At 42.6% G+C, this 72,089-nt stretch overlaps 2 protein-coding genes and 1 long non-coding RNA gene across 3 annotated transcripts; 1 reads left to right on the top strand and 2 right to left on the bottom strand.

Moving 5' to 3' along the window:
- Positions 1-22,012: 22,012 nt before the first annotated feature.
- On the top strand, positions 22,013-27,761 carry LOC124255430 (prolow-density lipoprotein receptor-related protein 1-like). The gene is made up of 6 exons (XM_046689345.1): positions 22,013-22,138; positions 23,760-24,002; positions 24,275-24,437; positions 25,457-25,584; positions 26,438-26,600; positions 27,528-27,761. Exons 1-6 carry the CDS (start codon positions 22,072-22,074, stop codon positions 27,628-27,630), a joined length of 867 nt encoding a protein of 288 aa, XP_046545301.1. The 5' UTR covers positions 22,013-22,071; the 3' UTR covers positions 27,631-27,761.
- A 1,255-nt stretch (positions 27,762-29,016) lies between these two features.
- Positions 29,017-37,477, bottom strand: LOC124255480 (cytochrome P450 4F12-like). Its single transcript, XM_046689403.1, has 12 exons — positions 37,306-37,477; positions 35,909-36,053; positions 35,522-35,566; positions 34,869-34,996; positions 34,075-34,190; positions 33,096-33,206; positions 32,603-32,738; positions 31,102-31,292; positions 30,378-30,511; positions 30,143-30,207; positions 29,649-29,725; positions 29,017-29,266 (listed from the first exon to the last, which is right to left on the bottom strand). The coding sequence occupies exons 1-12, from the start codon at positions 37,468-37,470 to the stop codon at positions 29,095-29,097; spliced, it is 1,485 nt and encodes a 494-aa protein (XP_046545359.1). The 5' UTR covers positions 37,471-37,477; the 3' UTR covers positions 29,017-29,094.
- A 30,430-nt stretch (positions 37,478-67,907) lies between these two features.
- On the bottom strand, positions 67,908-70,619 carry LOC124255471. The gene is made up of 3 exons (XR_006892691.1): positions 70,581-70,619; positions 68,836-68,928; positions 67,908-67,965 (listed from the first exon to the last, which is right to left on the bottom strand). It is a non-coding gene; the product is annotated as an uncharacterized LOC124255471 (long non-coding RNA).
- Between the last annotated feature and the right edge of the window lie 1,470 nt (positions 70,620-72,089).

Genomic DNA, 72,089 nt, shown 5'->3' on the forward strand with positions numbered 1-72,089 from the left:
TCGGCGGGCTCGACTTTCATAGGGCAGGTCAAGAAGTAGACAGTCTCCCAGTCCCTGAACCACATTATTTCCCAATGCTTAGCACTCCCTGCAATGCTAAAGCCCTAAATGAAGCAAGTCTAGATTTCATCAGCTGAATCTCCCAACTCACTGGGGCTCCTTTTCAATTTAAATAGGTTTATTTGTTACTATCAATATTATCTATATTCAGGGACAAACCGGGGCGGTGGGGTAGCCTAATGGTTAAAGCGTTGGCTCGTCACGCCGAACATAGAGATCTAAGCGCTGGGCAATTTGTGAAGCCCATTTCTGGTTTGTCACTGGAATATAGAGCGGCGTAAAACCAAACTCAGTCAGTCAGGGACAAAGCGGTAGTCTTGTCAAGAAGCTGGATCATGAACATAGAGATGAGCGCTCAGCCCGATATATAGGACGTTTCGCACTTATAATAATACTAGTCTTAGCAAACATACATATCTACAAACATCATGTACAGTCCCAGTGGAGCCGATAACAACTGTGCTAGAGCTGGACTATGTATCCATTCTCTTGGGTTTGGGGACCAGACTAGACTAACAACTAGTCTCTGAAATGAACATATTTTGAAAAGGCTCATAGTAAAAATATATATATATATGTATATAATATAAAGGAGCCCTGAGACTTTCTGCATTTTCTTTCTGAAGCTGTGGAAATCTAGACTTGCCACATTTTCTAGACTTGCGTGGGATTTCTTGGATATATTTGCATCAGAGTCTGTATGACAGACTAGGACCAGACCAACCAACTTACTCTTGTGAGTGAGTGAGTGAGTGAGTGAGTGAGTGAGTATGGTTTTACGCCGCTTTTAGGAATATTCCAGCAATATTACGGCAGGGGGCACCAGAAATGGGCTTCAAACATTGCACCCACGTAAGGAATCGAACCCGGGTCTTCGACGTGATGAGCCAACGCTTTAACCACTAGGACTAGGACTAACATTTTATTTTGTTAGAAAGAACATTTACATTTATATTGAAAAGGAGCAGCAGTGAGACGGGGGTTTCAGAAACTTGGGATAATATAGACATGTAGAGTGTTGCTCGTATTATTAGAGAACTGGGCGGAAGTGAAGATGATATGGTCTAGGGACAGTGGGACAGACTAGATTATGCTGCTCGAGATTTCGGAAACAAAGGCTGTGCTGAGTCCGGAGCATCCGGTTGATAACAGTTAATTATGTCATGGTTTGATTTCAAATATAATTATCCAGACATTATCCCGTTGTCTAATTCTGCAGATCATATCAAATGTCACATTTAATTGGAAAAGCCGCTGTACACATTAAACTCACTGCAGTGATTCCTCTTAGCTCATGTATTTACGCTGTAAACCATTGTTTGGTAAACTGTCAGTGTAGCGGTATAGCTAGTCTGTCTCACAGTCCATGAACCACATTATTTTCCCTACTGCCAAGCCCTCTCTGCAGTGCTAAAGCCCTAAATAAAGCAAGTCTAGATTTCCTCAGGTTCTGAATCTCTGGTCTCCCTAGGGCTCCTTTTCAATATAAATGGGCTTGTTTGTTACTATCAAAATTATATATATTCAGAGACTAAGCCTTAGTCTACGGTATAGTCATAGGGCGTCTGTGTTTGCCTGCAGCTGTACCGGCTGTGTGTAGCATGTGTGAGATAACTGATATCAACGTCGTAGCTGTTAACGCTGTTTATGATAATTAGCGAGCACCGGGGTATTTTATCTGCAGTGTATTAGTTCCGCCCTTGCGTACTTACATGCACCTCAACATCAATATTCAAAATCCCAAAAGTATATTAACAACCCAGCACAAAACAAGATTCCTGGGAATCGGATGCTATGCCAAACACAGCATGGAAACTGATGAGTTTTACCACCGATAATCTTTTGGATTCGAAGTCAGACATATTTTTTGGCATAAAAATATGAACACTTGGCTAGCTGTTCCCGAAACGTTCGTTCCCCTACGAACTTCTTAAGCCCATTCTTAACACATTGGATATGGTCAAAGTTAAGAATTCCTAGGGCTACGAACGTTTCGAAATTAAGGGCCCTGGTCTCACTGACTGTCAGTCTTCCATTTATATACTTTTCAGGGGTTTGTTGCCTTTTACGTCCAGTGGAATCTGCTCAGTCGGATAATCCAGACTGGTTTTCTCTGGCGTTGACGTTTTATAGTTTTGTAGTCGGACCCGTGGTTGACACATGTCATTCCAACTGCGTAGATCGATGCTCATAATGTCAGTCACTGGTTTGTTTGGTCTATACTCGATGATTTACAGACCGCCGCTAAAAGCTGGAATATTGATGAGTGCGACCTTAAACGTTATTATATCTCGCGTCTTTACGATATGTATGGTTATTTGGGAGTTAGCCACACAATACACAACAAATAACACGTGACAAATAATCAGTAAAATCACCCGCCAAAATGAGAGTATCCGATCAAAACTGAAAAGTAAAACAATAACGGAAATAAAGCCGTTGTCCAAAATCAGACACACTATCCACTATCCCAAATATTTGAATGACGTTATGCCATCACAGAGCCTGGCACTCAAATAATGCTTCCAAAATTGTTCCGCTCTTTAGTAAGAACATTGCCGAGTTCCTAATGATTTGTCAGAAGGAAAGGACGTCGTGAGAGGGCAATCGGCAGTTCGTTCCACATGCATTCAACAGGGTCGATGTGTCCAGAGACCATATCAGTATATGGTCTCTGATGTTTATTCGGGGCTAGCGGGAACAACAATCATTATGGTTCTTGGAAGAGAGTTTTATGCCCACTTAGCAATATTCAATCTATATATCACGACAGGGGCCACCATACTACACCGCCGTTCTCACACTAGACTAACAACTAGTTTCTGAAATGAACATATTTTACTGAAAAAAGTTCATAGTAAAAAAAAAATATGTATAATGAAAAGGAGCCCTGAGACTGAAGCTGAGGAAATCTAGACTTGCCACATTTTCTAGACTTTCGTGGGCTTTCTTGGATATATTTGCTTCAGGATCTGTACGACAGACTATTCTCGCACTAACTTACTTTTGATATGCACCGGTGTTGGAATATCGCTTCCATGGAAACTAATTGCTGAGACTCGACCCCTGCCTTCAGAGTGGACTCGCCCACTATCATGAATTCAAGTATCTGGACGAATTTTGAATTTCCGCTGTGGTAAGCATGACAATCACCATGCAAAGCGCTGAATCATTATCCGCTGAAGGAATGTATACGATAATGCCACACGCTCTGAAGCAATAAAGAAGGTTACCAGTATTAAGTAATTATCTGTTTTGTGGAGTACACGATCCCTATATAGAGAGGTTACGTATCGACATTGGGAGAGATTTGTATGGACTGTCATTATGGAGCTCGGGGATGTGGCGATTGACTCATGCCACAGTAGAATGCTACCATGTCGTTTTATAATTTGAAGGTAATTCAACAATCACAAGAAATATCCACATACCATTTAGGAGATAAACATCATGTGTTGGCCAATTTCCGGGTGTTATTGAGTATTTGAAGCACGGGAATTCATTTGGAACCGACGGCGTCAGCCGGAGGTTTCAAATGAAATATTCCCGTGCTTCAAATACTCAGTAACACCCGGAAATTGGCCAACACATAATGTTTATCGACATTGTAAACACAAAAGTAAACCAAAAGGTCCACACACGTTTTTGTGTCTGCACTCATTGACATCGAGTACGGGTACAGCAGTGAAATGTCATCAGCCGGACGTTTCGGCTGTCTCCCATGGTAGCATCTGGAACTGCTCATTTGTGACGTCATTCGGATCACAGCTGACGACGTAACAATACAATGGTGAGAGCGATGTTTGTATGTAATAATACGCAGCGAATTTCCGGGAATCGAATACCATTTGATCACGTTTTTCAACCAATCAAATTAAAGAACACAGTGACTTTTGGTTTACAATCATGATTCAGTGTTCATGAAGTACTAGTCTCAGAAATGAACATATTTTACAGAAAAATCGGTTCCTGAATTATAATGATAAAATATAAGGAAAAGGAGCCCAGAGACGTTCTTCTTTTTCAGATCCCGAAACTGTGATAATCTAGATATACCACATATTCTAGAATTGTATTGGCTTTCTTTGATGTATTTGTTTCAGGTCTGTATGACAGACTAATGATTCACAGACACATACTAATGACCAGGTGTTCTCGGAAAGGTGTCTTGTAAATGATACAAATATTTATCTCACTGATATGTGTCCCAGATCAACAGCACACATCCTTGGGTGGAGGTGTATGATATTGCGAGTAGTGTCATTCGTCATACTATATGCAAGTGTATATGAATCACAAATACGTAGTAAATGATATCATGTGTTCGCGGAAAGGTGTTTAATGATTATAAACATATTTATCTCACTGATATATTTCCCACTGAGACCGCCTACGTGGTGTAGCGGTTCGAGCGTCCGCCCGGAGAGCTGAAGGTCGCGGGTTCGATCCCCGACCGCGTCATTCCAAAAGACGTTAAAATATGGTACTTGTTGGTCCCTGCCTGGCGCTCGGCATTAATGGGTACAACAAGGACTGGTCGGCTCGGAGTCAGTATAATGTGTCTGAGTGGGGTATTCATGCTTCACTGCGGCATGGTGTCTCATTGGGCTAGCACTATAAAACCAGCTTCAGTCTGGGCTAGTACAAGCAGCCGCACTTACACATACACACGCATGCACGTCGTCATATGAGCGAAATATTCTCAAGCACGACGTTAAACCCAATTTCACCTCACCTCACCTCACCTTTCCCATTGATCACTGGATTGTCTGGTCCACACTCGATTATTTACAGACCGTCGCCATATAGCTGGAATATTGCTGAGTGCGGCGTAAAATTATACTCACTCATTTATTCACTCACTTGCCCAAATCAGCTGAACACATCTTTGGGGAAGGTGTAGGATATTGCGGACATTGACACTGACCCCACATGCATGTCTATATGAATCACAAATAATTCGGGATTCTGAAACCAGTGTTCGCGAAAGGGGATCTTACCCTGCCCCGAGTGTGTCATCCGCCACAAACACACGCAAAGGCAAGTTACACTTTCACTTGAAAATCACACAGGGACAGTCCAAAGAGTGAGTGAGTTTAATTTTACGCCGCACTCAGCAATATTCCAGCACTATCACTGTGAGGGACACCGGAAATGGACTTCACTCATTGTACCCATGTGGGGAATTGAACCCGGGTCTTCGGCGCGACGAGCGTACGCTTTAACCAATAGGCTACCCCACCGCCCCACAGTCTAAAAATGAACTATACAAGAAATGATTTGTGTCACTGAAACATCAAATATGGACATTGGGTATATCCTTTACCTGTCCACCATAACTCGTTTTGAAAGCTTTGCACAGAACTTTGCCGCAAGGCGCTGAACACTTTCCGCGCGACGTTGTAGACGTAGCTAGGAACGCCGTGGCAGGGTATGTACAACTCGGAGGTCTGTCTAGAAGTATCAGCCCTACATAATACCTACTAGGTACGTCATTTGCCAGGCCTTATCGTTTGAAGTGATAAACTGTTTTGTTAGGGTAGTTGGATTTCAGTGATCAATACGACCCTACCACCCGGATCAACACGGCTGGAGTGATCTAGAGTGGCAAGTCTCAGGTATCGAGTGTTGCATTATATATCGATTACTGGTCTATTAATCATACAATCACCACGATCACTGATCACAGGCCCTCGAGTATCGATCCCGGTAACAAAGCTGCGGCATTGTCTTTACACAGCCGGAGTAGCATGCGTGTAGCTGAGTAGAGCCTCAGAGTGACAATGCCGCTTACTTCAGTCAGCTTGGAATTCAATGTACGCCTTTAAAGATTATTATATATATTGGAATATCATTTAACCATCGACCTAGCAGCCTATGGTAATTACACCGTTTCACATATTATGTTTTTCGTATGCTTGTTTCATATTAAGGTACACTAACTCTTAACTCTGAATACATAATCATAACTTTTGATAGAAATATACGATTCCTTTTGAATTGAAAAGGAACACCATAGTCTGTCATACAGACCTGACGCAAATGTATCCAAGAAAGCCCACGCAAGTCTAGAAAATGTGGCCAGTCTATGATTCCACAGCTTCTTTACTTTTTAACTATGAGCTTTTTTCTGTAAAATATGTTCATTTCTAAGACTAGTTGTTAGTCTTGGAACACCAGTGAGAAGAACCTGAGGGAATCTAGTCATGCTTCATTTAGGGATTAGCAATTGCTAGCAAAAGGGCTAGCCAAATGGGAAAATGATGCGGTTCAGAAGCTGTGCCACAGTCTAGGTTTAGAGGATAGGATTGGCTAGCATTCTTACTGGTCTCAAGGTGTGAAAGGTCTATTTACATAATATTTGTATTCATATGTGTCTAGTTTTCTTATGGGGGTTTAAAGAGTGTTGCGTCTGGGTAACACACGGGGACGGGTCAGAGCTGTCGGCGAAATCATGTGCCACTGTCGTTCTGGTCTTGTTGACAAAGAAATGTGTAGAGACACCTCGAGTTTTAGTTTTACGCCGCTTTTTTAGCAATATTCCAGCAATACCACGGCGGGGCTCACCTGATATGGGCTTCACATATTGTATCCGTGTGTAGAATCGAACCTGGGTTTTCGGTGTGAAGAGCGAACGCTCTAACCACGAGGCTACCCCACCGTCCCGTGTCATCATGAATAAACACTGCGAGTGACTGAGTTTTTTAAGGTCGCTTTTAGCAATATTCCAGCAATATCACGGCGGGGAACACCAGAAATGGGCTTCACACATAGTACAGCTATGGGAAATCGAAACCGTTTCTTAGGCGTGACGAGCGAACGCTAAACCACTAGGCTATCCCATAAACTAGATGGTGTAAGGTAGTATTTTCCTATCGTCTAATAGTTAAACATTCGCATAAAGCCTCTTGCGCTCGTATTATGACGATACAAATATTTGTCTCATTGATATCTTACCCAGATCAATTGAGGCTCTTTATTTTCCCTGGTTGGGGTGTATGATACGAAGGACAGTGTCACTGTACAGCACCTCTGGGTCACATCGCACACTGTACAAAACATTACATTATGTACATGCATTGACAATAGGTAAATGGTTGGACAAGGGCACGTTTGTACTTGGGCCAGCTCCGTACACACAGAACGATTTGGGCGAATAGTCGTTCAATAGGAGACAACATATCTGCGGACTGTCATATATCTCCTAGGCCAAGTGATGAGATGTAGGTCAGTGTCAATTGCCAAGATAATTGTTATGCCCCTTTGTAAGGTTCATATGAACAGTTCGATGTTTTATCATCTCATATCATGCAGGTTGTCCTCGGGCGATCGACACAAACATAAAGTCACCCACGTCTTACTAATGGGTCGAGTCCATTGCTGAAATATAGGGTAGGAAGGTATTAGGGACTGTACGTGAGCACATTCATTCGGAATGTACGCAGGTACTAAAGCATGGCTGGATTGTTGTTTAACGCCGCACTCAGCAATATTTCAGTTATATCGCGGCGGGCTGTAAATAATAGGGTCTGGCCGAGACAATCCAGTGATCAACAGCATGAGTATCGATCTACGCAACTGGGATACGATGATATGTGTCAACCAAGTCAGCGAGCCTAACCACCCGATCCCGTTAGTCGCCTATTACGACAAGCAACTGAAGACCAATTCTAACCCGGATCTTCAGTGTGTTCCGGTGTAGATCCCCTACAATAGACTAGGCACTGAACACTCGGTGCAGGACTCGTCGATGGTTACTACTTTCTTTACGACATCATCGACGTGGTTGCATTAACTAACTCGAACCATACACGTGTCATTGTTGAAAACGCGTATGAAGGGACAGATTAGATAAAGTTTCATTTGACCCACAAAAACTGACTGTTTTAAGAAATGCACAGCGGACACTTGACCTTTGGTCACGAACATAATCATAGGTTTTGATGAAGGTTTGGAATCTTTGTAGTCACTGATAAAATAACTTACAAATTTTTAGCAATAGGTGCTAGTCGCCAGTCCTATATACACTACTGTCCAATTGCGTGGATCGATGCTTATGATGTAAATGACTGGATTGCCTAGCCCAGATTCGATTATTGACAGACGCTGTGACAGAGATGGAACACTGCTGAGATAGACGTTAAACAAACAAGCAAACAAATATATTTTACGTGTGTTTGCTGCTTAAAAGGTCTACATATTCTGTTGCACCGAAAAGGGCTCTTGGCATATACTTTGATATCCATCAATTTAAGAATCCACCGGCATCAGGTAGTGTGAGCGAGTGAATAGTTCAGACCATCCCAGAGCCGTACTGGGCCACACAGTGTCATAAAGCGCCACACAGTGTCATAAAGCGCCACACAGTGTCATATAGCGCCACACAGGGTCATATAGCGCCACATAGTGTCGTAAAGCGCCACACAGAGGCAGGATAACACATAAGTTCCAACTACAAATTAACTGTGTTTTGGTTGAGTGTCTTTATCCACGTGTTATTGCAATGTCGTCCTTGGGGTCGCCGTGAATGAATAGTTTCAATCACAATATTCAACAGAATGGCCAAGTGTGTGGTCTTAAAACAGCAGGTACATTGACCAGTTATTCATTTACTGCACCTGGGTGAGTGTGTACTTGCACCATTACTGCGATCGTTCAGATAGTATATAGAATTTCCATGGTCAACTTACTTCATTGAGACCGCCGACATGGAATGTTCTTAATGACTTAGTCTTTGTGAATACATGTATTTGCTCCCCTTGGATGACTGTCGTTATGTGCGGTGTAGTGTCTCTGTGCATCCTGACGAGAGTGAACATGGTCAATGGTGTTTCCAAAAGCCAAAACTGTTATACAAGGGAAACAGAATTAATTGGATGGTACACAAATTAGCAGGGCCAACATGCAGATGAGGTTAAATGGGGTTCAGTGTCGCGTTCAACCCCACCTCATCTCACTTGTATAATTCTAACTGCTGTCGCTGCTAATTTACATACAAGGTATCAAGGACATCCCCAGCCGCAACATCCCCACTTAAGTCCCAGGTAAAGTGAGTGAGTGAGTTTAGTTTTACGCCGCACTCAGCAATATTCCAGCTATATGGCGGCGGTCTGGAAATAATGGAGTCTAGACCAGACAATCCAATGGTCAACAGCATGAGCATCGATCTGCGCAATTGGGAACCGATGACATGTGTCAACCAAGTCAGCGAGCCTGACCACCCGATCCCGTTAGTCGCCTTATACGACAAGCATAGTCACCTTTTGGCGCAAGCATGGGTTGCTGAAGACCTATTCTACCCCGGATCTTCACGGGTCCCCAGGTAAAGACATCTTAGCATCTGCCAGAGGCCTCAACTTGCATTTGGCGTCGGTGCATACACTGAGCACTGCATTCTTCGCATATATGGGGGACGGCGGGTTAGCCTAGTGGTAAAGACGTTCGCCCGTCACGCTAGGTACAATGTGTGAAGTCAATTTCTGATGTCCCCTGCCGTAATGTTGCTGGAATACTTCTAAAAGCGGCGTAAAACCATACTCATTCACTACACATATGGACATGGCGTGTTTCCCACAAACAACCCAATCCGTGTTCACCTACACCGACGTGTATACTTTACTCCCAGGTAAAGGATATACATGGGTCCGTATTTCCTCTGGAATTCAGATATAATCCGTAGATAAGTAAGTATGGTGTTTGAAGTTGCGGGGTTGTTTGCCCAAGAACAGGTGGCTGGCATTAAGTACTACCTGCTTCCGTTGTTCATGTAGCTACACTAATAGCAACAACCTGATTTGCTGGATCTAGAGATAACTTGATGTATTACATACTGGATGTAATCAGCATTAGTTAACCCTTTAAGTGTTTTTTTATATTATATTATATTATATTATATTATATTATATTATATTATATTATATTATATATATTATTATATTATATTATATTATATTATGTATATTATTATATTAAATTATATTATATTATATTATATTATATTAAATTATATTATATTATATTATTATGTTATGTTATGTTATGTTATTATGTTATTGTTATGTTATGTTATTATATTATATTATATATTATATTATATTATATTATATTATATGTTATGTTATATTATATTATATTATATTATATATATATTATATATTATATTATATTATATTATATTATATTATATTATATTATATTATATTATATTATATTTATTATATTATGTATATTGTTATCTTTGTACATTCTCCCTCCTTGCATTGTGTAAACGTGTTTTATCTATACAGTATATATATATTCACTCAGTATTCACCTGATGAAGGAGCAGGAATTAGCTCTGAAACGTCGTGTAAAGAATAAAAAGAAGTTGTTATCCTGCAGTGTCATGTATTCACCGTTAAATGGTTCTACGAGAAATCAGGCAATGATCATAGGCAATGACAATTTCACCTGAACCAAAACCCCATTCTTGAATTTCGAGATGCCTTCCGTTGTGTACAACAGAATACATCCTCATGTATTTCGAGATCGGACCGCTGCCAACGAAATAAATGGTTTTTCAATCTGACTCCTGAGCGCGTAGATTGTTAACCCTACATTGTATACCCGCAGACACGGGCCGGCCTATGTGGTATCTTGACTATCAGCGAAGGCGTTTTATGTATTTCCACCTGCAGTTACACTTTTATCGTTAACACATATGTGTTTTGCATTAAGTGTGTATAACGTCCTGATAATTTGGACCCGCGGCCCATAAGGCTCTTCTGATTATCATTTAGGAAGTATTAACTGTGCGGTAATTAGAAACTCGTGATTGAAAATGAAAAGAATGTAAGTGGGAATATTAGTTCCTTAATCTGTGGAAGTGAATGAGCTCCGTTGATGAGAACATTTGTAGCCATGTGTTGTGGGTATTTGTGGCAATGGATAGATGTTCCCGAGATAGATGGTCTCATGTCTGTGCTCGTTCACCTTCTCCGTGTAGGCGCAGAGCAGTTAAAGCAATACGGCCTGAGTGAGAATGGTTTTACGCCGCTTTTAGCAATATTCCAGCAATATCACGATGGGGGACACCGGAAATGGGCTTAACACATTGTACCCATGTGGTTTAATCAAACCCGGGTCTTCGGCTTGACGAGCGAACGCTTTTGTCCACTAGGCTACCCCACCGTCCCTTAGTACGCCATGATGGTCCATACGTTGTGTTTGTAACGCAGTGAGTATTTTTAATGCTGCTTTTAGCAGTATTCAATAATCCAACAATGTCACTGCCGGGAACACCGGAAATGGCCTTCACAGATTGTACCCATGTGGAGAATCGAACCCAGGTCTTCCGCTTGACGAGCCAACGCTTTAACCACTATGCTACCCCCCGCCGCTCAGTAAAGCCTGATGGTTGAATAGTCCATGTATTCATACACATTGTTTGTAACGAAGTGAGTGAGTATAATTATACGCCGCTTTTAGCAGTATTCAATATTCTAGCAATATCACGGCGTGTTGAAACAATATTGGCTTTACAGTTGGTCTTAAGACAAACTTAATTAATTGACAATTTATTTTCGTTTTGCAAATCCTACTTTTTATGAACAAAGGAAGTGAACGTGTATGTCAGACTAACGGGTGAGTGCACAGGGGCTTGTATTGCTGAAAATAATACGTCCTGGGTCCTACAAGTGTACACTGATATCCATATACATCCTTCTTTATATGTATATGGATATCAGTGTACGCTTGTAGGACCCAGGGCAGGACGTATTATTTTCAGCAATACAAGCCCCTGTGGGTGAATGTAGAAAGCAAGTCAGATGTACCAGTCAAGTATGGTGAGGCTGTCGACCCGATGACCAACTACTCAGCCAAGGCAATAATTCTCCACTCGTGAAATACCAGCCACATACCACCCGCCACCCCTGCATACCAGGCCACATTCCGATACCATGTACCCGGCTGTCAACCAGACGTTGTCAGATTTGCGTTAACATTGGGCGCGGCCATGTAACTACACACGCCCACGGCCCATAGTGACCTAACACAATCATATCGAACAAAGATACAGTTGTCTACTTAAAATCAATATGTAACCGTGAAATACCGGAATCTATATCTGGACATTCTGATCAGTAGTGTGGCCATAACATTCTCTATGTTGTAAACCAATTGGATCTGAAGTACCCCAAATCATAGTAGAGGCTTCGCCTTCACAGACAATGAAAATGTTTAATAGCTATCTGAGCATGTAAAAATTATGCTTCTTTAGGTTCTCAATATTAACCATATATATGTACACTGGAGATTATCGTGGGGTGGGAATGGGGTGGGGAGTGGAGGGGGTATGTCATAAATCCCAACTCCACGCATGACTTCACCACATCAAAGCGTCTTAGCATGATAAGTATTTGGAAAGACGACGCCTATTGTCAGTGCATGGAGTCGCGGGAGCCAACATGGCGTGTGCTTTATCAACAGTTGTCTTGTTCCGTTACTGCCAATCGAGGTGAAAATGTGACCAGTGACCTACGAGAAATTGATTACCTGGTCTCTCACAAAATAAATGACTCAAATTTCACATTATTATTCGTCTGGTCGATCAAACAACCCTTGGCTTCTCACTATTGTGTAGGCGGGACCTCGGCGTTACGGTTCTTTTGTAATTGCCGGGTGACGTTTCAGGGTGGTTGACTCACCCAGGTCTGAAAACATCTACATTGCCAATGTATTAATCCCTTAAATATATACCACGGGTAAGTTTATTGTAGTCAAGTCAACAGCATGCTCATACAGGTCAAGCCACCGAGCTTCTTGATAACAGCCCAAACAAGTGCTTCTTTTGACTTGTACGATGTTAAACTACACGCTATTTTTGTTAGTCATTAACGTCAGACTATTTTGGCCATATGACGGGTCTGGACCAGACAATCCAGTGATTGATATTGTGAACAACGTCCCAGGCCGCCGGGTACGATGACATGCAGTCACCCAAGTCACAGAGCCTAGCCACCCGATTCATCTGATCGCCTCTTGAGACCCGTATAGGTTGATAGGACCTACACTGACCTGGATTCCACACGTTGAAGCCCCGTGAAGATCCGGGTTAGAATTGATCTTCAGCAACCCATGCTTGTCGTAAGAGGCGAGACCCGTGAAGATCCGGGTTAGAATTGATCTTCAGCAACCCATGCTTGTCGTAAGAGGCGAGACCCGTGAAGATCCGGGTTAGAATTGATCTTCAGCAACCCATGCTTGTCGTAAGAGGCGAGACCCGTGAAGATCCGGGTTAGAATTGGTCTTCAGCAACCCATGCTTGTCGTAAGAGGCGAGACCCGTGAAGATCCGGGTTAGAATTGATCTTCATTAACCCATGCTTGTCGTATGAGGTGACTAACGGGATCGGGTGGTCAGGCTTGCTGACTTGGTTGACACATGTCATCGTATCCCATTTGCATAGATCGACGCTCATGCTGTTGATCACTGGATTGTCTGGTCCAGACTCGATTATTTAAAGACCGCCGTCATACAGCTGGAATATTGCTGAGTGCCGCGTTAAACAACAAACAAACAAAACGTCATTTCATGAAATTACTGAAATATTCAGGGGAGTCCCTATTTCAATAATGTTACTGTAACATACGTACGCACACACGCGCGCGAATGATACTCACGTCAAAGTTATGTATGTTATTAATAACATGTGTCCTTTGTTTAAATGAAAACCAACAAATATGTACACCATCTGGAATAGTCACGCAATACACGCCAATGTAAAATGTTACACGACACAGTCATATAACGTAATCAATGTCAAAGTGTAATCAGCAGTTTTATTTACTGTCCTTAATCGGCGGAAACCGTCCCATATTGCATGTCGGGTTGATTGGCATTCACGGACCACTGCGACTACCGCTATCATGGCACGGACGGACCACCGTACTTCTTTCCGTGCTGGAACTCTAAGGGGAACGCCCGTATAGGTGTATATCCCCTGATATCTTCAACACTGACTGACTACATGAAGATTCCAGAGTTTACCCGTGTGGAATGTCTCGCTGATAAGTGGCGGCTTTTAAGCCATGTCACGAGAGCATATTGTTTTTATTGCGTACAGTCATTGTGTTTCGTCACGACGAAGTGTAACGTACACCGTTAGCATGGAGGGTTTATAATCTCATGATTTCTTAATTAAGGAAATGCTCAAGCTTGCCCGACTGATCAAAGTCCTGTGTGTTCCGATACGTAATGAAACAGCGATCAGTTCGTTCACACACTGGGTATAATACGGCAGGACACGCACCTGCACGGGCATATCATGGCGAAACCGTCCCAGCTGACATCACTGGTCTCCGGTAGATCTTTCAACGGATCCTCATTCCAACTCAATAATGCATAGATGTTCGTTCAAGTGGATTCTGTTGTTTGTTATTCAGACAATCGTCATTAATATTGTATGCAGTTATTATAACACTTGATATTATTCGTTTCTTGAACCAGTTTAATCATACTGGATGCTATTTTTTAGTTAACAACGGGTCCTAGTTCATTTACTTTCCACTGGGTCAAGTGTGCTAAACACGCATACGGTAGACCATTTATCATTATCTACTGTCAATATATGTTATACTTCATAGAAGTGAGTTAGTTTAGAATGTTACGCCGTTTTCAGCAATGACCAAACTATATAACGGCTGGGGAAACCGGATATGAACCCGGGCACTTTATTGAGTGGGTGAATCGGGTTTTACGTCGCTTTTAGCAATATTCCATTCCAGCAACATCACGTCAAGGAACAACAGAAATGGGCTTCACACATTGTACGTATGTGGGGAACCAAGCCCGGTCCTTTTAACCCTGACTACCGAAAGCTTTAACCACTGGGCTACCCTAGCTGGCTTCTTTTATGGAAGACGACCCGTATGTCCCGACGAAACTAGCATACCCCTGGCCTTGGGGGTAAGACCCAAGACAAAATTCATGCCAAGCAAACTTTGAGTGTCGGTGACTTTTCTGATCCAGGGCTAAACCCCCTCACCTGTCCAAGACCAAGGCGCCTATCGGTTCATGACAAGGATTAAGTCATAAACGTACACAGTCCCAACAATGTAGAACGACAGAGCTGTTAAGCTTGGTTAAGATACCTGACAGTAAAGGTGTAAAACGATATACAAAGGTATTTACATTGCAAACTCATCGTGGATAACTCAAACAAGAGTTCAACACCAAGGTACAAAGGTGCAAACTATTTCATGGCCGATTTAGTGTTTTCTGTGAAGCACCGCCGTCATATAGGTGGAATATTGCTGCGTGCGACGTTAAACAACAAATAAACACATTTCTCTGAGAGCAGCTACATTGTGAACTTGACATTTCACAGAGCGGATGACGTAAAACAAAGCAGGTTCCAAAGATGGGTCATCATCGGAATATAGGAATGATTAGTCGATGAAGACCGTTATGAATTGTTCCCTTCTACTTGTTTAAAGTTTGAAGTTTATATAATCTTGGCTTGTGACATTCGGTCCCATGTATTTTCGCATGAACAATTGACTTGACTTTGCATGTGTTTGTGACGCGTGAAAGTCGTGGAACAGGTTACTCCTCACTTTCGCGGGACCGCCTCGGTGGTGTAGTGGTTAGAGCGTCCTCCCGGAGAGCGGAAGGTCGCGGGTTCGATCCCCGACCGCGTCATACCAAAAGACGTTAAAATATGGTACTTGTTGGTCCCTGCCTGGCGCTCGGCATTAATGGGTACAACAAGGATTGGTCGGCTCGGAGTCAGTATAATGTGTCTGAGTGGGGTATTCATGCTTCACTGCGGCAAGGTATCTCAGTGGGCTAGCACTATAAAACCAGCTTCAGTCTGGGCTAGTACAAGCAGCCGCACATACACATACACACGCATGCACGTCGTCATATGAGCGAAATATTCTCAAGCACGACGTTAAGCCTAATTTCACCTCACCTCACCTTCGCGAGAACACCTAGCGTCACCCCTATGGGAAAGTGATTCATAGGCATATGCACATGCTTTAGCAGAGTGAGTGAGTGAGTGAGTTTAGTTTTACGCCGCACTCAGCAATATTCCAGCTATATGATCTTCACGGGTTGCTTTAGACTAAGGCTTAGTCTCTGAATACATATAAGTTTGATAGTAACAGACAAGCCCATTTATATTGAAAAGGAGCCCTAGGGAGACCAGAACCTGAGGAAATCTAGACTTGCTTTATTTAGGGCTTTAGCACTGCAGAGAGGGCTTGGCAGTAGGGAAATTAATGTGGTTCAGGGACTGTGAGACAGACTAGGGTTGCTTCAGCAGATACCTTTAAGGATTATGGACACGGTCTTACAGCTATTATTCATTGTCAGCAGGTGTAAAACCGTACTGTATTACATCCATGTTCAATGCTGGAGTTCTCAGTTCTCAATCAACCTTAGGCTACGCTTTTTGACTTTCCGGGTTACGAATTCGACCGAGCAGATCCAGATACTCTTCCTTTATTCGAGGTCGCGTTCAAGGGTCCAGATCGCGGTGATGCATGGCTGCAACAATGTCCCTTACAGTATTCCATATTTCTTAGCGTTTATTCTATACCACTAAATCGACATAAAACTTGCCGACTAGAATAAAACACGAATTGCACTACATAATGACTGTTATTCCCAAACTTATTGATTAGTGCATAGATGTTCGTTCAAGTGGGCTCTGTTGTTTGTTGTTCAGAAAACTGGTATTAATATTCTATGCAGTTATTATAACATTAGAGCGCGGTGGGGGTAGCCTAGTGGTTAAAGCCTTGGCTCTTAACGCCGAAGAACCGAGTTCGATTCCCCACATGAGTACAATGTGTGAAGCCCATTTGTGGTGTCCCCTGCTGTGATATTGCTGGAATATTGCTAAAAGCGGTGAGAAACTAAACTCACTCACTCACTGATTGATTTGCAAAACTGTGTAAACCATAAAGCAATAAAAGTGTCACCTTTACCTCACTCAGCCATATTCCAGGTATGTGTCTCTACCAGACAATCTAGTGGTTGATATTGTGAGCACGACACGGGGCACAATGACACGCTCCCAACCAATCCACCGGGACACACCACCCGATCGACTTGGTCGCCTCTTTTTATGAGCATTGTCTGCTTGGTTACAATTCAGACCCGAGTCCGGCGGGGTTATACTATCACGAGGAACGGGTGCGGTGGGATAGCCTCGTGGTTAAAGCGTTCGTTCGTCACGCCGTAGACCCGGGTTTGATTCTCCACATGGGTACATTCTGTGAAACCCATTTTTGGTGTCCCCCGCAGTGATATTGCTGGAATATTGCTAAAACCGGCGCAAAACCAAACCCACTCACTCACTAACACCACCACTAACTATCTAATACCTTGGTGTAATGTGCGAAAATTTAGCTATTAGGATCCCAAGAGCCCCAGTATCATTCAAGCCATGAGTCATATTCTGTTTATCTATTAACAGGGTCTCCCTCCTTACAAAAACAGCCCAGAATTTACGTGCGTTTATTTATATTGCTAATACACAAGTGAAGTAAACAGGTCAGAGGTCCTTACTTTTGTGTGCAGCATTAATTCTCATGTATATACGCGGGCATAAATGTACTCCAACCGCCGTCCACACCCTGCCATAACACTGTTACCCTGCACAAGACACGTGATATGAGTCAGACACGTTTAAAATATATCTCAGCTGTTTATTGCTTGGAGAATGGAACTGGAACAGAGAACTTGTAGTTAACGTTCACATGCAACTCCGTTCAACTGTTATACATGTGTACAACAAAGTACCGCTTGGTACGCCAGCCCTGACTTTATGGGGGATTAATCGCCAACATTGTACAAGACGACAATACATAGATATACATACAACAGCTCTGTCAGGTGTTGATCCGATCGGTCAAGTATTCGTAAGCCGTACCTGGAACAGTTACTACTTTCGCTTTATATGAACGCTCCAAGGAGAAGGAATTCTTTTGATACCCCTCTGTGTCCATATGAAGCTCCCTAACGCTGGGGCATGGAGTACAACGGACAGCCATACATGTAGGGTAGAACTCGTATTCTGAGTGAGTGAGTATGGTTAAACGCCGCTTTTAGCAATATTCCAGCAATATCACGGCGGGGGACACCAGAAATGGGCTTCACATATTGTGCCCATGTGGGGAATCGAACCCGGGTCTTCGGCGTGACGAGCCAACGCTTTAACCACTAGGCTACCCCACCGCCCCCGTATTCTGAGAATATTCTCAGCGATGGACGGTCCACTGGACTAAAGATGTTGCTCGTCACGGAGAAGACCAGGAATCGAATCCCAACAAGTATTCACAGTGTGAAGTCCTTCTCTTGGTGTTCCCCGACGGTTTGTAGATGGGTCAAGTCCAACAAAGCTGTCGTAGATGAGGTGACAGTAACTCCATAATTTAACATAGACTTACGGTTATCGTATCCATGCACTCGCACTGTTGAACAGGGCCCAGTATTGCTCAAAAGGGCACAACTCTTTACTAGCTTAGTTTTGGTGATCTGTAAATAATCGAGTTTGGACCAGACAGTCCTGTGATCAACATTATGAGCATCGATCTACGCAATTGGGATACGGCATGTCTCAATCAAGTCAGCGAGCCCAACCACCCGATCTCGTTTGTCGCCTCTTACGACAAGTACGGGTTGATGAAGGCCAGTTCTAACCCTGATCTTCACAGGGAACTTGCTTACTATACTGATGCAAGACCCGTGGAGACCCCGGGTTAGAAAGTCTTCAGCAACGCATGCTTGTCGTAAGACGCGACTAACCTGATCAGGCTGGCTGACTGAGTTGATGCATGTGACCGTATACCAATTGTGTAGATGAATGCTGATGCAGTCAGTCACTGGATCGCCTGGCCCAGACTAGATTATTCACCCTCATATAGCTTGAATATTGCTCTAGGAGGCAACCAATTGTTTCGGGTGTCAGGTTCGCAGCATTGGTTGCATGTCATTCGTATGTTGATGCTCATGATGTAAATCACTGGATTGTCTGGCCCAGACTCAATTATTTACAGACCGCCGTCATATCAGCAGGAAAAGCGTAAAACCATTTCCTTTACAATATAATGCAGGCAACGTCCATATTTCGTTCTGAAAGTCTTCAAAGGGAGGTTATATTATCACCAATTATTACTATGTAAAGTACGAGTTATACTTTGGCAATCACTTTTCAAGAAGAAGCCAACAGAGGTTTTTTCATCAGAACATAGGCATTTTATAGCCACTTCCATAGCCACATATATACACACGCACACTTTTGAGAAGAGGTTGTAAAATATTCTCATTCGGAAAAAACCCCAACAAACTAACAGCAAGTGAGCATGGTTTACGCCGCTTTTAGCAATATTCCAGCAATATCACGGCGGGGGACACCAGACATGGGCCTCACACATGAAAGGAATCGAACCCGCGCCTTCAGCGTGACGAGAGAACGCTTTAACCACTAGGCTACCCCACCGTCCCAGAAACGAACAGCTTCCAAGGCACATTTGTCCCCAATCACACCATGAATGAAAACAACACACACGGTAGAACAGTGATGTGTGTTAAGTATAGACTATCATATCAGATACTGCTGATGGCCATAAGAAACCTCTCATATTTACGCGTTTATATGAAATAGATACACAAAAAGACGAATTGTTTCACTCTTGTGATTGCAACAAGTATGCTAAAAAAAGACGGTATCTTCAGGGCGGTGGGGTAGCCTAGTGGTTAAAGCGTTGGCTCGTCACGCCGAAGACCCGGGTTCGAATCCCCACATGGGTACAATGTGTGAAGCCCATTTCTGGTGTCCCCCGCCGTGATATTGCTGGAATATTGCTAAAAGCGTCGATGTTACAGTTACATAGAACGGAAATAATGTAGCAAAATTGATACCCGAAAGTATATGTTTCCTTCTTGTCCTAATTCGGACTCACCAAGTCATCCGATTGGCGGGGCGGTGGTTACAGACCTGGGTTCGATTCGATTATATGCTAGGCACATAAAGAAACTGTGCATTGTCAAAATATTATCCCAGTTGATAAGTACGATAACAATGTCAAAGGTACATATAAACTTTAATGGAGGGATCATGAGACCACAACAAGTCGGGAGAATTTCAATTGAAAAGTCAATCACAATGACGTCACGAGTCCACAAGCGGGACAGGGGTCAAACGACCATGTCACAAGCTCAATAACGGGTATGTCCACCATCGGCATTGAGAACAGCAGCGCATCGACGGCGCATAGAGCCTATCAAACATGCAAGGAAGGCTTGTGGGATGTCACGCCAGATTCTCTCAAGTTCTGTTGCAAGGTCAAGGACGTTATCTGGCGGATGAGGAAGACGGCGTAGACGTCGATCCATCTCGTCCCAAACATGCTCTATCGGGGAGAGATCCGGTGAATTTGCAGGCCAAGGCAATAAGTCAACGTTGTGGTGTTGCAAGAAATCCATAGCAACCCTTGCCGTATGAGGGCGGGCATTGTCCTGTTGGAATGTTAACCCAGGGCCATTACGTTGCAGAAAAGGAATTGTTACACGTGGACGTCCAGAACGTGGCCGATCGATGACGTCATTTGTGTTCTGGTAGCGTCTCACCAGTGCAGAAATGGTGTTACGGTGGCAGTGGAAATGTGCAGCCACTTGTCGTTGAGACATTCCCCCACGGACCATCCCAATGGCCTCATGACGTTGTGCAGACGTGAGCCTTGGCATGCTATGCGTTTCAATAGCCGTTTAATTTTTTGAACGATCGCAAAGGCAGGGGTTGAGCTTTCCAAAGTGACAGTGTATTGTGTGGCATTCATTTGCTCTGTTTCTCTTTCCCGGAATGCACGTGCAACAACGTATTGCACGTCTCAAGGACGAACCCACTGACGTCACGGAACGTGGCACGTGCATGCATGTTGGATACATGTCACTAATCTCTGAGTTTAAATCCTTATGTGTCTACACAGGTTTGATAAATTTAGATTATAAATTTTTGTATGCCCTTTTTCTTTATGTGCCTAGTATATAAATGTCAGAGATAATTAATTTGTAACGCCAGCTCTCAGTTCTCTGGAATGAAGCTGTTGTATTTGTCTGAGTGACATTCTAGAAGTTGGTGGTATAGAGATGACAAAACTTTATGGATGACCAACGTCTTTATTTTCACATATCGACATCACGGTATAGATTCTTATACCTTTTTCAAGCATATATATGCTGATCTATACCGAAACGTTGCTATTGTGCAAAATAAAGAAGTTGATCATCCATACAGTTTTGTCATCTCTGAACTTGAATGTGTAACCTTGCAAACCCATGTCCAATGGCAAAAGTTTAGGCTGACTGCACTTTATACAGCTGTAGCGAGATTCCCGGTCTTAGAGAAATACGTTTCTGTTATGTTAGATTAAGTTCAAACTTAACAGGGGGGTTGGGATAGCCTATTGGTTAAAGGGTTCGCCGAATACCCGGGTTCGATTCCCCTCATGGTTACAGTGAGTGAAGCCAATTTCTGGTGAACCCCGCCTGAAACAAATATATCCATGAAACCCAGTCTAGAATACGTGGCAAGTCTAGATGTCTGAAAATGAAGAAAGTCTCTGGGCTCCTTTTCATTATATGTTATAATTATTTTTATGAAGATTTTTTTTCTGTAAAATATATTTCGTAATATTGCTAGAAGTGACGTAAAATCAAACTCACTCACTCACTCACTCAAAAGTAACAACTATGCTACAACCCGCGTCCCGTCAAATACAGTTTTCATTACAACTCGCGATCGCCTTATTTACACTGGTATAAAAATACTCCATCAAATGGGAACTCATCTAAAAATCTGTTTGACACATCAGCTGTAACCTGAAGCAGTTTGCCCTTTATCACCACATGCAATGACATTTCGGTGGTGACGTTCTGAGCCCACCACGGACGGGGATGCTGGTCCCATATAAAGGAGGGATGAGGGTGAAGTAGTGGAGTCAACGTCCAGCTTACAGCATGTCACCGTGGGTCCTTGTGGTCGTGACGGTCCTGGTGCTCGGGGGGGTCAGGGGACAGGAGGAAGGTCTGTCATAGCTCACTGTTTCATTTAGTCCTTACTTTAAAGTCGAATTTGTAGAATATTGTTGTTTTTTAATAAAACAATCTGTTGAAAGGAACATTATTGTACAAAGGCGTTATAACCTCACACATATTGCTTACTATTCCAGATTCTAGTAATTTTGTTGGGTTGACTATTCCTTGCACTTCAGTTGAGTGTAACACATGTTATTTTCGGGATTACGCTTTCTACGGATTCTAGTATTTTTGTTGGGTTGAGTCCCATTCGGGATTCGAAACCAACAAAAGTATTAGAATCTGTACTTTACTGAGAAAGTGTTATCCCAAATATAACTGACATTTACATATGTTACATTTGACCACTTTCTGAAATGCATTGTGCATTCACAGTTCAGTTGTTATACGTGTGTAGTCTGTTTAGGTATAGTGTTAAGTTCAGTAAAATATACACTATTGCAACATTTTCTTTTGAATATATCCTGATCTCGTCACCTCGCCTCACCTGTTGTCGCTGATGATGTACATACCATATTCTTATCAGTGATAGCCGATGTCGCACGGTTAATTAAGTCCAAGGTAAAGACATATTTAGCATCTGTCAAGACCCGTAACTTGCGTATGTGCATCTGATTATACACTGGACACTGCATTCTACTTATTTGGGGGCAGTGTGCGAAATAGCCTCTGGCCCGCTAGCCCGTGGCTAGTAAACATCCAGTCGGGCCAGTAAATCTCCAGTCACTGGCCCGACTGGCTAGTGTATTTTCATGGGGTTATTTTGTAAATATATCACTCTCTCCGACTTGTTAATTATAACACACTTTTAAATTATACAAGATTATGGCTTGATAAGAATGATCATCATATTAGTAGCTTAATGATGAAACTCGTGTCTACATTCAAATTTCGGACTAGTGAATTATTCTGTGAGATAGTTACTTTCAGGCATAGCTAGCCCGACTGGCTAGCAAAATTTCTAAACTATTACGAACACTGTTTAGGGGACGGTGGGGTGGCCTAGTGGTTAACGCGTTTGCCCGTCTCGCTAACGACTCGGATTCGATTCCCCACATTGATACATTTTTCGAAGCCTACTTCGGGTGGGTCGAATGGTGTGTCTCGGTGGATTGGTTGGGAGCGTGTCATCGTGCCCTGGCGGCGGGGATCGTGCTCACAATATCACTCACTAGGTTGTCAGAGATACAAACCTGGAATATGGCTGAGTGAGGTAAAGGCTACTCCATTTGTTAATTCATATGGTTTTCAACGTTTGTCCAATCAAGTGTATTGACATTGTTTTATTGTTTACGCGACACGCGACAACGCGACACAACGAAATGTCGCGTATGTCGCGTGTCGCATTTTGGTTAATTTTGCCTCATTTTTGCAAGGGCGACAACGACAATGCGACAACGCGACAATGTTCCTTCCAGGATTCCATACAAGTGAGAGTTGAGTTTTACGACGGTCTTAGCAATATCACGGCGGGGGACACCAGAAATGGGCTTCACACATTGTACCCATGTGGGGAATCGAACCCGGGTCTTCGCTCCTAGTATTAAATGTATTGTAAACTGTAATGTGTAGGGGGTGTCCTACAAACTACCTACTATATCTGTCTACAGCTCCACGAACCCGTATGGTTGTGTTGGACAAAGGTACAAAGAATGTCTTCCGTGTGGATGTTGGCTCGGATCTATCCGACCACCATATTGAAACCTTCAACATCCCCTCCCTCGGCAGCGTCTCCGACATGGACTACGACTTCGTCGACGACCGGATTTATATTCTCAGTTACCTGAAAGAGTTCATGTCGATATTTGTCAATGGTACCGACGAAAGAAGAATTCCGTACGAAGGGGCATACCGTAAGTATTTCAATAATTGAAACATTAACATTAATCTAAAGTTTAGAAGTATCAGTGGAGTTTTCGAGGAGTTGATGCATTTTATTGTAGACTGACAATTTGTGACTGGACTGCATTGAAAACTTTAAAGTGAATTATGTGGAATATGTTTCAAAATCAAACTGTCAAATTCTCTAAGAGGTTGTAGCTATGGAAACTGATCTGTATTTATTCACTCCGACTATATATATATATTAACTATATTATTAGTATTATTAACTAATCATCAACAGCACAAACAATGGCCGTGGAGTCAAATGAAAAGATCATCTTTGTGGGCACCTCCGACCGAAGCAATAACAAGATCCTGTCCATGGGAATTGACGGCAGTGGAAAGACAGATTTGGCCGAGCGGACATGGGATCCTTTTCGCATGGCTGTCGACTTCCAAAACAGGTGGGTAGACCGGCAACGGTAACACCGGATCCTTCTGCGTTTCAAACCACGTACATAACGCCCTGATTTATCGGGAATGGAATACTTGTGGAAATAATCCCTCAACAGTGACAATGTTGGTTACAAAATGGCGACCTGTGGTTCCTGGAAATAGCAGACTATATTCACGTTTGGTACCAAGACAGTAAATAAGACACATTTCCTAAATTGAGACTGCTTACTACTTTTAGTATGTTGTTCATGATCTTGTAGACTTGCTTTGTGGTGAAATGATTTCTGTGGCAATGGAAGCTTGTTTCGCCAGGACTACCATATTGGACAGGACACGATTGATACACATTTTATGGGAAAATACTTACAAACATACAAAGTTAAAAGTAGGAAAAGTGCCCAAACATTATAACCAGTAGTGTTGAAGTTGAAGGGACCTACGTAAAGACTTCGCGTTATCCGGCGATGTTTGACACAACCGCATACGACTGCCTAATAAGGAATGTACAGGAATTTACTTCCAGACAACCGTATGTTCGACATCCAGCTAGAATTTATATAGTCTGTTTGCAGTGAAAACGTACCGATGAATTTCACTTTACACAAAAAAGTAAATCAAATAAAGATTGCGAATCCTCATAATTTTACCTTGCCAATAATCGCTATTATTGGTTTGTATTACAAGGGGGTATGCGCATTAAATGAAAAACCGAGAACATGCAGCGTTGGTGGAAGTTAACGCTCATCACGTACCACACGTGCACTTGTTTCACTGTTCAAATTACTGCGCTTACCCCCTTACAAACTAATAATAGCGATTTGAATCTATGATCGTTTGTTAAACAACTTTTATCCTAAGTTGAATAAAATTCTGAGATTTAGATGTTCAATCGTCAGGGTAAAATTATCAGGATTCACAATCTTAATTTCACTTTATTCGATTTACGTTTTTGTTTAAATTCATCGGTACTTTTTCACTGCAAACAGACTATAGTTATAACACGCTAACACGGTGTTTGTACCCCCAGGTATCTGTACTGGATGGAGTCGTGTGCCTGTGGCTGGATGTACAGGATGCGCTATGATGGGACTGGAATAGAAAGATTTCCGCATGAAATAAACCAGAACAAAAGCCCGCATTCCATTGACTTCACCAGTAAGTCTCCATAACCATCCTAAAAATATCTTGCTGTCATTAAAAGCTACTGTACACATCTGAGTTTTCCTTGCCTCCTCGTTCAGCCCTTGTTGCATACCACCAGTATCAAACATATATAGCTTGTTGAATGTGTTGGTCTTGCACTTATCAGACGTCTTTATGATGATGTTCCTAACCTATCTAGACTTTTTGAACCTTTTTCTAACCTCACATATCTAAAAGACATCAAATTCTATGTCAACATACAGCTTTTTATGGCAACAGTCATTTTTGTACACTTGAAAGTGGTATATCTTTCAACTGCAGTTTCATTGTGAAAACTATTGCAAAACAAACCACATTGTTGCCAAACTGCTTATGCAGCATAAGGAATATTCGCTCGCTCACTTCAGTGAACAACAATGACTACACCCTTCTTGCGTTTTGTGAGTAGGTGGCCCAATGGTTAAGGTGTGCTTTGTCGCGCTGTATGCGGGTTCTTGTCTTCATATGGTTAAAATGTAATAACCTTTGCGAAAGTTTGCTCCACTCACCTTTAAACACTAATTTTACCATTGGTAAGTACGTTCATATTTAAAGCTATTTCAATCCATAAAGACACCGCCTCCATCAGGCGTACCTGACTCTATGTAGTTGAAATTATGTTGATACACGGACTGCACTCGATACTCGACTATTTGGAGCGGTTGGGCAGCCTAGTGGTTAAAGCGTTCGCTCATCACGCCGAATGCCCTGGTTCGATTCCCCACTTGGGTACCCATTTCTGGTGTCCCCCGCCGTGATATTGCTAAAAGCGGCGTAAAATCCAACTCACTCACACGACTCTTATGATGTAACATTCTGTTTGCAGCCCGCACCCTCTACAGTGACGGCTACAGGGGCTTGTACAAGATGTCACTGGACACCGGGGAGTCACAATTGATATTCCCAGGCAGAATCAGCCACTCACAGACCCACACCGTCTACGACCCCCGAACTGGCAGGATCTTCTTGACCAACGACAAACGATTAGAGTAAGCTGAATCATACACAAATATGAAACAAAATGTATATTATATTCGAGCCTTACAACAGGCACACACTCTGGGATTCCGCCCCGCCGTGATATTGCTGGAATATTGCTAAAAGCGGAGTAAAATTAATCTCCTTCACTCACTCTGGGATTCGAACCGACCTAAGCAGGCCACTAGATACGACGGGGCATTAAGGTAGCCTTGTGGTTAAAGCGTTTGCTCGTCTAGCCGCCCGGTTTCGATTCCCACATGGGTAGTGTGTGAAGCCCATTTCTGGTGTCCCCCACCGTGATATTGCTGGAATATTGCGTAAAAGCCAACCCACTCACTCACTCAAAAGAGACGACTAAATGGATCAGGTGGTCTTTCTCTGTAACTTGTTTGATAGTGTGTCATCATGGCCCGACAGCGGAAATCTTTGTTCAGTCACAAGATTGTCTGGTCCAGACTCGAGTATTCACAAGCCGCCGTCTTACAAGTGTTACATTGTTGAGTACGGCTCTAGCAATAAGCATACGCTAATGCAACTTTTTCAAGCATACATATAAAAGGAACTCCAGTTAATAAAACCAAAGACGTAAATACGTCTTTGATGAATCTTTGTTCCATCCAAAGTACATGGGTTCTTATAAATTGGTTATTATCTTTGTTCTGTACATGATCATTTGTTTGTTGATAAACATCACACTCAGCAATATTCTAGCTATATGGCGACAGTCTGTAAGAAATCGAGTCTGGCCAGACAACCCAGTGATCAACATCATGCGCATCTATCTACGCAATTGGGAACCGATGACATGTGTCAACCAAGCCAGCGAGCCTGACCATCCGATCCCGTTAGTCACCTCTTACGACAAGCATGGGTTACTGAAGGCCAGTTCTAACCCGGATTTTACGGGTCTGTACATGATTAATGTTGTGTTGCAGAACCGTCGTTGTCTACGCCTCTAACGGAACGCGTCTTGGCTACCTTGACTGGATCCCACTGACTAAAGACGAGAAAAAGGTCATCCGCATTAACCCTCTGTGAGAGGAAGGGCATATGAAGACACGCAAAACAAGGACAGCAGTCTGAGCTGCATGGTTGACAAGCCCAGTGTGAAGAACACAGATTAACGCGGGCTTTGCGCTGCAAACCTCATAAAATACCTCCAAGGTGAACCGTACTTATTGTGTGTTCTTTCCGATAAACCTTCTGTCACTTGTCATGATTTTGCACCTCTAGAAAGCCTAGACACAGACGTAAAATATTTAGATTTAGCCTCTAAGGTTCGTGAATGAGCGAGTGATTGAGTAAGTATGGTTTTACGGGATTCGAACTCTTGCCTTCGGCGTGGTGAGCGAAACCTTTAGTTACCCAATCGTCGAACTTCTCTCCTCCCCCCCCCCTAAGTTCCGTCTTCAGTTCAAATTAAAACGTCAAAATATGTAAATTCCTCAAAGACAAAGAGAGTGCTATTACAAAGTTTACTGTGAGTAAACCTAATCATACCAACTATTGTTGAGCATCCATAATACTTTCTGTATGTATGTAGTCATTATATCAACATTGAACGTACAACGTAAAGTGCTTAGTTTGCATTTTTATGTTGCTAATGAGGAGGTTAACGTTAGAACATAAACCGTGTTATCTGAACGTCATCGATATCGTCGCTAAAAAGTGTTTTCAGTGTGTTGCGCCCTCGCACAAATCTCTCTTCTCGTTGTGTCAACCCGACTATTATACCAGGTACTGGATGGGCTGACACAAAGTTCACACGTATTATATATATTATGGCCGCCTAATTTCCTGTACTTTGTAAGCATGTAGGCGTATCAAAGGTCGTTCATGCCCAGATGATAACAGCGTTGGACGGGGCACAGTTTATATCTGCAACGCGATATGTTGTTTGATCATGGTTACAACATTCAAGACCGCCTCCGTGGTGGAGTGGTTAGAGCGTCCGCCCGGAGTGCGGAAGGTCGCGGGTTCGATCCCCGACTACGTCATACCAAAAGACGTTAAAATATGGTACTTGTTGGTCCCTGCCTGGCACTCGGCATTAATGGGCACAACAAGGACCGGTCGGCTCGGAGTCAGTATAATGTGTCTGAGTGGGGTATTCATGCTTCACTGCGGCATGGTATCTCAGTGGGCTAGCACTATAAACCAAGCTTCAGTCTGGGCTAGTACAAGCAGCCGCACATACATATACACACGCATGCACGTCGTCATATGAGCGAAATATTCTCAAGCACGACGTTAAACCCAATTCCACCACTACTACAACATTCTAAGGTATCAGCAAGGCTTTCAAACATCGTCGAGGGCATTTGTAAACTGACAGACTTATATCCTCGGTTAAGGGTCCACGAACCAAAAATATCATACAATAATGTGATGATGATCTATAGAAGCAACATGAACAAGATAGGACACAGTTTCGGGGTATTTATTTATCATATTTATTCAACCAAAAGCTGGAACGAATGTTGTTCGATCCGGGCCTCTTGCTCAGGAACGGAGGCTTTCCACATTCAAGTACACACCATCTTTACTGCGCAGAATCAGCGAACTCTCTGGCTGCGCAGGTTTCCCAGGGATGATGCTAAACCGGAAGTGACGTAATAGCATAGCTATCACGAGCTTGACTTGGAGCATGGCGAATGACTTCCCCACACATCGCCTGGAAAATATTATGATTTTTTAAAACAAGTATAATTTGATAATAATAATAATGGGTAATTAAATTAACTGGAATAAATACACGCCACCGGTGGATTTTAAACGTTTTCGAGCTTTTCCTCGCTATGTTTCCATGTGCTAGGACACGTATGGACGGTTAGAATATGTCCCGAGCAAGCCATGCTGAACCGACAAGGAAATACGGTGGTCAGGCACGGAGACTTGCTTCCAAGTGTGCCATAGTTCACCAGGCAAATCGTTGTTCCTGACGTCAATCACGAGCACTTGATAATCGTTGCATTTGTTTTAATGCGGCGTAAAACAACAACCCCAAACCATCTTCAGAGTAAGATTGTTTAGACACTGTCAATAAGAAACATTACCTGGGTCCCATCGAAAACGTCAGGAAGAAGTCTGATGCACCCATCTCCTCGTTTGAGAAGCGGTAAGGATCAAACACCTGAAAAAAATTAATCTATCTATATATAGTGGACACACAATGGTCAGGGTGGTACTGAGTAAAGAACCATGGTACCAAGTAATGCCCTATGGTACCAGTTACTGACATTTACAGAATGACATATGCAGACGTCCAAGACAGTAATTCTAAGGATGTTGGGTTCCGGGTTAACGGGTCTCCTAATCATTAAGGAGGTTCCACTTTACAGGATGTAGTCCATGGGCCAGACCCCTGAAATGGGGGTGATCGGTACCATTCGGAGGGACTAATTGAAATGGTGTAAATTGATAATGATATCGTCAGTGATTTGTATGTACAGTTCTGTACAGAGCAAAAGCGTACGGAAATATAATATTCAAAGATATATACACGAACAAGAACAAAGTGGAAATCAACTAAGAAAGAAGTTTTCCATACCTCGGGGTCGTGCCACACATCCGGGTTTCTATGAAGCGCAAACAGCGACACGGTGACCCTGATCCCTGTACATTACATGAAGATCATGGTCAAAGGTTGTCTTTCTATGCTGTTTCCTATCTATGTACAGTGTGTAACTCGAATCGGGAAGAAAATGTCACTGTTGAAGAAGATTAGAATGTTACACCCATCTCACGACAACTGCTGTATTATTATGAAGGAAAGGGGACATTACCTTTCGGGACAACTCGACCATCTGGTAGAGTTATCTCCCTTTCTGTGAAGCGCGAGATACTTGGTACAGGTGGCAGTAGACGCATGTTCTCTTTCACACACATCGTTAGAAAGTCAAGCTTGCTGACATCATCCCTGGGGACACATGACACTTGAATGAAGATTCATGTGGATCAAAGCCTACCGGTTATACATTAACAGTCACAAACACAGGCGGCCAACCAGCAGTGATTTACGCACGTTGCGGCAGAGGTATCAAACGTGGTGCTGGTCTAGCAATAACGTCATGATCGTAACTCCCAGACACAATGTACCCGTATATCAGCGTCAGCTATTCCTTTTCACATTCTACATTTTAATAAAAAGAACCCTCAGTACATTACGATTTCTGTAAACGAGTGACCCTCCAGCTCCTGCAACAACGTTCATTAATACGATCACGAGTACTCGTAGAAATGAGCCCGTAAATATCAAGGTTAGAATTAATTTTGCTTTCAGGAACCTATGCTTGTCGAAAGAGACACGTGAAGGGATTGCCTGTCGTGCTTGAGTTGGTTATCCCCAAATCTCATATCGATGCCAATGATGTCAGTCAGTGGATTGTCTGGTCCAGATTATTTACAGACCGTTCGGCATGGCTGCAGTGTTGCTGATTCCGCGTTAAACAACAAGCACGACGTAACCACAACAAGCACGACGTAACCGCTCCAAGCAGCGACACTCACCACGTGATATCCTCCCTGTCCCCCATAACGTCATCAACTTCCGCCCTGCACGTGTCTTGGTGTTGTGTGTGTTTGGCGAGGTGCCAGAGACACCAGGTCAAGGAGCTGGACGTGGAATCATGACCCGCGAACATGAAGGTGTCCACCTCGTCAAGGATCTCCTGCTGGCTGAGAGTCTGACCGTCACTGTCCTGAAACATAGAACATGTGCCAAATGTTGCCTTGTAGTGTTCGGACATTCAGTAGATAACTAGCTGCCACTCTTTGGGCTAACCTGCCATATGAACTTAGAAGGACATTCTAGATTTATCAAAGTATACTGAACAGCAAAAGAAACGCAAGTTTCGAAAAAAATGAAATTTCATGAAGGTAAGCGTTCATGTTTATGGAGCGTTCATGGTAAAGTGACGTAATGATCCCCGATGAGATGATGTCATGCAGTTTGACGTCCATACGAACCATTCGCACAAACATACTAACAGCGCAGCAAAACCATAATTTTAGCACGTGTATCGACGGTTCTGGATGAGAAGCATGCATTTCACTCTGAGTTATCCTTTATAAAGGCTTGTGTCAAAAAACAGTCCAGTATTGATTCTAAGAGGTGAACGCCACACAAACGATGCCTAGACTAACGACTGAGCAGAGGGGAATGCCCATTGGAAAGTTGCACGGAGGTAGCTCTGCAACCGCTGTAGCTAGACAATCTTTCCACCATTACACGATTTGCTCAACGTCATCAGCAAATTGGGGTTGCTGCTGATCGTCCCCGTACCGGACGGCAACGAGTGACAACTCATCTAAGGAATCGAACTCAAACAGCAACAGTAACAGCAGCCTTAGTTCTCGGGTCAAGGGGAGCAGTACCAAGCGATACGATTAGGCGTCGTCTTCGGGCTGATGGAATCCACTGCCGATGGCCATATGTGGGGCCAATTTTAGCACGACAACAACGCCAGCGACGTTTGCAGCCCTCACAAAGCAAGGGTGTCGATGGATTATCTGGCACAGAACAACATTAACATTCTTCCATGGCCGTCTCTTTACACGGTTGTGGCTCCCATTGAACATTCTGGGACGAAATTGGACGGAGGATTACTGCAGGTAGACAGCCACTCAGACTTGCACAATTGGAATAGAGATTGGTGTTTGAGGGGAACCAATTGCCTCAGGCATTCTTTCAGACTCTAGTGAACTCAATGATCCCACGTTGCACGGCCTGTGTGCAAGCTCAAGGTGGCTATGCGCTACTAAAGAGACTGTCACTTTTCGCGTTCAAGGGGTATCTCCATTTGACGGACTATGACCAATTTGAACTTATTGCAATTCAATGTCAACAGCAACTTTTAGCTGTTACATTGACAGTGTTTTCTATAGAATAAATAATTAGACATAATTTTGGTTGTGTTCTATTCAAAAACATAACAAAGGCCAGACTTGCATTTCTTTTGTTGTTCAGTATACTATTATTTTCATCACTGATAACAGACAATGTGGCAACCTTTGACGTCATCAGAATATCGAGGAAATCCATCGGCCTGCATCCGGGGTCTTCTGTCTCCAGCAACTTCCGGCGATGTCTAACGATCTTCCGGGAATGCTCATGAATTGAATCACATGCGGCTTGGAACCTTTTGCTGGCGGTAAACAGACATGGATGCCATATGATATTATGTCTTAACATATCAGGGATATATTTAGAAATCAAGCAGTTGACACAAATATAGGTTACTATATTAGGGTGGACATGGTAATGATAGCGATATCCGTTTTGCCATACACTATATGCACAGTTACGTTTTATTTGAATACACTTGCTGCATGAGAAAGTACGAACCACACGCTACGAAACCGCATTATCATTCATACTGGTAAAGGGAGGTTACTCTACACAGTCCGGAGCTATCTGCGTTGTCTTCGTAATTGTGAACAACTGGTTAAATCACCCAGTCCGTCAGTTATACAGCAGATTATTTCTTATCAATTTGTCTCACCCATCTTGTGACAGGCTGTAGATGATGTCGTTATGATGTAATGGCGTCATGATCCGCTTGACGATTAGCTCTGATACGTCGTATACGCCCTGTATGTAGGAGTGGCGCTCCCTGGTGGCAAGACCAATAAAGCACAGTCATGCGTACCTCTTCACAAGATGAATTGGTCAAGGTTTCGACCTTACGATCACTGTTGGCAAATTTATATTACGTTTCATAACGCAAGATTTAAAATCCAGTGGTTTGCACTTGGGCTGAGACGGGTAACCCGGATACCGGGACGGGTGGGTAATGAGTTGGACCCGGGTACCCGTCTCAAAACATTCATGTGACTTATAGATGAAACAATGTAATATGTCATCCTTTCATGATTAAAAGATTGAATGTATTGTCTTTGAAGATTTAGACATAATTTACAGTCATCTGTTTTGAATGTAATACATGGTTAAGATATTGAATAAACTTGAAATTGTAGCCTCCGAGCTGGAGAATATATTGCCATTTCTTACAAATTTGATGTCAGGAATTAACAAAACGGGTATCCGGGTAGGGTAATATGGGGTGGGGTACCCGGGTAGAAATTTGGACCTGTCCCAGCCCTAGTTAACACTGAACAAGGTGATAGTCAAAGTACTGCACGAGCAACTGATTATTGGAAACTATCGAGGCAGTGATCGGTAGGTGAGTCAGTTCTCATCTTTTCTAGATGTTGGAACTGATCTTCAGCAACCCATGCTTGTGGATGGCGACTAAAGCCTATCTGACCTAGTTGATGAATGTCATCCTACCCCTACTGGTGTAGACCGATGCTCATGCCGTCAGTCACCGGTCCAGACTTGCATCCTTACAGACTGCAGTCATATAGCTCGAGTATTGCTGAGCGCGGCATTAAATAACAAAAACAAACAAAACATTCACCTCGAGGGAGCTAGCTGAAAACGGACACCTGAACGTCCTACGTGTGTTTAGGCCCTCTTACCTGTCAAGCTGACAGTTAGTTTCGTACCCGAACAGACATCTCATCATGGAGTCCATAGTGAGAAGGCTGGTGTGGAGGAACATCTCCTCAGGCCCCTCGCTGGCACGGAGCTTACTCTGCAACACACACACAAGCTTATGTACAGGAACATGCGTCAGTTGTGTTATTTCGGTATGAATTTCCGAAGAAAAAAGTCCTTTAAAAACACCTTTAGCTAAAACTAAATAGCTAAATATGGGAGCATATATAAATGTGGGAAAGTATAAATGTTGTTCCAATTCAAAACGAAATAAATGGTTATTTGAAAAAAAAATAATGAAATTCTTATTATATAATACTCTGTATGCCATGAGACCTGAATTTGTACCAGAAATTACTACACATTTGTCAGTTGTGAATACGCTGCATACAAGCTGCGTAACAATACGGAAGTACAGTAATCAATCGTGATACGAGGCTCATGATGCAATACATCGATTACAACCTCTGTGTTGCATTTTGGGTACAAGTTTTTTGTAAGCCTCAATCAAATAAATTTTTTCAGAATATTTACTTTGTTGTTTTGAAAATGAATCCCAAAACATTATCTGAGTACTTTCGTTTGTGCATCAGTTTATTCAGTTATAAGTCTCTTTGTAACGTAAATGGCCTCAGAAATCCCACTCCCTCAGGGGACTATTTGTTTGAGTGGCATTCTAGAAGTTGGTGGTATAGAGATGACAAAACTGATTCTTGTCATCTCCCTCAGCGACGTCATCCCGAGATCGTGGTCAACAAGCATCCCCTATTCTCACCACCAGGATGTTAGTGCAGTCACGGAATACGTCAGTGCTGTGTTTCAGCAGGTTCGAGTGGAAGGCCGGTGTGACAAGAGCGCGGGTTCGAGACCATTTCTCCCCTTTACTCAGCAGCAAACCATCGCCTGCAAGTTAAGCAGTGTCCGATCGTCAATACTCCCGCCGCTTCAGTACCAGCCTTTATAATAACATAACATTTGAAACTTTCTTCGAGTGTTCTCTAAGAATGCTATCTTCTTCAGGCGCGTAGCAAGCCAGTTTTTTTGTGTAAGCCCGATAAGTTGCATAAAGCTATATATTTAGATTTAGCAACAATATTGTAAGGGTTTTTTAACCTCTGGTAGCTACGCCTGTTTCATTTAATGTGTAAGCTCATGCCCCTGGGCTAGGTCTCTCTTAGCGCTAAGATAGTCGTAAGTGCCATACATTAACATTAACTTACGACTATCTTAGCTTACGCCCTGTTCTTGAAGTCGAGGCGGCGAGGTAGCCAAGTGGGTCGTGATATTGCTGGAATATTGCTAAAAGAGTCGTAAAACTAAACTCACTCACTCTTAATGTCACTTTGACTGACTGGACAAATCAAATCTGACGATTAAACAAGCGTCATGGGTAATAAATATTGTATGACGTTAGACGTAGCAACTTACCAATCCATGGTCGCATCAGTGCGTAAGAAAATTCATCCTTAGGATCTGAAAATATTAATGATTTATGGTTAGCGTCGCCATTTCTAAACCAACCAGTTGGTTGGACACCAGAAATGTTCCCATATGGTGAATCGAACTCTGACATTCGGCGTCACAAGCGAACGCTTAAACAGCGGGGTAACCCACCGCCCCATTTCCCAAACCAACCTGTATCCTTGAAATTAACAATACTTAGATTATATGAGTCTGTAAAACAAACTTTTTGTTTGAATGTACCGTTACGTGTACCAAATGTATTCTACAGCAGTCTTTGGCATTTCTGGAGTAAACCGAACCGACGTGTTGTAAGTTCGAATCATTCACCTTGACACACCTGTTGATACTCACCTGTCCCTGAGAGCAGCGTTCTGGCTGTGGACGGGTGCACGGACATGAGGAACGCCTCCCCCGGCCCCACCCACACGGGGAAGGCCCCGTCGTACTGGTTCGCGTACCTTGAAATACGCAACATCCCTTCGTAGTCCCCACGTGCCTAGAATGAAAATTGTAACCCATATTACCCGTGAAGGTCCGGGTTAGAATTGGTCTTCAGTAACCCATGCTTGTCGTAAGAGGCGACTAACGGGATCGGGTGGTCAGGCTCGCTGACTTGGTTGACACATGCCAATTCCGCAGATCGATGCTCATGCTGTTGATCACTGGATTGTCTGGTCCACACTATTTTATTTACAGACCGCTGCCATATAGCTGGAATATTGCTGAGTGCGGCGTAAAACTCCCTCACTCATTCACTGCGGCATTAAGCATATCGTATTTGGACTCCTCACAGAAGTTACAAATGGCCAATGTGGAACACCTCGGGTATGTTTTACATCCTGGATCCGCCCTTTTACAAAAATGCTGAACCTGTTTATAGCAGCTGATCTGGAGCTCAACTGTTATGATCAGTACGGCATGGTTCAGTGCTTGATGCTTAACGCTGCACTTAGTAACATTCCAGCTAAAAGAGAGTGGCCTTTAAAAAATCGAGAGAAAAAAAGCAGACAATCCAGGGAGTGACATCATGAACACTGATCCACACAACTGCGATACTACTACATCGACGATCCGGACCACCCGGTCACGTTAGTCGGCTCCTACGACAAGCATGGGTTGCTGAAGACCAGCTCTAACCCGGGTCTTCACGGGTAGGTTCTCTGTACAAAGCCAGTATGTTCCTTACTTCAGACACTACGACAAACATGGGTGGCTGAAGACCAGCTCTAACCCGGATCTTCACGGGTAGGTTCTCTGTACAAAGCCAGTATATTCCTTACTTCAGACACCACGTTGTCAGCACTGCGCACATATCCACACAAATGGTTTACAACCACGGTGCTGTTGTACAAACCAACCTTAGCGCTAAGACTACTTTAAGTCTATGTTAAGTTTTGGGAGTTACGATCCCCTTAGCGCTAAGATCGCTTTGTACAACGGCACCCAGTTAAATGGTGAATTTTAAGGCTGTCCGTTTTTACCTTTCAAAAGTAGGCCTTCCTTTCACACTCACTGAAAATGGGTCAACTTGATCTGCTTTCAACTGTATTTATTTAATAAATGTTTTCAGAAGCAAAGCGACTCGATCTGTATCCTAAATTTAGGACATTACCGAGCTATCTAAACTGGACAACATTAACTGTTCAAACTGTGTGAGTGCCCTCTAGTGGTAAGTTTAGTAAAGACACCTGATAAGACCATGTGTTAAAACAGACTGTATTGCACCGAAACTTGAAACATCAACTAACCTCGTCCAGATTGCCATACCACCAGTGAGGTTTTGGACCAGCAAAGTCTTGGAAGGCTGTCTGTAAGTACCGACGTCGTCTATAAAGTGTGAGGAGCTTTGCGGCAATAACAACGATGATGAGAACAGGCCCGACTGTTGCAAGCAGTGTGAGAAGTACAGCCATTGCGGGATCTGTGAGGTCACTAATTATCTGACAGTATCCGACAGGTATAAGGACATATATACCGGCTAGTCGTTACAGTGTTATCGCTTGTTGGACTAGGCGAAAACAATAGGTCTTTCTGTGCCGAAAAGATGTTCAATCGAGCGTTTTTCAGTGATTATCTGTGTTTGTGTGCCCGTGATCTTGACAATGAACCTATACATTCAACTACAGAACCCTGCTCATTCCTTGCTAATATTGACAGGTTATATAACCCGTTTGAAGCGTTGTGTTACATAACCAGCTGTATGTTAACGTGGATGGACGCTTTGTATACAGTCAGTATTAATCAATGGACCTCTTTTTCCAAACTTATCTTTGTATTCCGAAATGATATTGTTTGTAACGTAGTGATGTTCTCACGCTGTGTTATGTTTTAAATACGTATTTTATATAAGTTTCAATTAAAAGTTGTACAAATATGTTCTGTGTTTGTGTCGTACAGTTGTGTGTTCAATATTATCATCATTCGTGCTGTTCTCTTTGCATGTGTGGTTGAGGTTGGTTTTACACCGCTTTTAGCAATATTCCAGCAATATAACGGCGGGAGACACCAGGAATGGGCTTCACACATTGTACCCATGTTGGGAATCGAACCCGGGTCTTCAGCGTGACGAGCGAACGCTTTAACAACTAGGCTTTCCCCACCGCCCCGACGGACGTGTGTGAATGGAATGTGCGCGGATTAGCATGTTTTAATTCAACTAAATTTGAATAGGGATTGGTGAACAAGCTATAAGCTTATATGAACACTCTCTCGATTACAAGAACAACTAATAATTATATAGTTTATCATGTATAGGCTGAGAAAAGGGCATCAAATCTGCCTGACTTTACAATATACAAATCAGCAGGTTCAATGGAGTGTGTGTGTGTGCGTGCGTGCGTGCGTGTGTGTGTGTGCGTGCGTTGCGGACGGTGTAGAGCCTAATCTTGTAGACGGGTGAGGGTATTTCCATAAGAATTTTTTTTGTACATGTATTTTCATTCTCGTGCAGAGAATACAGAATTTGTATATTATTCTATAAATATAAACTACGTGTTATTGTGTAAGTGAAAAAGTTGGTACTTTTCAAGAAAACTGCTTTTCTGTGTTTCAGTAGAAAAGTGCGCTTTCGATATTGAATATTGACGTAAAAAAATTGTTTGCCCTCTTTCCAAACATAATACGATATCTTGTAGTATGATTGAGTCATTAGTATTGTACAACAACAACACTTCTTCGTTATTCATCTTAATCACACAAGATCAAGAAGTTGAGTTCATCCACTTCTGATTGTAACACAAGCCCGGATACCATAATAAAACGTTTCAAAAAAAATAAGATTAAAACGAAAAGATAAAACAAAACACTAAAAATCGCAACAAAACAAAGCTAGCGAAGCGTTCGTTAAATCCCGGCGAAGCGTTCGTTAAATCTACAGCATCCAGTCTGGTGTTAACGAAAAAATAAGATTAAAACGAAAAAAAAAGCTAAAACAAAACACTAAAATCGCAACTAAACAAAGCTAGCGAAGCGTCCGTTAAATCCCGGCGAAGCGTTTGTTAAATCTACAGCATCCAGTCTGGTGAACAATCTGACAGTGTACATATTTTTAGTTGAGGGATCAAATTGTTTTAATCTCCATGTGGCGGGGAACTACTCGGGAAGGTATAAATATATATGGTCTCTGAGGTACTAATATTCTACCTTTGCTGAACCACAGAATATTGTAGCTCTCAGTTCACTGTTTGAAGGACAGTTGACAACTGTGTTGTGTATGACGTCCATACAATAGTTTTTCCATGACTTACAGGTTTTATCATTTGTGAGAAACACGAGAAAATTCTGGTTTACCAGGATGATAGTGTCCCAGCGCCCTGAGCACACGTGAAATCAGGCGATTTTATTAATGTATTATAATATTAGCATATATCATGAGAAAACAGTTTCTAAGATTGTTACGGCACTCTAGATTGTTTATTCCCATTTATGGTCACTGCATCGGAGACCCGTGAAGATCCGAGTTAGAATTGGTCTTAAGCAACCCATGCTTGTCGTAAGAGGCGACTAACGGGATCGGGTGGTCAGGCTCCCTGACTTGGTTGACACATGTCATCATATCCCATATGTGTAGATCGATGCTCATGATGTTGATCACTGGGTTGTCTGGTCCAGACTCGACTATTTACAGATCGCCGCCATATAGCTGGCATGGAATATTATGAGTGCGGCGTAAACCTCACTCACTCACTAACATTTGTAAGAAATGTTGCTTTAATAAAACGTGAACGGTTTCCCCTTGTTTTCTCATTTGTCAAGTTGACTGCTAAATAGTTATTTACCAAAAATAAATTCGGCTGTATGCAAAGTGCAGCCAAAACAAAGGTATTATGAAATGGGGTTGTGATAATATGACAGGGAAAGAGAGAGGTCCCCAAGTGTATCACGACTACATGGGGCTAGGGAGGGGTGGGGGTTGAAAGAATAATACATATTCTTTTATAAAATTTAGCATCTGTTTGGAACCGTTTATAACAAACAGGCAGGATCATGAAAGGTTGTTGCAGGTATTTATAGGGGTAATAAAAATGTTACATAAAGGGGAGCGGGAGGGGAGGGGGTAAAAATATGATAAAGTCCTCACCGCCCTCCCCACTCCCCTCATGATAAATGACAAGACACACGTGCAATAAATTTCAAAGGGAAAATATATTTGGCCACATTAAGGAAATTCCTAACATTTAATTTTTTTTATTAAGCCATAGGTCGGACTGAATGTGCCACACCCACACACAAACACGAGAGTTGTGACACAGTTAAAGGGGCACTCCATTCATGTGTTTTAATCAGACCTTCAGTTTTTTTGTGCTTAGACTTTAATATTGACTTTCAGTGTAACTGTGGCTAACTGTAGAGGCATGCCCAAATATCACTGTGTGAACCCATGGGGACTGACTAACCGAATATATTGCACTACCCACGACCTATACTTGAATCATGATTTTCACGACCTATGGACCCGGCATGCGCAGTGTAATCTGAGTGAGTGAGTGGTTGGTTTGTTGCTTAACGCTGCACTCAGCAATATTCCAACTATATGGCGTCGGTCTGTAAATAATCGAGTCTGGATCAGCCAATCCAGTGATCAGCATCATTAGCATCGATCTACGCAATCGGGATACGATGTGGCAACCAAGTCATTGAGCCTGACCATCCGATCCCGTTAGTCGCCTCTTACGACAAGCATGGGTTGCTGAAGATCAGTAGTTCTAACCCTGATCTTCAAAGGTCGAACGAATGAGTGAGTGAGTGAGCGGGTTTAATACTTTTTGGATGAGTATTCCCATTATACCACGGTGTACCTGCCTACTGAGGGAGGAGAAGCCGAGGTGAGGCAACTCATAGACGTTTATCACTTTGGTTAAACCCTCGTGTGAAACCCTTTGGTGCCGACTTGCACAGAAACATAGTGGAGACGTACTATGATAAAAGTTCCTGGCAATCCATTTATAGTCCGTCAACCTAACGTTTTGGAACATGTTTTTGCAAGTTACGTTTAAACAACAAACGTATCCAACGTTTATTCGCTCACTCAATAATGATATCTGACGACCTAATTGGGTGTTAAATTGCTAAAATTTACATCAACTCTTAAAGAGTACTGGCAAGTACTGGAATAGCTATCAACAATGTCGCAATGTGTGTCAACATGTTATGTACATGCATGCACGAACATTTCATGGGGAGTGTTTGTGACGTCACAGCTAGTGTTCGGGTGTCGGCAAGATGCTCTCGAAAGTATAAAAGGGTACATGTTTTTCAAGAAAGAAGCCAAGAGACAAACCCCTGTATTTTTCTGAATTGCTTCACGAAACGCTTCATCGCATTATACATCATGCTACCAAGAAAGTTTCAAGAACAACGCTTCATCGCATTATATCCCATGGGCGGATCCAGACATTTTGCAATATTGCAGTCTGACACTGAAACCCTGGGAGTGGGTCGGGGAGCATCTCAAAACATCCTAAGAAAGGGAAACTGGATGATTTTGATAGACGGGTATATAGTGAGGGATGTAATACGGCGTTTACACAAGTCGAATGAGGCTATATCTTCCAGAAATTTGAAGAAGATACTTCAAGATGACCATGATATGCATGTTATCCAAGTACACGATATGCACGTTATTGTTTAAATATGGACATGAAATCGTGTGGCTTGACGAAACGTGTGTAAATGCTAACCATACATCTTCTTACCAATGGCAGCACACAGATGCAGAGAACAACATAAGAATACCTCGTGGAAAATGAGAGAGACTCCTAATCCTTCAGGATGGATCTCGCTTTGGGTTTCTTCCTGGATGTGATGTTGTTTTCATGGCCAAATCCAAGGATGGAAGGGGTTACCACAGTGAAATGAACTCTGCAGTGTTCACTGAATATGTGACTGAACAATTGATTCCAGCACTGGTTGACCATTCTGTGATCGGAATGGACAATGCACCTTATCACAGCTGCATTGAAACCCAGGATAGGTGTCCAACCTCGGCTTCCAGAAAGGGAGATATGATTGCTAAGCTTGATAAACAAGGCATCAAACATCCATCAAAATCAACAAAGTAGAGTTGTACAAGATTATTCTTACCAAAAAGCAACCACCTATTTATCAAATTGGCAATCGGCTTAAACAACATGGTAATGAAGTTGTACGTCTCCCACCCTATCACTGTGACTTAAATCCGATAGAACTTATATGGGGCCACCTTAAAACGCAAGTTGCACTGAAGAACAAATCGTCTAAGCTAGTTGACGTAAAACGTATTGGTGATTGAGGTAATTTGGAACGTCCCAGCAGATTTGTGGAAACTGTGTAGATCACGTTTTGCAAGTAGAAGAACAATACTGGCAAAATGATGGTTTGCAAACAGAAACGGTCACAAAATTGATCATAGATTTGGACTCAGAATCTGACTCTTACATGTGCGGCTTCTGGCACATTTGAATCTGAACATTGATATGTTATCATAATATGGCAAGTCTTCACCTTCTCGCCTTTGTAATATTATGATGTTTGATAATCACATTAATTACTTGTGTTTACCTTTCAATACAAATGAATAATTAAAAGAAATCTGTCTAAAATGAAAAATAGTTTGGCGATACGGTCCCTTCTCAACATGTCCATACACAATCACGATGTTACCCAACCTGCACGTGCCACACACATTGCGACATTGTTGATAGTTATTCCAGTACTTGCTAGTACTCCCTTGTGAAAATGTTGTTGTCAGAAACTTCATATGATAGTTTCTTAAGTAAGATCTTTAATAGTTGATGTAAATTTTAGCAATTCAACACCCAATTAGGTCGTCAGATATCATTATTAAATGAGAGAATAAAAGTTGGATACCTTTTGTTGTTTAAACGTAACTTGCGAAAAACCGTGTTCCAAAAGTTAGGTTGACGGACTATTATAAGGGGTGCAACTCTGAATAGCGAATTTCTGAGCTTGGTAGATTGGGCCACTCGCGCTTGTTGTGGCATCGTAGACAACTATTGTACACACGAGCGCCCTTCTGTGCGACCTTTCACGGAGTTTTGTACAGAGGACATGACTTCCATAAGTTTATTGTTAAACAGAATTCCGTCAGAATGTCTGCCCTTGACCTACGCACAATGAAGTGATTATAGCTCGACTTGGGGCGGTGGGGCAGCCTAGTGGTTAAAGCGTTGGCTCGTCACTCCGAAGACCCGGGTTCGATTCCCCACATTGGTACTATGGGTGGCGCCCATTTCTGGTGTCCCCCACCGTGATATTGCTGGAATATTGCTAAAAGCGGCGTAAAACTAACCTCATCCACTCACTACTGTACGACTCACCTCCATACAGCCAAGTTCTTTGGAAAGACCCAACAACACATATGGTAGATGATGTGTAGAGATCCATTCGTTGGAGTATTAGGACCAATATATGTGCATACGTTTATAACGAAATAACGGTCGGGATATGACGAACTGCTTTTAGGTTTGCTGTGTATGTTAGTAGAGTCGCGTAATCGCGTATAACGAACTATGATAATAACGAACTGAAATTAGTGGTCTCTTTGAGTTCGTTTTGACCGTTTACTCTTTTTGTCTGCCTGCCTGTCTGCCTGTCTGTCTGTCTGTCTGTCTCTATCTCTCTCTCTGCCTGCCTGTCTGTCTGTCTGTCTCTCTCTCTGTGGATTGAGTGAGATGGGTTTTGCGCCGCTTTTAGCAATATTCCAGCAATATCACGGACGGGGACACCAGAAATGGGCTTCACACGTTGTACCCATGTGTGGAATCGAACCCGGGTCTTCAGTGTGACGAGCGAACGCTTTATCCACTGAGCTACTCCAGCGCCCTGTGTGTGGATGGATGGATGTATAAACGGTGTTCTCTGATAATATGATACGCAGTGAAATAACTCTTGAATTTCTATTAAATTTACGATACCCCACAGATGATCTCTATTTCATTAACAACAGAGAAACCCCTTCACCCTTATTTCACAATAGATAGACAGATCCAAGTCCTGGCCTTCGTTTACCTTTTAAACACTTAAACTAATAGTTCCAGCAGTTTGTAACTTCATTAGGTCGTGTAAAATGTCAAAGTATGCGATTTGAAAATGTAAATGGCCACATTAGTTGTCGACATATCCATTTCCTCTTGCTGATGTTTGGCACAGATCAGCCCGTGTCATTATCTTGTGTGATGCATTGCTAACTACACAGGGAGACAGTTTCAACCATTGCCGTTGTCAGTGTAGTCTAACAACCCGTGTCGTTTTCAAATAACGCCACAATTGGCTTTTTTTGTGAATGTTTGTTGTTGACAGTTTACATCCAGAACATTTGACGTTCAAGGCCGTCCGTCAAGATCACGCGCATAGAAGGTCGACCTATAGTGCGTTAAAGGCACGCTGACAGCCCAGTGACAGATGCAGTGAGTGAGTGAGTGAGTTTAGTTTTACGCCGCACTCAGCAGTATTCCAACTATATGTTCAGAATGACTAGTGTAATGTTGGATCAGCAGCAACAAAGGTGTGTACGAATTCTAAAGTTTTAATTGACAGTAATTGCATGCATTGAAATCTATACGTGCTTCTTCAGAAAATGGCGCATCCTGGCTCAGAATTAATAACAGCATTGGTGTTACATCCTCACAATGGTTTAATGGGAAAGAAGTACGTCGAAGTCTGTAATTCCTTTATTTCAAAACGGTCCATCGATATATTCCTGTAAGCTCAGTCACCTTCCGGAAAACCCCCCAACTATATCTGTCAACTGTATCACTTCATCAAGCTTGGAATAGAAACTGTTATCGTTTAGTATCCGACACTGCCTCCTACGAGCGATGGGGTGGTCTAGTGGTTAAAGCGTTCGCTCGTCACGCCGAAGACCCGGGTTCGATTCCCCACATAGGTACAATGTGTGAAGCCCATTTCTGGCGTCCGCTGCCGTGATATTGCTGGAATATTGCTAAAAAGCGGCGTAAAACCAAACTCCATCACACAGTAGCTCTTAGAGAATGAGCCTGCTGGTTAAAGCGTTTGGTCGACAAGCCGAAGACCCGGGTTCGATTTCCCATACGGGTATAGTGTGTGAAGCCCATTTCTGGTTTCCCCCGCCGTGATTAGGTGGAATGTTGATAAAAGCGGTGTAAAACCATACTCACTCACTCTTGCAGAGAGCGCCCTTGTCCATCACTAATGCTAAGATGCCGACTGGTTTCGAAAATCGATTAGTGTTGAAGTTAAATACAAAACTTTAACGTCCCATGACTAATCATTGGAAAAAAACATTTTTATTGAACATCGTGCCAAGGAACACGTTTGCCTACTGGTATGCTGACAGAACTATTATTTGTTTGCTGTTAAATTAAAATTGCGTAACTTCCAGACTCAGCAAACTTCAGTTTTGCTGACATAACTTTACTGGCTAAAGCTCACATAATATACACCCTTTGAAGATTATATCAAACCATATCTGTGTTTGTGTAAAGTATTGTGTTATACCATGTGCAGCTCCCTCCCCCCTCTTTCCCCGTCACCCACACCCACGTGCACAGCGCTAGAACCTTCACATAGTTTGGGAAATTCTAGATAGGGCTTTCCTTTTTTAAAACCAGAGAGCAGACTAGATTTAGTGATATGTGAGAGATATTTCAGCCAGATGCACCATGAACTTTCAGAAGTTTATACTTTAGAATATTTATCATTCTCCCTGCCACCCACCTATGTATCGTATTTCAAATGCCGGGGTCGATGGAGGCGTGAGTTAAATTCCACACTAGCATTCACTGGTGTGGTGAAATTATATCCGTGGGTTGCGCAACAAAGAGATATCATTGAAGTTTGTTTCACTCCAAGGTGACGGTGACCCACGTACTGAATACACTGTATTTCAGGAATTAGAAATGAGTGAGTGAGTGAGTGAGTCACTTAAAGTCACATCGGCAGTATTTCAGCCATATCGGGACTAAGAAAGTTGTAAATGTATACATGAATAAAACCAATTTAGTTAAAATACTTACCTGTCTGCAAAGGACAGTAAAACAACTAGATGATTACAGATATAAATTTAAAACTAGTAATTAAATCTTAAATATTTTAACTATAAATGACAATACAATATAAAACCAGGCTATAGATTTGCCAACAACTGCAGGAAGATCCCCGTACTAGGGACCATGGGGAATTAGCAATGCTATGGACAGCGAACGTCTGTACAGTCAGAAGGAACACCCATCGCGAAATGCACGTGGGATTAACGCATGGCTTATCATAATCATAAAACAACACGTCTATATATTCCAGTATTATCTATTTAACCTCCAACCATATGTTAATTATCGACGGTTTTTCCTCGGTAGAGATTTAACAAACAGTAACACAACTGTTATGAATTCCTTCACGCTGAACCATCTTGAGTACACCATCAGCACAGGGCCCTCGGTGTGTGCGTGAATACAGACTAGATGACCTTGCGGCTGCAGCCGTTAGTGCATTGTTGAAGGTATCCTTGGTATTGCATGAACGTTTTCTGGACAATGGTAGGTTTATGCGTCAATATTGAGGACGGACATGGTAAACACCTTCACACACGTGTAAGACGTGCAGGTGTATCAGTCAACATTGAGGACAGAAATGGTAAACACCTTCACACACGTGTAAGACGTGCAGGTGTATCAGTCAACATTGAGGACAGAAATGGTAAACACCTTCACACGTGTAAGACGTGCAGGAGTATCAGTCAACATTGAGGACAGACATGGTAAACACCTTTACACACGTGTAAGACGTGCAGGTGTATCAGTCAACATTGAGGACAGACATGGTAAACACCTTCACACACGTATAAGACGTGCAGGTGTATCAGTCAACAATGAGGACGGTATGGTAAACACCTTCACACACGTGTATGACGTGCAGGTGTATCAGTCAGCATTGAGGACAGACATGGTAAACACCTTCACACACGTGTAAGACGTGCAGGTGTATCAGTCAACAATGAGGGCGGACATGGTAAACACCTTCACACACGTGTATGACGCAGGTGTATCAGTCAACAATGAGGGCGGACATGGTAAACACCTTCACACACGTGTAAGACGTGCAGGTGTATCAGTCAACACAGTAGAGAGACAGAACACCTTCACACACCAGCTAGTGTATCGGTCAATACTTTTAGACTGACCTACGTAATACAGGACACAGAACAGCTTCACACACGAATAGGACAAGCAGATGTATCGGTCAATAGAGAAACGTAGGTAAAGCAGGACACAGAAAACATTCAAACGTGCAGGTGTACAGTTTATAACTGTGGACAGACATGGCTGAAGGACGTGCAGGTGTATCAGTTTATACTGTGGACAGACATGGCTGAAGGACGTGCAGGTGTATCAGTTTATACTGAGGACAGACATGGCTGAAGGACGTGCAGGTGTATCAGTTTATACTGTGGACAGACATGGCTGAAGGACGTGCAGGTGTACAGTTTATACTGTGGACAGACTTGGCTGAAGGACGTGCAGGTGTACAGTTTATAACTGTGGACAGACATGGCTGAAGGACGTGCAGGTGTACAGTTTATAACTGTGGACAGACATGGCTGAAGGACGTACAGGTGTATCAGTTTATGCTGTGGAGAGACATGGCTGAAGGACGTGCAGGTGTACAGTTTATAACTGTGGACAGACATGGCTGAAGGACGTGCAGGTGTACAGTTTATACTGTGGACAGACTTGGCTGAAGGACGTGCAGGTGTACAGTTTATAACTGTGGACAGACATGGCTGAAGGACGTGCAGGTGTACAGTTTATAACTGTGGACAGACATGGCTGAAGGACGTGCAGGTGTACAGTTTATACTGTGGACAGACATGGCTGAAGGACGTGCAGGTGTACAGTTTATAACTGTGGACAGACATGGCTGAAGGACGTGCAGGTGTACAGTTTATACTGTGGACAGACATGACTGAAGGACGTGCAGGTGTACAGTTTATACTGTGGACAGACATGGGTAATGCAGGACACATGACACAGACCACCTTCACACACGTGTCGGACGTATACGGTATCGGTCATACTGTACAGAAACTGGGTAAAGCAGGACACAGATCACATTCACACGTGCAGGTGTTTCAGTTAATACTTCAGACAGACATGGATAAAGGACGTGCAGTTAACCCCTAGATGACCAGCAATAGTAATAAACGCACCGAGTAACCTCTGATGCACCAGCAACACTTGTGAATGGGTGGAGAGTCACTGGTGCAGTGCCACATATCGCCATTAGCTTATCATTACCGTTGTGTGGGGACGGATGTGCATGATTGAACGCCCCCTCAAAGTTGGCCTGACCCATGGAGTCGCCACTACACTAAATGTTGCAGCAGTTACAAGTCAAAGCATCATTTTAAATTTAAGCTGGAGTGGTGGGAAGGAACTGTCCACAGTGTTCTAATGATCTATTTCCTCGAAATCAAAGCCAGGGTTGCCTCGTAAATTCATCACTGCTGCAATGACCTATCGACGGGCTAATTCATTTTCCCAAAATGCTCGTGCCCTGTCCAGAGGTCGCGGGAATGGCCAGTAATTGGGGATCTCTATTTGAAATATAGGCTGCAATATCTTGAATATTTTGAAAACACGTCAAACTCGTTTTTCAATGTCCGTGTGTTATGAACTTACAGTACTCTAAATCAGACAACATTGAGTGTACTGTCAATCAAAACCAATCTCAAAATGAGTATCTATTGGAAATCTCTTCAATAATACTCCTTGAAATGTCACTTACTGAAAGACTTTAAATTCAAAAAATCGAATTACTGAAAAGTAACTTTCAAATAAACTTTACAATGGCATTTGCATGAACGATAAAAACATTTCTAGATGTATAAAAATGAATGAATGAATAATACTCAAGACTAAAAATCTAAATCCACGTGTTTAATGAGACTTTCTTCCACAAAACAAATACAGCTTTGTAAAAGGAAATTTGTGACTGTTTTCTTCCTAACTAGAAAACACCGGACATCTCAACAAGTTACTAGTACGCCAGTTACGCTGCTATTACGTTCAGTTTGTTTAAAGTGTTCAGTAATTTTCCTTCTTATAGTGTGTAATCCATATTATTTATTTCATTTCATATTGCATGCATTGATTTCGGTAAAAACCGTGAAATCGTGAGCAGTTGCTCGCGCCTACTCTCAGCAACCACAATCAGCTTATAGCTCCTGTCGAACCTTATTTATCAGATAATATATAAATGTATCATAAATGCCACTCAAGTCGCTGCTTGTTTGTCGATGGAGATATAATTTTGTTTTTCTCGCATGGGTCAGTGGTTTTTCTTATTGGCGATCACCGTTTTGTCCACCTTAAACGATGAATCATCAAATTTTGCTCTATGTGAAAATATCCCTTCATAGATCGAGGCACTCCGAGGAATACTTTGACTAAATTTCATAACAGCATTATCAGATAATAACAAGAAACTGTATTCCTTGTAAAGTACATCTCCGTGTTTTCATTGTCACTATTTTGAACTTTTTATATAGAGAAATTACTTCATAAGTAAAGAATGTATGTACAAGGCTGTTATATGTAAAAATTATCTCAATCTAGTTTTGTTCGTTTCATTACCAAATTGCCCAGCAGAACGGAGAGTATTGATATACATAATCATGTTGTATAGTTGGGAGGTGCCCTATACGATACGGAGCTCATTACTTATCTGTCCGTGCTATTTATATTCCAAATACTCTGATGTACCAGGAACATTTATCGACATTCCGACTCCGTAGTTCGTATAATAGACGTTACTGTCAGTCACGAGATAATATAACGGTTGAGGGATCGTGAATAGACCAAGGGCAGTTTTGGTAATGTTCGTCACTGTTGTTAGTGATCAATCGCCATTACTCATGGTACTGACACTAAAACAAGCGGACATACTAACATCAAATCTCGTAAGTAGCAAACATAATCAGAAAGTCATCGGATACAGTATACGCCGTTTACTACGAACACTTTTAAAACGAACTTATTGGTTACAACGAAGTGGTTTTGCTTTGTCCCGGCCATTTACTGAGTATTTTAGTCAACGAACTACGGGTATAAATAGTTAATAAATACGGGTATAAATAACTACGGTTACAGCGAACTAACGGTATAACAGACTATGGAAATAACGAACTATGGTATAACGAACTACGGGTATAACGGACTATGGGTATAACGAACTACGGGTATAACGGACTACGGGTATAACGAACTACGGTATAACGGACTACGGGTATAACGAACTATGGGTATAACGGACTACGGGTATAACGAACTACAGGTATAACGGACTATGGGTATAACGGACTATGGGTATAACGAACTACGGGTATAACGGACTACGGGTATAATGGACTACGGGTATAACGGACTACGGGTATAACGAACTACGGGTACAACGAACTACGGGTATAACGGACTACGGGTATAACGAACTACGGGTACAACGAACTACGGGTATAATGGACTACGGGTATAACGGACTACGGGTATAACGAACTACGGGTACAACGAACTACGGGTATAATGGACTACGGGTATAACAAACTATGGGTATAATGGACTATGGGTATAACGGACTATGGTATAACGAACTACGGGTACTACGAACTAATGGTACAACGAACTATGGGTATAACGGACTAGGGGTATAACGAACTACGGGTATAACGAACTATGGGTATAACGAACTATGGGTATAACGGACTACGGGTATAACGAACTACAGGTATAACGGACTATGGGTATAACGGACTATGGGTATAACGAACTACGGGTATAACGGACTACGGGTATAATGGACTACGGGTATAACGGACTACGGGTATAACGAACTACGGGTACAACGAACTACGGGTATAACGGACTACGTATTACGAACTACGGGTACAACGAACTACGGGTATAATGGACTACGGGTATAACGGACTACGGGTATAACGAACTACGGGTACAACGAACTACGGGTATAATGGACTACGGGTATAACAAACTATGGGTATAATGGACTATGGGTATAACGGACTATGGTATAACGAACTACGGGTACTACGAACTAATGGTATAACGAACTATGGGTATAACGGACTATGGTATAACGAACTACGGGTATAACGAACTATGGGTACAACGAACTATGGGTATAACGAACTACGTGTATAACGAACTATTGGTATAACGAACTACGGGTACAACGAACTGTGGTATAACGAACTACGGGTATAACGAACTATGGGTATAACGAACTACGGGTATAACGAACTATGGGTATAACGAACTACGGGTACAACGAACTATGGGTATAATGAACTACGGGTATAACGAACTACGGGTATAACGAACTACGGGTATAACGAACTAAAATAGAGATCCCTTTAAGTTCGTTATAACCGTTGTTTACTGTATCTCAGTGACCTCAGTTTTACAGGGTCATCATTTCCCTGTTTGGAGTGTGCTAAATTTCTCGTGATGAGGACGTGGAATGGAGAGTGGTTTCACTGACATGGATCTAGGCTTTGAAATATCCGTGAATACAAAAATGCACTTTGTATAAGTCCACTAGTTTAATTTGTATCACTAATATGAACCACATGTCCTTTTATTGCTCAAATCTGTCATGTTGTAGTAAGTTGTGTCATGCTCTGTCAGGTTGTTGTGTCAAGACGTGTCATGGTATGTCACAAGTAGTTGCAGCTTGTTGTGTCAAGTCTTTGTGTCATTATATGTTAAGTTGTGCCACGTTGTGTTGCGTTGTTATGTCATGCCATGTCAAGGTATTCTCTCTCGCATTCTCCCTCTCCCCCTCTCACCCAGAGGGGCGGTGGGGTAGCCTAGTGGTTATAGCGTTCGCTCGTCACGCCGAAGACACGGGTTCGATTCCCCAAATGGTTACAATGTGCAAAGCCCATTTCTGGTGTCCCCTGTGATATTACTGGAATATTGCTAAAAGTGGCGTAAAACTAAACTCACTCACTCACTCTCACCTAGAATTGCTGAAGCGTCATAAAACATTCACTCACTGACGCGCCCGGAGCGTGGGTCACCGTGATAGTGAGATAGGGGATTAACGGTTGGTTAGTTATATAGCAGCTGTGTTCATTGAGTAGATCGATGTTCACCATGTCAGTCACTGGATTGTCTGATCCAGATTCGATCAGTTACGGACCGCCACCATACAACAAATCAAAGTTCAAAATATATCTTTTCCACTTAACACTGTAAAGAATCTAAAACCTCTGTTGTACAAGTCCTTGAGGCCGTTTCATGACGTGATGCTGCAAGAGAACTAATCCGAATGAGTGGGCCATCACACAGCAAATCTCATCTAAAGATGGCAATTATGAAATCCTCCTACGCATCGAACTGAACGCGTAGCATTTAAATAAAACCCGATACAGCCTGTTATTGGATGTACATGTTATACATACTGTATTCCCCGCGACAACACATACCCTTTCGGTGAAGGAAGTGCTACTTTGATGAGGAGGCGTCAATGAGGCAGCGAGTTGTGTTTTGCCTTGACATTTCTCACCGACAGGCTCTGATGAACCGCCGCTTTCGACTCAAGGTTCCGTCTCCTAGCTCACTAGAAACAGTCGCTTGGGAAATACTACCACAAGGGTGGCAGACGACATCGACGAAGGTAAGAGTTTGAATCTATGTTAGAAAAATAAGGATGTTCTTTTTTGTGTAAACAACAATGTTTATAACATCGGATGTCGAGGAAAGTACGAGTTTGTTTTGTAAGATAGATCTTTATTCACGAAGAATGTAGGCTTAGGTGGTCAGTCAGCTGCATATAATGGAGTGTTTTGTACAAATATTATTCGAACACAGAACATGGTTGGTTTTTATCAAAACAAACTTGATGTTTGTTTTATGTCAGTTGGATAGAATACGCGTAGGGATATTTTGTCCTATTACAGGTTGAGGTGCAGTAATTTGGTATGAGTACGTTCTTCTTAAACCCGTATTTATCGTGTCTTTCTCACGCGTCAGGCCTCGGTTGCCAGATAGGTCGATCATATAGGTATTTTATATAGAGAACTCATTGACGTTGTGACAAATGAACCATAACTCTGTCTCAGATAGAGCCGCAGTGTCACTTTACTGACGCCCAAGGCCAAGTAGGGCCGAGCTCACGTCCCTCGTCACATTTGTTGATGTTGGTGATGTGCTTAAGATCCACGTGCAGTTGTAGAAGCAGTCGTAATAATTCTTGGGGGGTCGTTTAGCCGTTGTTGACGTTGTAGAGTATGTCATAGGTGTAGGCGTTGCTGTTGTGGGTGTTGATGTGATTAATATTAGTTTTGCGATATTGCTTGTACAAGTTTATTGAGTGATCTAAGGTAACGATGAAAGGTAGCGAGAATGTATTTGTTCACCATCTGAAAACCAATTAAATGAAAATCATGATTTTGAAAATCCATGTCTTGTTTTGATGTTCTACAAATTCTTATACACCGACAGAAAACAAAACCTAGAATGGGGCAGACATTTAAGGAAATTCGGTATAACTCATTCATCAAAACTATTTCATATATAATGTAGCGTAAATAGAAAAGCCTCTATGTTCAACGCTTTAAACTTGTGATTGGCATGACTGCACTTCTACAACAGCTGCATGGGTACGAGTGTACCCAAACGCCGATCACCATGACAACATGCACCGCGATCACAAGGCCTCCACTGTCATGAGCATGTGATGCATCTCTCAGCAACATCAATATAGCATTGATGCAGCAAAAATAATAATCCTATTCATCATCATGACAATAACTGTATTCATAAAACGATCGTCCCCTTATACGTTTGTTGTGTGGTCGCATAAGCTCCGCCCACTCATGCATATTCATGATTACCGTGCACTTAAGACCATTGTAGGTTTAAGGGAACAACATACGTTGTGCATGCTAAAAGCTCTAAGGTCAGCACATATAATAGCTAAGAAAGAAATGAATTGTTACGTGAGATTTGAACATGTCCTAACTTATATTTCCAGAGTTTGTGAGTTCGTAATGTGTAATTGACAAAGTGTGGACATTCCTATCGCAGTTACGTCTAAGGCTTGTTGTAATATGGCTGATTGACATGCAAAGAAAACTGCAACGTCTAAAAACTAGTTTACAGTGTCGATGTACTGGCAATGGGACCCTCTCACCTGCTTGAGGGAAGGGGAAGGGAGATGGGGGATGTAAACACAGATACGATCGTGGCGCTCAACCAGCCTTATCGGTACAAACACAGATAAACATGATAAGCATGTTAATCATAGACATCAGGTAGACATGCGCTGGCGTTACATGTCTATGTTTACAGAGTATGGTTACATGGTAAATTATTAGTAAGTACAAATTAGCGTCAATACACAGTGTTCTTAAAGTCTTGTTCGGATAGAAGCAAGCGATACCCAATTCACTCCTTTCTATGAATTCCTTTCTATAGATCTGTTTTGGTAAGTTACAATACAGGGTAGCAGTCATATATCAGTTTGTTAGTTTGTTGTTGATATACGCAATTGGGATACGATGACATGTGTCAACCAAGTCAGCGAGTCTGACCACCCGATCCTGTTAGAGAAGCATGGGTTACTGAAGACCAATTCTAACCCGGATCTTCACGCCTCTACATCAGTTTGAATTACTATTAGACCTGTTTTTAATTACTTTGTTTACAGATTTTAATTTTTTTTTAGGTCGGTAGGGAGAGAAAAAAAAAGAGAAGATGGGGGAATATGGAGATGTTATTTGCACACTTGAGTATATCGTGGTGTTATGGGTTCTGACGATTTGTGTGATTGTCTTTTGTAAAATATAAAATAGTTTCAGGGAATATTTGAAAGGTATAATTTGCTAATTTTAAATATTTTTTCCACTTTCTTTGTTTTTTTTATCAGGTCAACGGCATATACATGTAATGGAAAAATAAAATGTAAAAATTTTTTATTTTACCCACTTTCTTCACATTTCGGGTCGGCGAATCCGTAAACCAAGTAATAAAAAAGGGCCTTAGCATATGAATAAACATAATAGACGACGAGGAGCGTCTGGAAATTAATGTTATAACGAACTCAAGGGACTACTAATTTAAGTTCATTATAACCGTAGTTCGTGTTACTTACTTCCACTAAAATATACTGCATGTGTCTGGGACCAAAACATAGTTCGTTAGATCAGTTAGCTCGTTATAATCGTGTTCGTTATAAACGGAGTTTACTGTACTGGGGTATGACGTGGGACGTGAGACCCACTATCATCTCCTGTTCAGCGGTCTTATGCACCCTTCTTGTAATGGGAGTGGAGTGAGTTTAGTTTTACGCCGCTTTAGCAATATTCCAGCGATATCACGGACGGGGACACCAGAAATAGGCTTCACACATTGTACCCATGTTGGGAATCGAACCCGGGTCTTCGGTGTGACGAGCGGACGCTTTAACCACCGGGCTACCCCATCGCCCCTCTTGTAATGGGAACGCCGTCTCACTGTCCCTGAACAACATTATTTTCCCTACTGCCTAGCCCTCCCTGCAATGCTAACGCTCTGAATGAAGCAAGTCTAGATTTCTTCAAGTTCAGACTCTGAATCTCCGATCTCACTGGGGCCCATTTTCAATTTAAATGGGATTATTTGTTACTATCAAAATTATAACCTGACGTACACAAGAAAGTACACACCTGGTGTTTTGGGATTATTTGAAAAGTGTTGTGATTTTGACTGGCAACTTCGCAATTGGGCACGACATCTGTGGTGTTTTGGCAACATATTAGGAAAGTCTGTGACTCATATATCACTGTAAAAACTCTTTTCAAAACATTTACGTCGGTTTTTGGAAAGTAATCCAAAAGCACCGGGTGTGTACTTTCTTTGTACGTCAGTATATAGAGACTAAGCGTCAGTCTATGAACGCCGCCACATCCCTGGTGCAGGAAATCTGGAGATATTTTATGATAACCCAACATGCATGGAACCAAGAAACAGATGCTGGTGCTGGTCTATGAGCGGCATTCTGAGAATTCAGCGAGTATTGTTGCTCTGTGGGAGCCTTGTTGACCATACACTACACTTTTGGGTCATATTCATCGTTCTCAGCAAATATCGTTTCACGTGCGAATGCTTGAAATTACCATTAGAAATTGATGTTCGTGATGTTATGTCGATATATCATCAAATTACAGTAACATATATCTCGTTACCGTATTACAGTTCAACCCTGCATGATGTGGTAAATCTATGTCTATTTGTAATTTGTTTTGTGCATGAATATACTTTGAGTGAGTGGAGTGAGTAAGGTTTTACGCCGCTTTTAGCAGAATTCCAGAAATATCACGGCGGGGGCACCAGAAATGGGTTTCTCACATTGTATCCATATGGGAGTCGAACCTAGATCTTAGGTGTGACGAGATAACCCCACCTCCATGAAGAAACGAGACTTGTTCATATGACGACGTGTTGTAATGTCAGAAAGTTTATATCATTTGTAAAAGAGATTATGAAAACAGTTTAACAGCCTCGACAGAAATACTAAAATCAGCAGCGTTGTTTACAGTGTAACCTGACTAAAATGATTTTTAATTTAGCAAAATATTGCGTCCAAATTCACCCCCGAGAGGCAGCTGGTAAGCAGCATCATTTAAACGCAAATACAAAATTTCTGAAAAAGTGAAATTATTATCACAATTTGCTGAGTAAACCATACGAGTAGTTGTAATTCATCATTAAATCCCAACACAGCCAACTGCATATTTTTTTATTTTCTGCAACGTGTAGAAGTTCCTTATATGGCAATAATAGATCTTTTTCATAAGGCCAGACCAATTTTATTTCTTGTTTTACAGATTATTGGCCTCAGAAAACCTAAGGGCAGGAGGGAATAATATTCCTTTTAAATACTACAAGTATTTTACTTTTGGCAATTTATGAAGTGTATATGGAGCAAAAAACAATAAAAAACATTTGTTTGTATGTTTACATTTTTGGCCAATAAAAACAATAGGATTTATTTTTTGAGCGGGGAAAATTAATTTTTATTTTTGTTCTTGTTCTTAAAAAAATATGACTGGCAGATCCGTAAAACAAGAAATAAAATTGGTCTGGCCTAATGTAATGAAACAAAGAAAACACGAGTTCTGAGTCACAATGCGGAAATATAAACTCTAATTAACTGTAGTTTTTGTTTAGGCCCTGTACATGTGTGAAATATGAATCAGCGCACGTTTATAAAGCTGAAGACGCCACTTGAAACACGAGATATTGAGGAAGTGAGAGAAGGGTGCACGAGGCGCCCTGTTCCAGCTGCCAATTACTGACAAGTGGTGTACATAGCATTGACATCGACTTTCAATCTTTGATTTAACAATTGAACGTTTGTTTGTTAATAAACAGGTGTTTGGATCAAGCACCATAGAATCAGTTTAAAAAAAACAACAAAAAACGTGCGGCGTTTACTTTATCGGTAGAGAGCGGTGAGTTAGGGTAGTGGTTAAAGCGTTCGCTTGTCACGACAATTGCCTTTGTTCGATTCCAAAGAGGTAAAATGTGCGAAGCCAATTTCTGGTGTCGGGGCGGTGGGATAGCCTAGTGGTTAAAGCGTTCGCTCGACACGCCGAAGACCCGGGTTCGATTCCCCACATGGGTACAATGTGTGAACTTCTTTGAGAGGCATTTTAGAAGTTGTGCAGGTGAAGGAAAACCAAGTTCTATGGCTAGTCAATAAAGAAGGTGACTATCCATACAACATGGTTTTCATTTACAATGTGTGAAGCCCATTTCTGGTGTCCCCCGCCGTTATATTGCTGGAATATTGCTAAAAGCGGCGTAAAACCAAACTCACTCACTCACTTCAATACTGTAATGGTTGACCCCATACCCCTACGTGCAGTCTCGAGCTCCCTAACCACTTAACGTTCATCAAATTGACAGTGACACGTCTTTCCAGTGGTCATGAGCCGTGAAAGCTCCTGCATCACCAAGCTGCTCGTTTAACTGAATTATGAACTGTAATTTCAACACATTATATTGTTACGTAAGTCATGTAAGTATCGAAAAGTAGCCATGACCTTCAGTTCAGGGAAACCAAATTGAGGATATGTATGTCACATAGTTTGTTGCAATAACAGTATGTTGTGAAAGTTCATGCCTATCATTTTCAAATATTAAATGAAAAAAACCCACCCTTAATATCACTCTGACATTTCTGTTAGTAATAATATACATAAGATATTGCAGCGATAGATATATATGTAGTTTGGTACGTCGTGTTTCAAACCCGACCGGTTTATGTAATTTCTCATATTCTGAGAAAATGTAGCCAAATCGAGGTTGATAAACCGTTTATTATTCAATTCTTTATTTGGAGAGGCGTGTTTTAAACTCAATGAATAGTGTTATCAACACTAATATTATGTACTGCAGCAGTACTACTACTGCTTCTGCTACTACTACTTCTGCTACTACTACTATCACTACCACTACTGCTACTCCTACTATTACTACAACTACTATTACTACGACTACGATTACTACGACTACGACTACGACTACTTCTACTTCTGCTACTGCTGCTACTACTACTACTACTACTACTACTACTGCTACTAAAGCTACTACTATTGCTACTACTGCGGCGGCGACGAAGACTATTACCACCACTGCCACTACTACGACTACTGCTACTAGTACATCTAAATAGTATACTGTAATAGCTATTCTACAGTGGACTGACTGATAATGCTGAAATCAGAGTATACAATAATAATATCAATAATACATATTTATATAAAAATGTCACTACCATAAGAATAAATGTATAAATGTAATGTACTGGTATAAAACTATTCTGCAACATAATTTTAGGATGATGCATCGCATGGGTACACAATCATCCTTTAATCAGTATGTACATTTTCCCCCTTGACAACCAACATATAGAATCTCAATTACTGTGACATAAATGCGTTTTCATTGTGGTCATTCCAATGACATTACATTTGTGACGTCATTCCATTGTCTGCTCGCTTCATTACTTTTCAGGAATGGAGCGATGTGTACCAGTTTCAAATTTAAGACTTCATTTTGTCATTTAATTTTGAGAAATATTACCTATACTTTGAATGTAAAATTAAGTAGGGTAATATCCTCGAAACTCTCCATTCCTCAGTTCCATTATTTTTAAGGAATGGAGAGTTACTCGGACATTACCCTCTACGTATTGTACAGTCTACACCTTGTCTACTTTGACAAGTTCCATCAAGTGAGGGGCGGTGGGGTAGCCCAGTGGTTAAAGCGTTGGCTCGTCACGCCGAAGACCCGGGTTCGAATCCCCACATGGGTACAATGTGTGAAGCCCATTTCTGGTGTCCCCCGCCGTGATGTTGCTGGAATATTGCTAAAAGCGGCGTAAAACCAAACTCAGTCAGTCAGTCAGTCCATCAAGTGAGTGTACAGTTCAGTAGGTTGATGGAGGTGGTAGACCGTTGAAAGTATTCACACCCCTCCCTTCCTTCAAAGCTTGACAAGGCGAGTATGTTTCTTTATGTAGGTCAAGTGTTTTCTGAATTATGTCAAGTACTCGTATGTGTATTTGGCAATGGCTATTAAGAATATTAAATATCAGAAAATCGGTTCATAATCAGAGAAATAAACACGCGGGTGGATGCTGTGTAAACAACATGGTGTGGAGGAGGACGTGGGCAGATGTATGTGGTAGATATCTTTTTGTCAACGATTATTGAGGAGACACAGTAAACACCGAGATGTCATTCTACAAGAGCTCAATAACAGACTGTATGTGCGGAATGGAGAAATGCGTTGGTATAGTTCGGCCGGTGAATGAATGAATGAATGAAGGAAGGAATGTCTTTCTTTCCTCCAGAGTTGAATCCGAAGATCACACAAAGCAAAATTACATTATTTACAATACATCACTTGCACTATTTCAGTGTAACAGTATGAAAGCATGTGATATCCAGCATTGCTCTTTAATACTAGTATATGATTTACAATGTACAATTTGTGAGTAGTAGGGCGATTGTTTTTAAGGATATTGCATAAGATGTTTCTTTAGATTCCATACAAAGTGACAAAATGACAGTATTATGTATTCACACGTATCATAGTCAATTGTTTCAGTTAAGTAAATATCTGCGCCGAGAAACAATCACAATATATCATCGTCATCAAACATATCTATTTTCACATATACATCAACATCAAGTTTATCAGGAGAAAAACATTTATGTCAGACATAAAAGTTTCACATTGCTAGATAATATGGCAATCATAGTTATAGTAGCAATGTCGATTACAGTGGTTACATCCTTAAAACATATGACATTATACGGATGAATCTGCCGGTGAAAGGATAACAACTGACTATTAGCTTAGTATCCGCCAACATAAGGATAACATTCACCAGTATGGAAGAGCTGTGTTTTTATTTTGTTTAAAAAAATATCCCAGAAAAAATATACCTTTGTCCTTAGGTTTTACCCAGAAGAAACAAAATGATCGTGATGAATGCTTATTATTCGTTAAGAAAGGACTTGTTCGACTCCTCTTTCCAACTAAGTGTTTTCAACGGACCCTTCTCAACAAATAAATCCTAGTGGGCCTTAATAGTTAACAGAGATTGACAATGGCATCACTGAGCTTGAAGGAAAGCAGTATCTAGTCTGTGGAATACTGACCATAGATACATGTCACTCACATCCCGCCTTTACTCCATAAACGAAAGAGGAAAGAAAGATATATTATGTAGAGAATAATCGATGCTTAATATTCGTCTTTGTAGTTCTCCAACAGCACTTTAACTGACTGTGATAAGGCTATATATGTACACGAAGCTCAGCGAAGACAATGCAGGCTAAACTATTCAAATCTGATAGAAGGCAAACCGTTGGGGTGGCCTTCTGTTATTATCACTATTTAATAGTGATTCATCAAACCCATGCTGATGGCATAGCCGGAATCGTACAATGGACTATTGGCGGAGATTTTCTAATGGTCCTCGGGTTTTGTTGCTATATTTGTATAGGGTGACAGTGTGTTGGTCAGCGACTGGGGCAAGCTTGGTCGACAGCCATACCTTCATGTCAGCACCACAGTGAGAGATACGCCTTGCTATTGATAACACAAACGGGTCTCGCTTTGTTTTGAACAAAACGTTCTCGGTAACGAACACAGCGACAAAATAGAATTGTACTCTAGAAAATGGTTTGTCATTTCTGGGTGGAATGTCGATGTCGACCATATAAGTCGTGACTCTTATTGTTGACAACCGAAAGAAGGTGGAAAGTGATTGCATCTAATATCTGCTTATGTTTGTAAACCATTGTAAAGGTGGACATCTATACACTATGTCTAATGCGCGTGAATCTGAAAGGTCACCTGTGGGCTAATTCTAGCCCCTTTTGTTTGTTTGTTTGTTTGTTTGTTTACTGCTGCACTCAGCAATATACAAGCCATATGTATGTTAGATACATAGTTCAATGTCGTTACAGATGGCTCAAATGCCGCACATAGATAATCAAGTAGAAAGCATACATACCAGACGGAAACGTTTAAATATTTAACTTTTAAGGGTCAAATGTCAGCTTGTCATGAGCGATGACACTCATTTTGTTATACGTCCAATCAAGGAGTCTATATAACCCTAAATGTAGTCGACTCTGCGGGGTCCACTGCGTTAGGTAAAACGATCGGTGTTCGTGGATTGCGACGTGTGTTCGTGTGTGTGTGTGTGTGTTCTCGTGCGTGCGTGCGTGTGTGTGTGTACTGCTGTCGAGGCTAAGGACGGTTTTTAGAGCAAAACCACCGTGACACGTAGATGCCCACAATGTTGATCTCTGCAACAGCTGGATTGCCTGTTCCTGACTCGATTATTTACAGACCGCTGTCGTTTAAATGGAATATTGTGCAGCGTTAAGCAACGAAAACAACAACATCAAATAACTCATGTCGAATCTCGGGTCCAGTGTATGAGGTAAAAATGGGGTTTAATGTCGTGTTCTTGGTGTGTTGTGTGTGCGCGTGCGTGCCTGTATTACAAAGCTTTGTCCCGATACCGATGTCAACGATTTGTTAAAACCCACTAAGACACTATGGAAAGCCTTTAAAAGGATACCACCTCAGACACCGCATACCGACCTCGAGCAGCTCTAGTTTATGCGTCTATGTTTTTATCCTCTTTGATGGTCAACGCCAGGGTAACAAATAAGTTCCATCATTTTCAAGGCCTTTTAATATGATACGCCTGGTGATCCAAACACCATGATCCGCCCCCCGAGCTGTTTGATATATTCACTCGTGACCACGGTCCAAAAGCAAGGCAACATCGGTGAGTGTTCGGGCTAGGTATAGTCACATGTGACATGTAAGCATTGTGTTTGTTTCTTTATCTCTCGCGAGAGTCTCTCAGTCTAATGCCAGCTCTACTGATGTTTCACATTTTAGCACTGGGCAAGAATTAGTCTTCAGCAATCCATACTTTGTAAGCATGTAACATATTATCAAATATTAAAACCTTGAGTTTTCAAGGAATGGTTTCCAAAATGTTGCCTGGTTGGTAGACCCAAAATATTCCCACTATCAAACTTGGATCATGGGACAGATAGGGAGATGATCCCAGCTCTGGTCGACTCCATCATATTCCACTCATCAAACTTGGATCATGGGACAGATGGGGAGATGATCCCCGCTCTGGTCGACCCATCATATTCCACTATCAAACTTGGATCATGGGACAGATGGGGAGATGATCCCGCCTGGTCGACCCATCATATTCCACTTTCAAACTTGGATCATGGGGCAGATGGGGAGATGATCCCGCTCTGGTCCTGACTCCATCATATTCCACTATCAAACTTGATCAAGGGAACAGATGGGGAGATGATCCTGCTCTGGTCGACCCATCTCATTCCACTCATCATCAAACTTGGATCATGGGACAGATGGGGAGATGATCCCTGCTCTGGTCGACTCCATCATATTCCACTTTCAAACCTTGGTCATGGAACAGATGGGGAGATGATCCCCTGCTCTGGTCGACCCATCATATTCCACTATCAAACTTGGATCATGGGACAGATGGGGAGATGATCCCCGCTCTGGTCGACCCATCATATTCCACTTTCAAACTTGGATCATGGGACAGATGGGGGAGATGATCCCCGCTCTGGTCGACCCATCATATTCCACTTTTCAAACTTGGATCATGGGACAGATGGGAGATGATCCCCGCTCTGGTCGACCCATCATATTCCACTTTCAAACTTGGATCATGGGACAGATGGGGAGATGATCCTGCTCTCCTGGTCGACCCATCATATTCCACTTTCAAACTTGGATCATGGGACAGATGGGGGAGATGATCCCTGCTCTGGTCGACCCATCATATTCCACTTTCAAACTTGGATCATGGGACAGATGGGGAGATGATCCCCTGCTCTGGTCGACCCATCATATTCCACTTTCAAACTTGGATCATGGGACAGATGGGGAGATGATCCCCTGCCTGGTCGACCCATCATATTCCACTCTTCAAACTTGGATCATGGGACAGATGGGAGATGATCCCGCTCTGGTCGACCCATCATATTCCACTATCAAACTTGGATCATGGGACAGATGGGGAGATGATCCCCGCCTGGTCGACCCATCATATTCCACTTTCAAACTTGGATCATGGAACAGATGGGGAGATGATCCCGCTCTGGTCGACCCATCATATTCCACTATCAAACTTGGATCATGGGACAGATGGGGAGATGATCCCTGGTCTGGTCGACCCATCATATTCCACTAACAAACTTGGATCTTGGGACAGATGGGAGATGATCCCCGCTCTGGTCGACCCATCATATTCCACTATCAAACTTGGATCATGGGACAGATGGGGAGATGATCCCCGCTCTGGTCGACCCATCATATTCCACTTTCAAACTTGGATCATGGGACAGAAGGGAGATGATCCCGCTCTGGTCGACCCATCATATTCCACTATCAAACTTGGATCATGGGACAGATGGGGAGATGATCCCGCTCTGGTCGACCCATCATATTCCACTTTCAAACTTGGATCATGGGACAGATGGGGAGATGATCCCGCTCTGGTCGACCCATCATATTCCACTTTCAAACTTGGATCTTGGGACAGATGGGGAGATGATCCCTGCCTGGTCGACCCATCATATTCCACTTTCAAACTTGGATCATGGGACAGATGGGAGAGATGATCGACCCATCATATTCCACTCGTCAACTTTGGATCATGGGACAGATGGGGAGATGATCCCCTGCTCTGGTCGACCCATCATATTCCACTTTCAAACTTGGATCATGGGACAGATGGGGAGATGATCCCCTCTGGTCGACCCATCATATTCCACTTTCAAACTTGGATCATGGAACAGATGGGGAGATGATCCCTGCTCTGGTCGACCCATCATATTCCACTATCAAACTTGGATCATGGGACAGATGGGGAGATGATCCCCTGCTCTGGTCGACCCATCATATTCCACTTTCAAACTTGGATCATGGAACAGATGGGGAGATGATCCCCGCTCTAGTCGACCCATCATATTCCACTATCAAACTTGGATCATGGGACAGATGGGGAGATGATCCCCTGCTCTGGTCGACCCATCATATTCCACTATCAAACTTGGATCCTGGAACAGATGGGGAAATGATCCCGCTCTGGTCGACCCATCATATTCCACTATCAAACTTGGATCATGGGACAGATGGGGAGATGATCCCTGCCTGGTCGACCCATCATATTCCACTTTCAAACCTGGGTCATGGAACAGATGGGGAGATGATCCCGCTCTGGTCGACCCATCATATTCCACTAACAAACTTGGATCATGGGGACAGATGGGGAGATGATCCCGCTCTGGTCGACCCATCATATTCCACTATCAAACTTGGATCATGGGACAGATGGGGAGATGATCCCTGCTCTGGTCTACCCATCATATTCCACTTTCAAACCTGGATCATGGGGCAGATGGGGAGATGATCCCCGCTCTGGTCGACCCATCATATTCCACTTTCAAACTTGGATCATGGGACAGATGGGGAGATGATCCCTGCTCTGGTCGACCCATCATATTCCACTTTCAAACTTGGATCATGGGACAGATAGGAGATGATCCCCTGCCTGGTCGACCCATCATATTCCACTTTCAAACTTGGATCATGGGACAGATGGGGAGATGATCCCCGCTCTGGTCGACCCATCATATTCCACTTTCAAACTTGGATCATGAGACAGATGGGTAGATGATCCTGCCTGGTCGACCCATCATATTCCACTTTCAAACTTGGATCATGAGCAGATGGGGAGATGATCCCCTGCTCTGGTCAACCCATCATATTCCACTATCAAACTTGGATCATGGGACAGATGGGGAGATGATCCCCTGGGGCCTGGTCGACCCATCATATTCCACTTTCAAACCTGGATCATGGAACAGATGGGGAGATGATCCCCGCTCTGGTCGACCCATCATATTCCACTATCAAACTTGGATCATGGGACAGATGGGGAGATGATCCCCTGCTCTGGTCGACCCATCATATTCCACTATCAAACTTGGATCCTGGAACAGATGGGGAAATGATCCCCGCTCTGGTCGACCCATCATATTCCCTCTATCAAACTTGGATCATGGGACAGATGGGGAGATGATCCCCGCTCTGGTCGACCCATCATATTCCACTTTCAAACCTGGGTCATGGAACAGATGGGGAGATGATCCCCTGCTCTGGTCGACCCATCATATTCCACTATCAAACTTGGATCATGGGACAGATGGGGAGATGATCCCTGCTCTGGTCGACCCATCATATTCCACTTTCAAACTTGGATCCTGGAACAGATGGGGAAATGATCCCCGCTCTGGTCGATCCATCATATTCCACTTTCAAACTTGGATCATGGGACAGATGGGAGATGATGCCCGCTCTGGTCGACCCATCATATTCCACTTTCAAACTTGGATCATGGGACAGATGGGAGATGATCCCCGCCTGGTCGACCCATCATATTCCACTTTCAAACTCTTGGATCATGGGACAGATGGGGAGATGATCCCCGCCTGAGTCGACCCATCATATTCCACTTTCAAACTTGGATCATGGGGACAGATGGGAGATGATCCCCTGCCTGGTCGACCCATCATATTCCACTTCCAAACTTGGATCATGAGACAGACGGGGAGATGATCCCCGCCTGGTCGACTCCATCATATTCCACTTTCAAACTTGGATCATGGGGCAGATGGGGAGATGATCCCGCTCTGGTCGACCCATGATATTCCACTATCAAACTTGGATCATGGGACAGATGGGAGATGATCCCTAGCTCTGGTCGACCCATCATATTCCACTATCAAACCTGGATCATGGGACAGATGGGAGATGATCCCTGCTCTGGTCGACCCATCATATTCCACTATCAAACTTGGATCATGGGCAGATGGGGAGATGATCCCCTCTGGTCGACCCATCATATTCCACTAACAAACTTGGATCATGGGACAGATAGGGGAGATGATCCCGCTCTGGTCGACCCATCATATTCCACTATCAAACTTGGATCATGGGACAGATGGGGAGATGATCCTGCCCTGGTCGACCCATCATATTCCACTTTCAAACTTGGATCATGGAACAGATGGGGAGATGATCCCCCTGGTCAGACCCATCATATTCCACTAACAAACTTGGATCATGGGACAGATGGGGAGATGATCCCCGCCTGGTCGACCCATCATATTCCACTATCAAACTTGGATCATGGGACAGATGGGGAGATGATCCCCCTCTGGTCGACCCATCATATTCCACTTTCAAACCTGGGTCATGGAAACAGATGGGGAGATGATGCCCGCTCCTGGTCGACCCATCATATTCCACTATCAAACTTGGATCATGGGACAGATGGGGAGATGATCCCACTCTGGTCGACCCATCATATTCCACTAACAAACTTGGATCATGGAACAGAAGGAGATGATCCGCTCTGGTCGACCCATCATATTCCACTCATCAAACTTGGATCATGGGACAGATGGGGAGATGATCCCTCGGCTCCTGGTCGACTCCATCATATTCCACTTTCAAACTTGGATCATGGGACAGATGGGGAGATGATCCCCGCTCTGGTCGACCCATCATATTCCACTTTCAAACTTGGAGGTTACTTGTCATATCTTTCCTCTGAACCTCTGTTCTAATCACGGCCATATTTCCGGTTCTCGTAAAATCCCTAGCGGCAAAAAATGGCAACACGAATTATCTCCCTCCTTTCTATACAATAAGAACACATGTTACATTGACTTAGATCCAACTGGACTAATACAAACAAATGTGGGGCCACAAATATCCCTGCTCTGCGGGAACTTGTGTTGATGTGACACACAAGGCATTTAATGGCTAGCTTCGTCCGTTGTCAATGAGGGCGATGGAGATGCCATTGATCCGCTTATTAGGTGACTAAGTTCTGTCTAGAAGAAACGTTTGCACATCGCCCAGGTGAAGAGGTTCTAGTTTTCCGAAGCATACAGAAATTACCGAGACCTTCTTGAATGATCATTTTGAAACAATGTCGCTGATTGCACAACTAAATCTGATTGCCATCACTCACGAATCCTTAACACTTTCGCACCATGAAAGGGCTGTACTGTAGGAAGATATGACAAGTAACCTCTGTGGGAAGAGAATGCTAAGACAACAAGATCAAATTTTCTGTTAGATCCCCCAAGCTGCAAGTTGGTGTACAAATTACTGCAACCCTGGACACACTCACACCGACTCGATGGTCCAGTTCAAATATCCCCACACTAGACCCGGTCACAGCTGGTCACAAGCCCCCTGGAACAGATAACCTTCACTTTGCACTGTCCTAAACCCCACAACCAAACAAACCAGCATACTTTCACATGATTCATCACACCTGAAAAATATGTACATATATGGTTGCTGAACAGCAACGTCTCAAAATGACTCCAGATAGGCAATTTCTTTTACTTTCTTTGAAATGACAATTGCAACCCAGACTTCATGCCATAGTTTGTTTCCACAACCTCCTAATCATTGTTCTTTCAACTGGAAATATTTTGCACTGTGAACCCTTGCACTGTGACTCTTCAACTACAGTGTACATTGAAACCAAGCTACAGTGTACATGGTGAACACTAGCATTAATGAGATGTTTACAACTATGTACCGTGAGGGTCTGTCAGAATCCTGAATGATACTCTTGTCCACCATCAAGGTTGAGCGATATAATAATACCTGCCTGTCCTACCATCTCAGGTGGCTGAATTTGTCTCTGTCAACTTTATAATATCCACTAGTCTGGTGCATTGTTTTGTAGCAACAGTTGATTTATACAGGATCTGAATTAACATTATTCTTATCTGTAGTTAATTATCATAGTGTATAGAAAAAAACCCAGAAAACTAATGTATTACACTTATCAGACTGTTAAGCTGGCTGTATGTTTATGACCTAACTTTGTGTAACAAATTATACCTTGAAACAAAATTAGTGGTCCCTTTGAGTTCGTTATAGGCTTAGTTTACTGATATATGTTTCATAGGAAACAAACAGTTCCCCTGTTCACAGCCAAGGTATGTCTGATCTACAATAACCATCAAGTGCAACACCTGGACCCGTGCCTGGGATAACTACTGTTCATTTACAGTTCATATATTCAGACTCCTTTGTGTTGAAGCCTACCTGATATGCCACAAAGTTGTCCCCTGTTGTAGAGGCACTGCTCTCAGTTGGAATCGGTTCTGGCACTATGATGCTCCTGCTGTGAAGCCAGTCCTGAGAAAGCAACAAAATTGTTCAACTTAAACAATCTTAACATGAGCTGCAAATGAGACATATATAACAGATTTGGACTTATTTTGTTTTAGTAATATAACACCCTCTTGAATCTGTCCACAGGCATCTGTCAACCATTTAATAAACTAAATGTCAAAAATACAATGTATGTTTCACTAATAAGCAAGATGAGGGTGAACAAGGAAAAATATTTAAAACCCTTCATTTATCGTCATGATTATCAAATACCCAGATACAAACATCCCAGAGTCAGCTACAGTACCAAAACCCTGCCATAACTGTTCACTCCTTGATGATAACATGGTTCATAAGGTTCAGGTACTTTATCTCCAATTGTTCTGAACATCACAGTACACAGAATCATCAGATGTGTGAATGATGCAGGCCAGGGTTGAATAAACAGGACAAAATGACAATCTGAAAATAACCAACCAGAGTGGTGACAGGGCCGAGTACTACAGCACCAGCAGTGCCCCCAATAACCAACTAGAGGTGACAGGGCTGGAGTACTACAGCACCACCAGTGCCCCCAATAACCAACTAGAGCGGTGACAGGGCCTGAGTACTACAGCACCAGCAGTGCCCCCAATAACCAACTAGAGCGGCGACAGGGCCTGAGTACTACAGCACCACCAGTGCCCCCAATAACCAACTAGAGCGGCGACAGGGCCTGAGTACTACAGCACCAGCAGTGCCCCCAATAACCAACTAGAGCGGTGACAGGGCCTGAGTACTACAGCACCAGCAGTGCCCCAATAACCAACTAGAGCGGTGACAGGGCCTGAGTACTACAGCACCAGCAGTGCCCCCAATAACCAACTAGAGCGGTGACAGGGCCTGAGTACTACAGCACCAGCAGTGCCCCCAATAACCAACTAGAGCGGTGACAGGGCCTGAGTACTACAGCACCACCAGTGCCCCCAATAACCAACTAGAGCGGTGACAGGGCCTGAGTACTACAGCACCAGCAGTGCCCCCTAATAACCAACTAGAGCGTGACAGGGCCTGAGTACTACAGCACCAGCAGTGCCCCCAATAACCAACTAGAACGTGACAGGGCCGGAGTACTACAGCACCAGCAGTGCCCCCAATAACCAACTAGAGCGTGACAGGGCCTGAGTACTACAGCACCAACAGTGCCCCCAATAACCAACTAGAGCGGTGACAGGGCCTGAGTACTACAGCACCACCAGTGCCCCCAATAACCAACTAGAGCGGTGACAGGGCCTGAGTACTACAGCACCAGCAGTGCCCCCAATAACCAACTAGAGCGGTGACAGGGCCTGAGTACTACAGCACCAGCAGTGCCCCCAATAACCAACTAGAGCGGTGACAGGGCCTGAGTACTACAGCACCAGCAGTGCCCCCAATAACCAACTAGAGCGGTGACAGGGCCTGAGTACTACAGCACCACCAGTGCCCCCAATAACCAACTAGAGCGGTGACAGGGCCTGAGTACTACAGCACCAGCAGTGCCCCCAATAACCAACTAGAGCGGTGACAGGGCCTGAGTACTACAGCACCAGCAGCAGCCCCCAATAACCAACTAGAGCTGTGACAGGGCCGGAGCAACTACAGCACCAGCAGTGCCCCCTAATAACCAACTAGAGCGTGTGACAGGGCCTGAGTACCTGGAGGGTGACTGGGGAGTACTCCACAGCTTCAGCTTCTCAGATACAGGCAGCTTCCACTCCAGGGAACAAACACCCTCACCTGGGACGCCGAACCCTGCAGAGGAAATTACTATCAATATCTCTACAGATGATATTTTTATGAGAAAATGTCCAGACTTGTGACATAAATAGCAAAACAAGAATATCCCAGTGAGTTTGAAGCATATGTAACACCTCATGCCCCTCAAAAGAGGCGCTTGACTATAAGCATCACAGTAATTTCTGGTGCAGTTTTTGAAGTGGGATGTTTAAAACATTGAATTATATGACATCAGTCTAAGGACCACATGCTAAATATCCTGTACTTTGGCAGTTCTGCATTCCGATGATAATAAGAAATGAATTCTTGGCACAAAAGAATACTATTAGATATGGCAGATGAAATATGGCATTTGTTTCTTTCTTTCTTATTCCACCAACTTAATGTCGGTAAATCACCATTATTGAAATATATATCACCTTCTGCAGTGTTGTGGTTTCTCAAGTTGGTAATGACATATTCCACTTCTGGAGTTATCTGCTCCTGCCAGACAAGATTTTGCTTTTGCTGAAAATACCATGTCAGTGAATAAAGAATTCATAGGTCTGGACAACATGCAAATGTCAATACTTACAATAAGGATGAAGAATGGTATGTAATGCTAAAACCCCCTTCAAATTAGATATATATATAGTGAACAAATTATAGGATATTTATATAGCGACATATACAAGCAACTAGTACAAGCTCAAGGGCTTCTGGTATTTTTTCCTCGACTCTGTATGTCAATCTCAACGGTACATCATTATCAATCTCTCAACTCCCTCGGGATCATTAACTCTTGCAGCCATTAGGGCGACCGAAGTTATTCCGGCTTTCTCATCCTTATGAGGTACCCATTCACATCTGGGTGGACTAGGGACACAAAGTGACAGTACTTTGTCCAAGTCACTCGCACGCTGCTGTACCCAAGAACAAGGTGTTTGCACTCCATTCATGTGGCCCCCATCTGGTCATATAGCTTACGGATTTATGGGTTCTTTTAAGTGCACAGGGTTGTGTGCTGTACACTCAATATTAGTATTACAAAAAGCATTTAAGTCAGGTGAGCTGAAACTGGAACCAGTGTTGATATTAAAATTCTCTCCAATTTGGCTTTTTAACCTTTGACAGCTTCAGGCCATTTGAGTTAAAAACTGATTTCATCAAGTTTGAAAAAGAGAACTGCAGCAGTACAGAAATTCAATAAATGAATAAAACAGCAATAAAACCATTCTCAAATATCATAAAAGATTAATGCAATACTCTTTAACGCAAATGTGATCGATTAGTGTGAGTCCTGTTGATTAATAATTTACACAATAGGCATGACACAACACACAACCACCATGTTCAAACATGTGTTCATAACAAACACAGGGACATACACTGGCAGGTATCCCGAGGGCTAGTAGGCTCAATATGGGCTTGTCCTTATATACTATTCC

This window comes from Haliotis rubra, unplaced genomic scaffold (assembly GCF_003918875.1).
Source record: "Haliotis rubra isolate DU_JTF1 unplaced genomic scaffold, ASM391887v1 Scf60, whole genome shotgun sequence".
Lineage (NCBI taxonomy): Eukaryota > Metazoa > Mollusca > Gastropoda > Lepetellida > Haliotidae > Haliotis > Haliotis rubra.

What these genes read in the sequence shown, in the direction of transcription:
- LOC124255430 (XM_046689345.1), top strand. Translation starts at nt 22,072, where the DNA reads ATGTCACCGTGGGTCCTTGTGGTCGTGACGGTCCTGGTGCTCGGGGGG. An exon ending in GGTCAGGGGACAGGAGGAAG is followed by an intron (nt 22,139 to 23,759) that starts GTCTGTCATAGC and finishes ATCTGTCTACAG; the next exon opens with CTCCACGAACCCGTATGGTT. An exon ending in ACCAACGACAAACGATTAGA is followed by an intron (nt 26,601 to 27,527) that starts GTAAGCTGAATC and finishes GTTGTGTTGCAG; the next exon opens with AACCGTCGTTGTCTACGCCT.
- LOC124255480 (XM_046689403.1), bottom strand. Translation starts at nt 37,470, where the DNA reads ATGGCTGTACTTCTCACACTGCTTGCAACAGTCGGGCCTGTTCTCATC. An exon ending in ACTAACTGTCAGCTTGACAG is followed by an intron (nt 33,207 to 34,074) that starts GTAAGAGGGCCT and finishes TCTTGCCACCAG; the next exon opens with GGAGCGCCACTCCTACATAC. An exon ending in ATATTCTGATGACGTCAAAG is followed by an intron (nt 31,293 to 32,602) that starts GTTGCCACATTG and finishes TCTATGTTTCAG; the next exon opens with GACAGTGACGGTCAGACTCT.